This window comes from Phyllobates terribilis, unplaced genomic scaffold (assembly GCF_046119375.1).
Source record: "Phyllobates terribilis strain yellow unplaced genomic scaffold, ASM4611937v1 Scaffold_5__5_contigs__length_657084704, whole genome shotgun sequence".
Classification (NCBI taxonomy): Eukaryota; Metazoa; Chordata; class Amphibia; order Anura; family Dendrobatidae; genus Phyllobates; species Phyllobates terribilis.
The window spans coordinates 508,503,305-508,564,252 of record NW_027362765.1 but is presented as its reverse complement, the minus strand read 5'-3'; the positions used below and the strand labels follow the sequence as shown (position 1 = coordinate 508,564,252).

Below are 60,948 nucleotides of genomic sequence, written 5' to 3'. Positions count from 1 at the left end.
TGGCCCAGAAACCCGAAGGCACGGTCACACGCGTGGGACCAGCACCGCCGTCGTGGAGCGGAAGCTACTAGAAGGCCCCGAGTCACCGGCCATACGGGTGAGCACCACACGGTACACTCAGGGACGTGGGCTACTTATACCCGCCTCTAGCAAGGTAGCCAGAAGAGTACAGTCAGTTTGGGAGGCCTACAACTCCGCCTGGCCAGGGGAGATCCCATCTGCTCAAGGACTGACCAGGCCCCAAACGCTAGCCAGTACTCCGGGAGGGTCTATCTTTGTCACCAGTAAAGACCCTGAACTACACCGTACCGTCTCCGAGTGGTTCCTGCTACCCCCATCGTCCACGTCGGCTGCCCTGAGGCCATACCCCTCCCGTTGGGGGTTATGCTATCACGCTGCACAATCCTACCACCGGCCTCAGCGGTCTGCCCTGCAGCAGCAGCTCCTTAGCTGTACTCAACGGGTGGCGTAGTCGTCCAACATCTACCGCTGATACAGCGCCACTTAGTCTGACTCCCTGGGCACAGACCGGATCACCGCCACGAGACTACAACCCTCAAGAGATCCGGCTCCGGGTAAGCTCCCGCGTGCGCAACGCAGCACGACACAGGCCCAGGGGCGCGTCACCAACATCAGCTGCTGGCCTCTGATTGGCCGGCGGCGTGTATTGAAGTGCAGGGACCCAGCCTGTCTCTGCACCGCAACACACTTCAGCTGATTGTGCGTCCTGAGGTGCACATCCAATTGTCATATGGACCCAGTCTCACTTTATGCGACCGCAATTGTTACGTCCCTGGTTAATGTAGGGGACATGTGATGACTCTATCACCATTGTGGATGAGGTATGACGTGCAGTGATCAGTGCTGCGCTGCCACAGATAAAAGCACAGGATCACTGCTCAGTCAGCTCCAATGCTGGAATGAATGAAGGCAGTGCTGGCCTGGGTGGATTACTAACAGCCATTGAGTGTGAATTGGGCGGGGTGAGGGATCTGATTGTGAGTTTAGACAAGAAAGCACAGGGAGCACAACCTAATCTGGAGAGCAGCATGTAAATGAAGAGAAATTCAGGAGTAATGAAAGGTAGAAACCAAGTTTATTGGGCTGCAATCCAAAATTGACATTAAAAAATTGATTGGGCTCTGGTGGTGGTGGTATCGCTCTGGTGGTGGTGATGGTGGTATCGCTCTGGTGGTATCGCTCTGGGGGCATCACTCTGGTGGTGGGGTGGTATCGCTCTGGTGGTATCGTTCTCGCGGTGGTGGTGTCGCTCTGGTGGTATCGCTCTGATGGTGGAGGTTTTCGCTCTGGTGGTATCGCTCTGGTGATTGTATTGCTCTGCTGGTGGTATCGCTCTGCTGGTGGTGGTATCACTCTGGTGGTATCGTTCTGGTGGTGGTGGTATCGTTCTGGTGGTATCACTCTGGTGTGATGGTATCGCTCTGGTGGTGATGGTATCGCTCTGGTGGTGGTGGTTATATCGCTCTAGCGGTGATGGTATCGCTCTGGTGGTGGTGGTATTGCTCTGGTGGTGGTAGTATTGCTCTGGTGGTGGTGGTATCGCTCTGATGGTGGTGGTATCGCTCTGGTGGTGGTGGTATCGCTCTGGTTGCATTGCACTGGTGGTGGTATCGCTCTCGTGGTGGCATCGCTCTGGTGTTGGCATCGCTCTGGTGGTGGTGGTGTAGGCGGTATCGATCTGGTGGTGGTGGTATCGCTGTGGTGGTGGTGGTTTCGCTGTGGTGGTATCGCTGTGGTGGTATCACTCTGGTGGTGGTATTGCTCTGGTGGTATCGCTTTGGTGGAGGTATCGCTCTGGTGGTATTGCTCTGGGGGAGGTGGTGGTATTGCTCTGGTGGTATCACTCTGGTGGTATCGCTCTGTTGGTGGTGATATTGCTCTGGTGGTATAGCTCTGGTGGTATTGCTCTGGTGGTGGTGGTATTGCTCTGGTGGTGATGGTTTCGCTCTGGTGGTGGTGGTATCGCTCTGGTGGTATCGCTCTGGTGGTGGTGGTATCGCTCTGGTGTTATCGCTCTGGTGGTGGTGGTATCTCTCTGGTGGCATCGCTCTGGTGGTGGCGGTATCGCTCTGGTGGTGGTGGTATCGCTCTGGTGGTGGTATCGCTCTGGTGGTGGTGGTATCTCTCTGGCGGTGGTATCTCTCTGGTGGTGGTATCGCTCTGGTGGTGGTATCGTTCTGATGGTGGTGGTATCGGTCTGGTGGCATTGTTCGTGGTGGTGGTGATGGAGGCGGTATGGCTCTGGTAGTGGTGGTATCGCTCTGGTGGTGGTATCTCTCTGGTGGTGGTATCTCTCTAGTGGTGGTATCGCTCTGGTGGTATCGCTCTGGTGGTGGTGGTATTGCTCTGGTGGTATCGCTTTGGTGGTGGTATCGTTCTGGTGGTATCGCTCTGGGGGTGGTGGTGGTGTCGCTCTTACAGTGGAGAAATAATAATGTTAAAGCGCATTAAAGTCATAAAATATTGATGAGCTATCTTCAGGACCTACAGTATATCACAAAAGTGAGTACACCCCATTTTATATTTTTTCGTGGGACAACACGGAAGATATGAAACTTTGATATAATGTAAAGTCGTTAGTGTATAGCTTGTATAACTGTGTAAATTTGATGTGCCCTCTAAGTAACTCAACATTCAGCCATTAATGTCTAAACCGCTGGCAACAAAAGTGAGTACACCCTCTAAGTGAAAATGGCCAAATTGTGCTCAATTAGGTATTTTCCCTCCCCGGTATCATGTGGCTCATTAATGTTACAAGGTCTCAGATGTGGATGGGGAGCAGGAGCATTACATTTGGTGTTATTGCTCTCACATTGGTCACTAGTAGTGTTGAGCGAGCATGCTCGACACTGTTTGGTACTCGCCCAAGCATCTCACTACTCGGGATGTTCGGCGAGCACCGAGCATTTCCGGTTTACTCGGGCGGGAGCTTGGGTCTCCGCCCTGCACGTTTGGCGCTCTTTACAGAGCCAGTGAACATGCAGGGATTGCCAGCCAGTCACTGTAATGCCGCAGCCATGTTGGTTGTGGGCATTACAGTGATTGGCTGGCCGCACAGCGTCACCTCATGTATTTAAAACCGGGCGCCGCCATCTTGTACACAGTCGCTCCGGATCAGACGGTGAAGGGAGAGTGCTGCTGAGCTAGGGAGAGATTTATACTGCGAAATAGGTAGTGTAAGGTCTGTGTGCTATGAAGCAGTGATCACCCAGCAATACTTCAATAAATTATCAAACGTTATAATAAGTGACAATAAATTTTATTCATTACAAATATAAATACATACAAACAACGTCAAAAAACCCAAATAGCTAAAACACAAGTAAAATCAATATAGTGGGGTTACCCACTAATTTGAAGCCCACCTGCTCCAAAAAAACATCCCTAGTTACAACAGAACAAGCAGTACCATAATACAACAAGTGCCAGTATTATCCCTGGTGATCAATATCGTACACATGCAAATTAGTTATGACTGCCTGACATTAGCATTCAAGGAGGTGTACTATAGTCCAGAAAGATGAAGAGGGAAATATGTGCCTACTACAGCAGAGTATATATTGAAAAATATAAAGAGTCCCAAACATAAATGAAGCCCATATAGAATATCTGAGCTGACAAATACTATATACTCACATACCACAAAAAGTACTATTCAGGGTATAAATAAATACAAAACCCTTTCATGCTGTAAGTATCCCTCCTGCACATAATAGCACTACGATCAATCACCTCCCTGAGCACAAAATCCTATGCTGGGATGAAACAGGCGGGCATTCAGTGCCCAACGCGTGTCGCCACTACACGTGACTTCCAGTCACCTGGGCACCACCACCTCTGGTCTGTCTTCCACACGGTCAAGTGTTAGTAGCCGTGAGTCTCGACTGCATACTCCTCCTCACCCTGATGCTCCTTCCTCCTACCATGCCGAGTGTCGTCAGACAGCAACTGATCCCACATTTGAACACTCTGAAGAGCTGTTCACTGGTCCATTTCCATATTTGGGCCCCTCGCCTGCTCCAATTGAAGTGGTGGAAGAGGAGATCCCATGTAGCGATGGCCAAATATTTGAACACCACGGCAACAGGAAGGCGACGCTGGAAATTTGTCACAAGAGGTGGACGATGACGAGACACAATTGCCACGAAGTGAGGAGGAGGACCGTGGTGCAGAAGTGGAAGAGGAGGAGGTGGTGGATGATCTAGTAACTGACCCAACGTGGCAGAAGGACACGCAGAGCGAGGCCAGCAGCACACAGGGGGAGGGAGGCAGAGTACCCCAACAGGCAGGAAGAAGCAGTGTGGTGGCCGCAGACAGAAGACGGTCAACCGTTACCCGTAACACCAACACGAGGGACGTTGCCAGTACAACCGGTAGGTCTTCCAGAGTCTGGAATTTTTTTAAAGACTCTGCTGATAACCCCAAAAAGGCCATTTGAACCGCCTGCCAGGCCAGCATCAGCAGGGGTGACAAAACTACCAGCCTGACCACGACCAGCATGATCAGGCACATGTCAGCAAAGCACCCAACTTTGTGGGGCGAACCCCAGGGTCCACGACCAGTGTCCACGACCGGGTGTCACCACTACTTATTCCGCTGTTGTGCATGTAAGAGAACCCCCTGTTGTGCGTGCAAGGCAATCCCCTGTCCATACTGCATGCAAAGATGCCCTCTCCTTTCAGTCTTCACTTGTTATGGCAGTTCCTCAAGAAACAGCATCAACGTCCACGTCCCAATACAGAGTTCAATTGTCCATATCCCAGACCTTTGAACGAAAGCGCAAATTCGCAGCCAACGCCCCACAGGCCACAGTCCTAAATTCGCACATTTCACGACTGCTTGCATTGGAAATGCTGCCTTTTAGGCTGGTGGAGACGGAATCCTTCCGCAACCTTATGGCAGTGGCCGTCCCTCGGTACTCGGTCCCCAGCCAACACTATTTTGCCCGGTGTGCTATCCCTGCACTACACAAGCATGTGTCCCAAAACATCTGCTGTGCCCTCAACAACGCGGTTACTGGGAGAGTCCACCTGACAACGGACACGTGGACAAGTGCTTGTGGCCGGGGACGGTACGTCTCCCTGACGGCACACTGGGTAAACATAGTGGAAGCCGGAACCCAGTTGGACCTTGGGACGGAACACATCCTCCCCACATCGAGGATTGCGGGCCCTATGTCAGCCAGAGTTGCCCCTACAGTGTACAGCTCCTGCGCATCATCCTCCTCCTCCTCCTCATGTTCAGCCTCCATCTGAGATATCACCACATCAGTTACAAGTTGGAAACACTGCTGTACTGCCTCAGCCAAGCGGCAACATGCTGTGCTGAAACTCATAAGCTTAGGTGATAAACCTCACAATGCTTGTGAGTTGTGGACAGCTGTGAAAGAGCAGGCAGATCTGTGGCTGAGACCGCTGAACCTACATCCAGGCATGGCCGTGTGTGACAAGGGCCGTAACCTGGTGGCGGCTCTGAGGCGAGGCGAGATCACACATTTACCATGCCTCGCTCATGTGCTTAACCTCGTGGTTCAGCGGTTTCTTAAATCGTACCCCGAGTTGCCACATCTGCTCGTCAAAGTACGCCGCCTGTCAGCTCATTTTCGGAAGTCGGCTACAGCTTCCGCCGCCCTTGCTGTGTTGCAGCAGCGTTTGCAGCTTCCGGCACACCGACTGGTGTGTGATGTCCCCACACGTTGGAACGCTACCCTCCACATGTTGCAAAGGATTTGTGAGCAGAAGAGAGCAGTTGTGCAGTACCAGACTCCACACATAAGACCTCAGGAGTGGACCTGGATGTCTGACATATGTACCAACCTGACAAACTTTGAGGAGTCCATCAAGATGGTGAGTGGCGATGACTCCATCATTAGCGTCAGCATCCCACTTGTCTGTCTTTTGCAACGCTCTCTGCAGAGAATTAAAGAGGAGGCATTGCAGCCAGAGTATGATGAGATGGATCAAGAAGCCGTAGCGGTCGATTACACACAGCCCAATGTGCATTGGGGGACAATGAGGAGAGGAGGAAGACGAGGAGGAAGAACAGGATCTGGTATCATGCGCTGTAGACGATAGTACCTGTACAACTGTCATACCGTCGGTTCAGCGTGGGTGGCCTGAGGACAGAGGGGAGGGGGAGGAGGATAGCATGGTCAGTCGTCATCTTGGTGAGGACACGGAAGTTTTGCCCGTTACCAGTCTGGCACGCATGGCTGACTTTATGTTACGCTGCCTTAACCGTGACCCTCGCGTAGTCAAAATGTTGGGTGATAGTCATTACTGGTTGGTGACACTTTTAGACCCCCGCTACAAGGAGAACTTTCACTCTCTCATTCCTGAGTTGGAGAGGTCTACAAAAATGGGGCAGTTCTAGAAGGCCCTTGCTGCAGAACTGTTAAAAAAATTCCCATCTGAACACGCTAGCGGCAGAGGTCACAGTTCGTTGCCCAACCAAGGCGTACAGGCAAGAGAGACACAACTCCAATCCAGCAGAGGCAGGGGAACACTGTCAACATTCTGGGACAGTTTTCTGAGACCCGCCCAGCTTACAGGCCCTGAGGCGCGGGGTACTCTCACAAGGAGTGGAAAGTTTCAAAAGATGGTGAGGGAGTACCTTGCCAACCGTACCAGCGTCCTCCGTGATTCCTCTGTGCCTTTTAATTATTGGGTATCCAAGCTGGACACTTGGAATGAACTCACTCTGTACGCCTTGGAGGTCCTGGCCTGCCCTGCCGCTAGCGTGTTATCGGAGCGTGTTTTTAGTGCCACTGGGGGAATTATAACTGATAAGCGCACTCGTCTGAAACTTATCAAAATGAACAAGGGCTGGATTGGGCCAGACTTCTCATCACCACCAAATGACAGCAGAGTAACATAAAGTCAAATCCACTGTGTTATTTCGGGAGGTGTATTCACATGAACCGCTTCACACCCACACATGGGTATATGCTTCCTCATTTCGGCTGTTTTTTGCTCTTTTCCTTATCCTCAGCCTCCACCACCACTATACCATCAGGGTGACTGTGGTCCGTGTTTGCCAGCATTGCAAGTTCCTCCGTCCTAATTTTTGGCAGCTTTTGCTTGGAAGGCATAGGCAAAGACTATGGGAGACCCACTCCCCAATAATGGGAATAATGTTTTTAATATGCTGTACTGCATGGCTCTTGTAAGGGGCATTAAAATTGTCTTGTTAAATCACTCTGAACTCCACGTCTCTTCCAAGGGGCATTAAAACCATCTTGTTAAACTACTGTGACCTCCACGTCTCTTCCAAGGGGCTTTAAAACCGTCTTGTTAAACCACTCTAAACTCCACGTCTCTTCCAAGGGGTATTAAAATCGTCTTGTTAAGCTACTGTGACCTTCACGTCTCTTCCAAGGGTCATTGATATTGTCTTTTTATTCCACTGGGACCTCAACCACTCTTCCAAGGGGCATTGATATCGTCTTTTTATTCCACTGAGACCTCCACCACTCTTCCAAGGGGCATTGATATTGTCTTTTTATTCCACTGCGACCTCCACCACTCTTCGAAGGGGCATTGATATTGTCTTTTTATTCCACTGTAACCTCCACCACTTTCCAAAGGGCATTGATATTGTCTTTTTATTCCACTGGGACCTCCACCACTCTTCCAAGGGGCATTGATATTGTCTTTTTATTCCACTGGGACCTCCACGTCTCTTCCAAGGGGCATTAAAACCATCTTGTTAAACCACTCTGAACTCCACGTCTCCTCCAAGGGGCATTAAAACCGTCTTGTTAAGCTACTGTGACCTCCACGTCTCTTCCAAGGGGCTTTAAAACCGTCTTGTTAAACCACTCTGAACTCAACGTCTCTTCCAAGGGGTATTAATATCGTCTTGTTAAGCTACTGTGACCTTCACGTCTCTTCCAAGGGTCATTGATATTGTCTTTTTATTCCACTGGGACCTCCACCACTCTTCCAAGGGGCATTGATATTGTCATTTTATTCCACTGCGACCTCCACCACTCTTCCAAGGGGCATTGATATTGTCTTTTTATTCCACTGCGACCTCCACCACTCTTCCAAGGGGCATTGATATTGTCTTTTTATTCCACTGTAACCCCCACAACTCTTCCAAGGGGCATTGATATTGTCTTTTTATTCCACTGGGACCTCCACCACTCTTCCAGGGGGCATTGATATTGTCTTTTTATTCCACTGGGACCTCCACGTCTCTTCCAAGGGGCATTAAAACCGTTTTGCTAAACCACTCTGAACTCCACGTCTCTTCCAAGGGGCATTAAAACCGTCTTGTTAAGCTACTGTAACCTCCACGTCTCTTCCTAGGGGCATTAAAAACGTCTTGTTAAACCACTCTGAACTCCACAGCTCTTCCAAGGGGCATTAAAACCATCTTGTTTAAGCTACTGTGACCTCCACGTCTCTTCCAAGGGGCATTAAAACCATCTTGTTAAACCACTCTGAACTCCACGTCTCTTCCAAGGGGCATTAAAACCATCTTGCTAAGCTACTGTGACCTCCACGTCTCTTTCAAGGGGCATTGATATTGTCTTTTTATTCCACTGTGACCTCCACCACTCTTCCAAGGGGCATTAAAACCGTCTTGTTAAACCACTCTGAACTCCACGTCTCTTCCAAGGGGCATTAAAACCGTCTGGTTAAGCTACTGTGACCTCCACGTCTCTTCCAAGGGGCATTAAAACCGTCTTGTTAAACCACTCTGAACCCCAGGTCTGTTCCAAGGGGCATTAAAACCGTCTTATTAAGATACTGTGACCTCCACGTCTCTTCCAAGGGGCATTAAAACCGTTTTGCTAAACCACTCTGAACTCCACGTCTCTTCCAAGGGGCATTAAAACCGTCTTGTTAAGCTACTGTAACCTCCACGTCTCTTCCTAGGGGCATTAAAAACGTCTTGTTAAACCACTCTGAACTCCACAGCTCTTCCAAGGGGCATTAAAACCATCTTGTTTAAGCTACTGTGACCTCCACGTCTCTTCCAAGGGGCATTAAAACCATCTTGTTAAACCACTCTGAACTCCACGTCTCTTCCAAGGGGCATTAAAACCATCTTGCTAAGCTACTGTGACCTCCACGTCTCTTTCAAGGGGCATTGATATTGTCTTTTTATTCCACTGTGACCTCCACCACTCTTCCAAGGGGCATTAAAACCGTCTTGTTAAACCACTCTGAACTCCACGTCTCTTCCAAGGGGCATTAAAACCGTCTGGTTAAGCTACTGTGACCTCCACGTCTCTTCCAAGGGGCATTAAAACCGTCTTGTTAAACCACTCTGAACCCCAGGTCTGTTCCAAGGGGCATTAAAACCGTCTTATTAAGATACTGTGACCTCCACGTCTCTTCCAAGGGGCATTAAAACCGTCTTGTTAAACCACTCTGAACTCCACGTGTCTTCCAAGGGGCATTAAAACCATCTTGTTAAGCTACTGTGACCTCCACGTCTCTTCCAAGGGGCATTTAAACCGTCTTGATAAGCTACTGTGACCTCCACGTCTCTTCCAAGGGGCATTGATATTGTCTTTTTATTCCACTGCGACCTCCACCACCTTTCAAGTGGCTTTAAAACCGTCTTGTTAAACCACTCTGAACTCAACGTCTCTTCCAAGGGGCATTAAAACCGTCTTGTTAAACCACTCTGAACTCCACGTCTCTTCCAAGGGGCATTAAAATCATTTTGTTAAGCTACTATGACCTCCATGTCTCTTCCAAGGGTCATAGATATTGTATTTTTATTCCACTGCGACCTCCACCACTCTTCCAAGGGGCATTGATATTGTCTTTTTATTCCACTGCGACTTCCACCACTCTTCCAATGGGCATTGATATTGTATTTTTATTCCACTGGGACCTTCACGTCTCTTCCAAGGGGCATTAAAACCGTCTTGTTAAACCACTCTGAACTCCACGTCTCTTCCAAGGGGCATTAACACCATCTTGTTAAGCTACTGTGACCTCCACGTCTCTTCCAAGGGGCATTAAAACCATCTTGTTAAGCTACTGTGACCTCCACGTCTCTTCCAAGGAGCATTAATATTGTCTTTTTATTCCACTGCGACCTCCACAACTCTTCCAAGGGGCATTATAACCGTGTTGTTAAACCACTCTGAACTCCACGTCTCTTCCAAGGGGCAATAAAACCATCTTGTTAAGCTACTGTGACCTCCACCACTCTTCCAAGGGGCATTAAAATCATCTTGTTAAACCACTCTGAACTCCACGTATCTTCCAAGGGGCAATAAAACCATCTTGTTAAGCTACTGTGACCTCCACGTCTCTCCTAAGGGGCATTAAAACCATGTTGTTAAACCAATCTGAACTCCACGTCTCTTCCAAGGGGCATTAAAACCGTCTTGTTAAGCTACTGTGACCTCCACGTCTCTTACAAGGGGCAATAAAACCATATTGTTAAGCTACTGTGACCTCCACGTCTCTTCCAAGGGGCATTAAAACCATCTTGTTAAACCACACTGAACTCCACGTCTCTTCCAAGGGGCATTAAAACCGTCTTGTTAAGCTACTGTGACCTCCACGTCTCTTCCATGGGGCATTAAAACCGTCTTGTTAGGCTACTGTGACCTCCATGTCTCTTCCAAGGGGCATTTATATTGTCTTTTTAGTCCACTGCGACCTCCACCACCCTTCCAAGGGGCATTAAAACCGTCTTGTTAAACCACTCTGAACTCCACTTCTCTTCCAAGGGGCATTAAAACCGTCTTGTTAAACCACTCTGAACTCCTTGTCTCTTCCAAGGGGCATTAAAACCATCTTGTTAAACCACTCTGAACTCCACGTCTCTTCCAAGGGGCATTAAAACCGTCTTGTTAAGCTACTGTGACCTCCACGTCTCTTCCAAGGGGCATTAAAACCGTCTTGTTAAACCACTCTGAACTCCACGTCTCTTCCAAGGGGCATTAAAACTGTCTTATTAAGCTACTGTGACCTCCACGTCTCTTCCAAGGGGCATTAAAACCATCTTGTTAAGCTACTGTGACCTCCACTTCTCTTCCAAGGGGCATTGATATTGTATTTTTATTCCACTGCGACCTCCACCACTCTTCCAAGGGGCATTGATATTGTCTTTTTATTCAACGGTAACCTCCACCACTCTTCCAGTGGGCATTGACATTGTCTTTTTATTCCACTGCGACCTCCACCACTCTTCCATGGGGCATTAAAATCGTCTTGTTAAACCACTCGGAACTCCACGCCTCTTCCAAGGGGCATTAAAATCATCTTGTTAAGCTACTGTGACCTCCACGTCTCTTCCAAGGGGCATTAAAACTGTCTTGTTAAACCACTCTGAACTCCACAGCTCTTCCAAGGGGCATTGAAATGTTGTTTTTAATTACCTCTAACCTCCATGATTCTTCCAACGGGCATTGCATTTCCTCCTAATTTTAGTCAGCTTTTGCTTTTCAATGCATAGGCCAGTAATGGGTAGAAGGTTTTTAGTACGCTGTAATCCACGTCTGTTTCAAGGGGCATTGCAGTTCCTCATAATTTTTGGAAAGCCTTCCATTCACTGCTAAGGCCAACAGTGTACAGGAGACCCAGTTGCTATAAATGGAAAAAACGGTTTAGTTAAGGCCCTCTGACCTCCATGTCACTTCCAAGGGGCATTGGAGTGCCTCAAAATTTTTGGTATATAAAATAAAAACTACCGCACTCCTGGAGTGGTGGTGGTGCCCAGGTAGGGTTACAAGCCCATATAGATATAGAAAAACAACCTGGCACTCAAAAGACTCATGGGTTCTTTAAGTAATTTTTAATAAAGTAATGTAGTAAACAACAAACAGACGATTCGGTCACAATAGACCTTCATCGGTGTACCGTCGCTTGCGGTAGGTACTTAAAGGCAATGGCCTGGTCGGAGCCGCAAGCCGTAGATGAAAGTAGATAACCAGAGGCAGTAGCCCGGTAGGTGTTGTATGCTGAATTTGAAAGGACGCAGGACGCGGTATCCACCGTTTGTCCAGGAGCATGTGAAATTTTTGGTAGGCATTGCACTCACTGTATGCCCTATAACTGTGTAGCCGAACGGCTCCTTTTGGTACAGAAACATATCCTACAAGACATGTGTGGTTGACTGGCCTGATATTGATGTGAATGGTCCCTGTTCCTCCTGCTCTTTCTCCTTTGCCACCACCTCATCCATCATTCATCACCTGAAGCTTTGTTTTAACAGAAGTCATAGAACTGGTATAGTAGCAAGAAAACATCCAGTAATCCTCGGAGGAGGTAGGATATGCGCCAAAACGCTGACCACCTCAGGCCTAGCCGCTACTACATACATGCGCTTGCATTCCAAGGAACAGAAAGCTAAGGAGACGGATGGCCTCATGATCATGAATAATTTACTCGTTGCGTAGGAGGCCGACCACTGCTGCTGTCTACCATCTCAACTTTGTGTTGAAGCCTGATTGACCTAGGACCCGCAATCCTCTATGTCTGGAGGACGTGTTGCATCCCAGTGTCCAACTGTGTCCCGGCTTCCACAATATTAACCCAGTGTGAAGGCGTCAGTGAGATGGACCATCCCTGGCCACATTCACTTGTCCATGTGTTTGTGGTTAGGCTGTCCTTCCCACTAAATGCACTGGGGAGGGCACAGGTAATGTTTTGGTATGCGCGCTTATGTATAAGGCGCACCGGGATAAATGGGGGCGGCTGGGGACCATTTATGGACACCCGGCCGCCCCCAGGCGGCTGGGGACTGTGTGTGGGCACCCGGCCACCCCCTGGCGGCTGGGGATCAAGCGTGGACACCCGGCCGCCTGGCGGCTGGGGACTGAGTATGGATACCAGGCCACCGACGCAGCCATGACGTGGTGGCCAGATTCCGCCTCCACATGCCTAAAAGGCCCAATTTCAAGTGCAAGCAAGCTAGCAGTATGGTATTGCAGCCTGGGGGTGGGTGGGTGGCAGGCTGCATACTTGCGCTTGCATTGCAAGGAATGGGGGAGGTACAATTGAACAATTGAACACTGCCCTGGGACAAGGACTTGCACGGGGATAGTTGCAAGTCTGCATCTTCTGATGCGGCAAGGATCACTTCTGATGGGCACACGTTTAGGCAGTGATCTGGGTGTCAGAGATGCTTCTGTAGCACCCTGAGGATTCGGCTGCTACAGGGGTATTACACCTCAAGCCAGAGGTGTGGTATTCCACTCCCGGGTAAGGATGGAGTGTGGAACTGAGCTAGTAGGCTGCATGCACTACATACATCCCATTTCCGGGGGACAGAACAACGGTACTCCCACCAGTATATGTGCAGGTACGACAGCGTCTGTCCCTGGCTGGAGTGGGAGGGGGGTGGAACATCCCAGTAGTGTAGGGGCAGATAGGGGGAGCAGTCTGGGTAAAGCTAGGAGCTCATTGGGTGCTGGTCACCTGGGCTCACACATAGAGGGAGTATAAAAGGTGGGCACCATCGTAGATCAGGGTGAGTTCAGCCTGAGGAGAAGCAGAGCAGAGGAGCTCAGCCAGGAGGGCTGACAGGGAGCTGTGGCTCCGGCTGGGCCCAGCTCCAGGGCTGAGCCTGCAGTGAAGCAGAAGAGAGAGAGAGGAGTCAGAAGGACCCAGAGAGAACGAGTCAGAAAGAACCCCAAGATCCCAGAATAAGGACAGAAGGGTGAAGGGTTGGCGGACAAGGGTACCGGATCCCAAGCTGGCAGAGGCAGAAGTAAACCTTAGCCAGGAACCGGAGGTCGTGGTCAGGATCTGCCGCGACCCTCACCAAATCCACTAGAAAGGCATACCAAGTATAGGGTCAGGGAGCCCAGAGGAGGCTTGACCACCAAGAGACCCGAGGGAGCCGGCCAAAAGTGGATCCCTGGTGGGAACGACCAGAGGAAGGGAGAGTCAGAAAGGAGCTCAGGACCACGCTCAGGAATTGCCTGGGGGTTGGCCGAGTCCAGGACCTGGTGGACGCAGCACGGCTCGGGTGGTCACTCAAGGCCAGAGTGACTAAAAGGACACCAGTAAGTAAAAACCCTGAACTGCATCTCCCGACTCTGAGTCTTCTTCTGCACCATCACAACCCCCATCATCCACACCTGCTGCCCTGAGGCCATACCCCTCCCGTTGGGGGTTATACCATCACTGCTGCACCTATACCACCGGCCTCAGCGGACTGCTCTGCAGCGGCGGCTTCAAAGCCGCACTCAACGGGTGGCGTAGTCGACACTTAACAACATCTACTGCCATAGACTGCCACTTAGTTTGACACCCTGGGCACGGACCGGGTCACCGCCACAAGGACTACTACCCCCATACAGATCCGGCTCCGGGTATCCCCTTGAACATGGCCCAGGGGGCGCGTCAACTTTTGGCGTAGTCAGCAGGATAACGTGCCCGCAACCACCGGGTACTGCGTGCCTGAAGAAAAGTTCATATTTACCGTAAAAAGAAGTCTCCCGCCAATTCCGGAGGGTCCCCGCCATCGGACGCCATCTCGGATCATTTCCCGCCGTTTGCCCGCCATCTGCAGTCTTTTCCCGCCATCCACAGAGTTTCCCGCCATTGGGAAGCGGTTCCCGCCATCTGAGAAGATTTCCCGCCTTGGCAGAGCGGACGCCATTATGGGCGTGCCAGAGGGTGGCAAGAGGCCACCTCCCATCGTGGGCCAGGACCAAGAATGGCGCCAAAAACGAAGACCGCCCCCACCAGCAGAGACTGTGATGCTTGAGATGTCCATCAGTGTGAGAGAACTGCCCCTGGGACTGACAATCACCAAGTTGCCCCAGGACTGCCCTCAATGGGGGCGGAGAGAGAACAAAAGAGAGAAGATGGGAGCAGCTTGGGGGAGTCTGGAGGAGTCGTACCCGGAGATGGAGAGGGAGGCAGGCAGCACCGACCCAGTGGTCAGGAGCCTGTTGCAAGCGACAACCCCAGAAGGCCTGGTGGAGATCCTGGCGCAGCTCCCCAGAGATCGGGAGCATGCACGGACCGCACTGGAGGGCTTGGCTCAGAGGATGGCCCGAGTGCAGCGAGACGTACTGGCCGCATGGAGCAGAGAGATGGCCCAGCAGGCTGGAGCCCGCCAGCGGAGCACGCCACCCGAGACGAGGAGTCAGACCGCCTCTGAGGATGGCGCAGGAGGAATCAAGGCCGGAGACGACGCCGAGGAAGGAGCTAAAGAAACGGAGGCAGGTAAAGGGGACGTCACTACCCCGAGCCGAGAAGCTGTGAGCCTGCCCCAGCTCCCTGTCGCAGAGCCCGAAATTTCCCCTGCCGTGCCCGTCGTTGCACCGTCACCGCTCCCGACTAGGCCTCAAACAGAAGCCGCGGCCGCGCTCCTCGTGACGTCACGCGCCTCAAATCAGAGTGCGACCAAACAGGAAGCGCCATCGACCTGGTCACAGGGCAGAGTACCCCCGGGCGCCGCAGTACCAACAGCGCCCTCTACCTCTGCCGAGCCACCGGCCTGGTCGCTGGGCCAAGTAACCCCGGGCGCCGCCGTCTTCACGGTGCCCTTCACCTTCAGGGTGCCCCAGGCCTGGTCGCAAGGCCTGGTAAACCCGGGCGCCGCTACCACCACCGCGCCCTCAACGTCCACAGCGCCACACCTGGGTGAAGACCTATTTGCCCAGCACACTTGCCCGGATGGGCAGCCCCCTGTGTGGCCACCGGAGTACCACCATCCCCGACTCCGGAAAGAAAGACCCCTGGATGAGCCCCTGATCCCGGCTCCGGCGCTCGCCAAGATCACCCCACTCTCGTTGGAGGAAGCGCAGTTTGCGTGGGACCCCACTGGAGGAGACCTCATCGGGTTCACTCAAGAGGACCCGGACGGGTCTGAAGCCTACCCTCAGGAAGGAGCAGGAGGGCATCGTCACCATTAAGAGGTGAACTGAAACTGTAAAATAGTTACCCGTAAGGGTATATGCCATGCTGCTAATTTAAATATGTTCCTTCTTCCCACTGACCGAGGACTGAGAGCGGTCATTCTTTCCTTAATCCCACTGGTCGAGGACTGAGAGCGGCCATACCTCCCCTTGTATATAGTTGCGCTTTTTAAGGCGCCCCCTACCGGTTTTATAGGAAACTGTTGTTTTTTCCAGAAGAGACTGTTGCACTTTACCCGGTCACAATTTGCACTGTGGCCGGAGGAACAAGAATGTTTACTATGAAAAGTTTTTATATGAAGAGTTTATTGCTGCTGATGATATATATAATGTTTTATATGTTTATGATGTTTTTGAAAAAAAATTTGTATGTTTGTGGATGTTTTTATTCTTTTACAGCCCGGGGACGTGCTGTGATTTACCAGGGGGGAATGTAGCACCCTGAGGATTCGGCTGCTACAGGGGTATTACACCTCAAGCCAGAGGTGTGGTATTCCACTCCCGGGTAAGGATGGAGTGTGGAACTGAGCTAGTAGGCTGCATGCACTACATACATCCCATTTCCGGGGGACAGAACAACGGTACTCCCACCAGTATATGTGCAGGTACGACAGCGTCTGTCCCTGGCTGGAGTGGGAGGGGGGTGGAACATCCCAGTAGTGTAGGGGCAGATAGGGGGAGCAGTCTGGGTAAAGCTAGGAGCTCATTGGGTGCTGGTCACCTGGGCTCACACATAGAGGGAGTATAAAAGGTGGGCACCATCTTAGATCAGGGTGAGTTCAGCCTGAGGAGAAGCAGAGCAGAGGAGCTCAGCCAGGAGGGCTGACAGGGAGCTGTGGCTCCGGCTGGGCCCAGCTCCAGGGCTGAGCCTGCAGTGAAGCAGAAGAGAGAGAGAGGAGTCAGAAGGACCCAGAAAGAACGAGTCAGAAAGAACCCCAAGATCCCAGAATAAGGACAGAAGGGTGAAGGGTTGGCGGACAAGGGTACCGGATCCCAAGCTGGCAGAGGCAGAAGTAAACCTTAGCCAGGAACCGGAGGTCGTGGTCAGGATCTGCCGCGACCCTCACCAAATCCACTAGAAAGGCATACCAAGTATAGGGTCAGGGAGCCCAGAGGAGGCTTGACCACCAAGAGACCCGAGGGAGCCGGCCAAAAGTGGATCCCTGGTGGGAACGACCAGAGGAAGGGAGAGTCAGAAAGGAGCTCAGGACCACGCTCAGGAATTGCCTGGGGGTTGGCCGAGTCCAGGACCTGGTGGACGCAGCACGGCTCGGGTGGTCACTCAAGGCCAGAGTGACTAAAAGGACACCAGTAAGTAAAAACCCTGAACTGCATCTCCCGACTCTGAGTCTTCTTCTGCACCATCACAACCCCCATCATCCACACCTGCTGCCCTGAGGCCATACCCCTCCCGTTGGGGGTTATACCATCACTGCTGCACCTATACCACCGGCCTCAGCGGACTGCTCTGCAGCGGCGGCTTCAAAGCCGCACTCAACGGGTGGCGTAGTCGACACTTAACAACATCTACTGCCATAGACTGCCACTTAGTTTGACACCCTGGGCACGGACCGGGTCACCGCCGCAAGGACTACTACCCCCATACAGATCCGGCTCCGGGTATCCCCTTGAACATGGCCCAGGGGGCGCGTCACTTCCAGGGGTCTTCCCCATGCTGTTCCCATGTCTTTTCAGCACTGTATGCATGTGTCACACAGCACATGGCCAGATAAGGTTGTAAAATGTTAAAATGACATTTCCCGGTGAATGCATTTGTCACGGTTGAAAGCAATACAAACGTGCAAAAACGCATAAATAATGCTACTTGTGAACATAGCCCAAGGTGTGGAGGAGTATTTTTGTTTTTGGTTATTTATTTTACCTTATACACAAGTCTTTACCATGGAAAGGATGTTCCTTAACAAATTTCACAGGAAAGCAGTTTCAGTTTAGTTTTTGAACGTTTTATTGTGAGCCCGTAAAAGTGGCTTAATACCTCTGACCACGTTGTTGACAGCAGTGACCTGGGGGTCAGAAATGCTTCCTGGGGCGATCCCCATGCTGCCCCCATGTCATTTGAGCACTGTCACTATCGTTTTGGGCACTTTTTAGGCTTTCTACAGACTGCCGGGGGTGCCGCCGCAAAAATGCTCGGGTCTCCCATAGACTAACATTGGGCTCGTTGCTCGGGTCGAGCACCCGAGTATCACAGTGAGCTCGGCCCGAACTTTGAGCACCCGAGCATTTTAGTGCTCACTCAACACTAGTCACTAGCAGTTCAACATGGCACCTCATGGCAAAGAACTCTCTGAGGATCTGAAAAAAGAATTGTTTATCTACATAAAGATGGCCTAGGCTATAAGAAGATTGCCAACGCTGTGAAACTGAGCTGCAGTACGGTGGCCAAGACCATACAGCGGTTTAACAAGACAGGTTCAATTCAGAACTGGCCTTGCCATGGTGGACCAAAGAAGTTGAATGCACGTGCTTAGCGTCATATCCAGAGGTTGCTTTTTCAAAAGAGGTGTACTAGTGCTGCCAGTATTGTTTCAGAGGGGTGGGGGTTAGCCTGTCAGTACTAAAACCATACTCTGCATCAAATTTTTATTGCATGGCTGTCATCCCAGAAGGAAGCCTCTTCTAAAGATGATACACAAGAAAGCTTACAAACACTTTGCTGAAGACAAGCAAACTAAGGACTTGGATTACTGGAACCATGTCCTGTGGTCTGATGAAACCAAAATAAACTCATTTGGTTCATATGGTGTAAAGCGTGTGTGGCAGCAAGCAGGTGAGGAGTACAAAGACAAGTGTGTCTTCCCTACAGTCAAGCATGCTGGTGGGAGTGTCATGGTTGGGGCTGCATGAATGCTGCCGGCTGTGGGGAGCTACAGTTCATTCAGGGAACCATAAATGCCAAAATGTACTGTGACATACTGAAGCAGAGGATGATCCCCTCACTTCGGAAGCTGGGCTGCAGTGAAGTATTCCCACATGATAATGACCCAAAACACATCTCCAAGACGACCACTGCCTTGCTAAAGAAACTGAGGGTAGAGGTGCTAGAGTGGTCGAGCATGTCTCGAGACCTAATCCCTTTTGAGCATCTGTGGGGCATCCTCAAACAGAAGGTGGAGGAGCGCAAGGTCTCTAACATCCATCTCTGTGATGTTGTCATGGAGGAGTAGAAGATGATTCCTGTGGCAAACTGTGAAGCTCTAGTGACCTCCATACCCAAGAGAGTTAAAGGGGTTGTCCACCACCTTTACATCGATGCCCTATCCATAGGGCATCAATGTATGATCGGCCGGGGTCCCGCGTCAAGTGGTAGTGGCCGCCGAGGTGTACTGCACATCCGCATCCTATTCAAATGAATGGGAGGCAGATGTGCAGAACATTGCAGCGGCCAGTACCACTTGATGGCGGAGCCCCGCAGGTGAGCACTTCCGGCCGGCGGATGCCACCGGCACCGATGACAGCTGATCAGCGTGTGTGCCGCGTGCGGGACCCCGGCCGATCATACATTGATCATACATTGATCATACATTGATGCCTTATCCTACGGATAGGGCATCAATGTAAAAGTAATGGACAACTTCTTTAAAGCAGTGCTTGAAAATAATAGTGGCCACACAAAATATTTGGACACATTTTGGCCATTTTCACTTAGGGGTGTACTCACTTTTGTTGCCAGTGGTTTAGACATTAATGGCTGTGCGTTGAGTTATTTAGAGGGCACACCAAATTTACACTGTTATACAAGCTGTACACTGACTAGTTTACAATGTACCAAAGTGTCATATCTTCAATGTTGTCCCATGAAAAGATATAATAAAATGTTTACAAAAATGTGAGGGATGTACTTATGTGATATAATGTATCCCCAAAGATCAACTGCTATAAGCTATTCTAGGACCTGATCTGCATTGTCTGGTGATTATACCTATACATTGACTGGGACTAAACATTGGAACTGTATTCAGTATGTTTACATTAAGCCGGAACTTATAATAGCTGATCAGTGGGGGTGCTGGATGTTGGACCACCCACTAATCTGATATTGATGATGTATACTAAGCAATCTTAAAGCATATTCAAGAATGATGGTAAGACCTGGGGGGTGACATGTACAGAAAGGATCTTGTATACTCACTTTTTTAGTGTCTTCTGCAGCAAAAGATAGAAAAGAAGAAGGACTGCAGTCTAAAAAAATAGGTAGAAACAAAGTAACATGAGTGTTAAGTAAAACATCCTCCATTTCCAGATCTCATGATATTGAGTACACTCCCTTACTCTACAAATATGTCCAAACGACTCATGAAATATGAGGGGATCTTCTGAACTCCTGGTACAGTAGGCAAGTAGGACAATTTATAGTCTGTCCTGTCACTGGTAACTGTCCGAATGAATGGAAGTGCCGGGTACTGCAGCTCGCACCCAGGGCCGCCATCAGGGCATTACTGCCCTTACTGGCAGAGGGGGGCCTGGATGGGCCTCCGTTCTTCTGCTCACAGGGCCCCAGCAGCAGGATTCTGCCGGTTCAGTGAACGTGCGTCCCCGATGCACGTTCACTTGAAATCTATTGCATTGTGGGAAGCTTCTCGCACAGCAATAGTTACAGCCGCCAGCCAATCACAGGCTGGCAGCTGACGTCAGTGCGCACGTCGCTGGCGTATGATGTCATTGTCATGAATCAGCGACCGTGCTTCTGGTGATGGGAGAGTCGGCCACTGCTAGAGCACAGCAAGGTAAGGAGAAACTTTTTTTTTGTTCTTTTTTTTTTGTAAAGCCGCATTATGATGGCAGGATGGAGACATGGGGGTAGAATGGAAACATTGGGGGCAGGATGGAGAGACATTGGGGGTAGGGTGAAGAGATATTGGGGGCAGAATGTAGACAAATTGAGACATGGAGGCAGGATGGAGACATTGAGGGCAGGATGGAGACAATCGGGGCAGAATGGACAGGATGGAGAGACATTGGGGCAGGATGGAGACATGGGGGCAGGATGGAGACATGGAGGCTAGAAGGAGAGACATTGAGGGAAGGAAGGAGAGACATGGGGGCAGGATGGAGAGGCATTGGGTGCAAAATGGAGAGACATTGGGGCAGGATGGATACATTGGGGCAGAATGGAAACATGGGGCAGAATGGAGACAAATGGAGAGGTGGGGTCAGGATGAGACAATGGGGTCAGGATGGAGAGACATTGGGAGTAGGATGGAGAGACATTGGGTGCAGGATGGAGACATGGGGGGCAGGGTGGAGAGACATGGAGGGCACGAGCTAGACATTTGGCCAGGATGTGGGACATTATTACTGTATGGGCTAATTATGGGGACAATGGGGGCAGGACGGAGAAATGGGGGCAGGATGTCGGACATTATTACTGTAGGGGCTAATTAAAGGATATTATTACTGCTGTGATGTATGTTATTTTTGAGATACTGTTTTCAGTGGGGGGGTGTCCTGTTACTGTGCAGGGCGGTACAATGTCGCTTTTTTTATTCGTCTGGTGTAGTGTAGAAGTTGAGGAAAAATTGTGGAATGTACTCTGTAAGCTGCTCTAGATAACTGTGTTATTTTCTGCAGAGACGAGTCCTTGCTGGAAGAAGTGATGGCGGTTTGTGCTGGATGAACAAGAAAAGCGAAGATGAAGGACTTCACCAAGAGACGTCACCGGTGAGTCAATGTGTTACCTGTACACTGACACTATAGACTGTATACTATGTACAGAGATCCGGTATATAATGGCACTTATGGTAATATTAATATTGTGTTTTTTTTCATTAATGATCAGTATTGTAGTATTTGGTCACTGTGTGGTGGGAATATGTGATCTGGTCATGGTGTGGTGGTATTTGTCCCTTGTATGTAATATTATTGGTCATTTTAAAAAATGTATGTGACACACTCCCTTAAATAAAGATAAATAAAAACATACATAAAAACAATATTGGGAATTATAAGGAATTTTTAATAGGTTAGAGTAGAGTAGTAGGTGAGAACATGGTGCAGAAAGTAGAGTTTTTCCGAGAGTGGGCGGTGGGACTGTGGAAGGTTCGAAGGATGGAGGCGGAGCTGGGTAGAGGCGGAGCTGAGGTGGAGCCTGGGCGGAGTCTCAAGGGGGCGTGAAAATTTTGCCAGTATGGGGCCCTGAAATTTCTGGTGGCAGCCCTGCTTGCACCATTCAAGTAAATAAAACTGCCATCGATAACTCTTTACTGACATCCACTATAAATGTACGGTGCAAGTCAGTAGCGGGTGCATGGAGCGGTGAGCCAAGAGATCTGAAAACTGCCAAGAGATCAATGTGCGTAAGCACTGCCCACAGCTATGACAGCGCTGGCACAAAGTCTAAACCAGGAGGATGATGAAGATAACAGGAGCAGTGAAGAGGCAGTGACAGATCTGAAGACTCTACCCACACTCCCGCCCCTATGCACAAAGCTATGGTTATAAGAAAACTTCTAACCTCGATTACACAAAATCCACAAAATGGATTTCTTCACCGCAGGTATTATTTTAATCAGTATCACAGCGCCAATATGACAATTTGTGTACTTTACTTAGCAAGATCCTGCTGACAGATTCTCTTTATGAGCGTGTTCACACTGAGTCTTTTTCCTCAGTCTTTAGAGTGGAAAGCGAGCAGAAATTCCTAGTTTTTGAGAATTTTTGATGATAATTTTAGAGTTTCTGCTCAAAAACCTCAGTAAAAAGATTCAATGTGAACACACCCTAAAGCTAAAAATTAGTTACATCATGAAGACTTAGTGCACATAGAATTTTTTGATGTGTTTTTTTAAAGCAAATCCTCTCCAAAATCCACTTCAAAAATTGCTTCAAAACCTCTTTGAAAGTAATTCCAATTAATTTCTATTATAAATCCACTTTGTTTATATGAAAGGAATTTTTTTAAGTTTTATTTTTTCCCTGAAGAGCTTTAGAAAATCATCTTTTGGAAAAAAGAAATTGCATGTAATTTCTCTGAATAGAATCCAAAAGGAAACCTCTCCAAACATGGCACCGTCCAATCAGACAGCAGTAAAGAACGCTTCAGGAAAAAAAACTTTCAAAACTCTTCAAAACCTCTTAAAAATCAGGCATATAAGATGCATGACTGGTGACCAATAAATGGCCGCTAAATGTGCAGTCAGATATATATAATAGAAAGGTATCATCTCTATCATGATGTCATCTAGAAGATTTGCTCAGTAATCTCTGCTCTTACCTGGTCCTGATTGTCTTCTTCTTCATCTTTTGCTTTATTGCAGTTGTCTCCTCTCTACTATACATGAAACATAAATCATCTCATGTAAATGTACAAGTATCAGTGGGGATTAGGATTTGTACAAGGTATGTTTTCAAGAGTATGACAGACAGTAAATTCTCCAGTTTCTCACTTCAACCCAAATACTTTCTTAGCAAAATTTGTACATTTACTACATGACACAGATAAAATATCATGAAACCAAAACGATGGATATACAGTGGGTACGGAAAGTATTCAGACCCCTTTACATTTTTCACTCTTTATTTCATTGCAACCATTTGGTAAATTCTAAAAAGTTCATTTTTTCACATTAATGTACACTCTGCACCCCATCTTGACTGAAAAAAACAGAAATGTAGAAATTTTTGTAAATTTATTAAAAAAGAAAAACTGAAATATCGCATGGTCATAAGTATTCAGACCCTTTGCTCAGTATTGAGTAGAAGCACCCTTTTGAGCTAGTACAACCATGAGTCTTCTTGGGAATGATGCAACAAGTTTTTCACACCTGGATTTGGGGATCCTCTGCCATTCTTCCTTGCAGATCTTCTCCAGTTCCGTCAGGTTGGATGGTGAACGTTGGTGGGCAGCCATTTTCAGGTCTCTCCAGAGATGCTCAATTGGGTTTAGGTCAGGGCTCTGGCTGGGCCAGTCAAGAATGGTCACAGAGTTGTTCTGAAGCCACTCCTTTGTTATTTTAGCTGTGTGCTTAGGGTCATTGTCTTGTTGGAAGAAGAACCTTCGGCCAAGTCTGAGGTCCAGAGCACTCTGGAAGAGGTTTTCATCCAGGATATCTCTGTACTTGGCCGCATTCATGTTTCCTTCAATTGCAACTAGCTGAAAAACACCACCATAGCATGATGCTGCCACCACCATGTTTCACTGTTGGGATTGTATTGGGCAGGTGATGAGCAGTGCCTGGTTTTCTCCACACATACCGCTTAGAATTATCACCAAAAAGTTCTATCTTCGTCTCATCAGACCAGAGAATCTTATTTCTCATAGTCTGGGAGTCCTTCAAGTGTTTTTGAGCAAACTTTATGCGGGCTTTCATATGTCTTGCACTGAGGAGAGGCTTCCGTTGGGCCACTCTGCCACAAAGGCCAGACTGGTGGAGGGCTGCAGTGATAGTTGACTTTGTAGAACTTTCTCCCATCTCCCTACTGTATCTCTGGAGCTCAGCGACAGTGATTTTGGGGTTCTTTTTTTACCTCTCTCACCAAGACTTTTCTACCATGATTGCTCAGTTTGGCTGGATGGCCAGGTCTAGGAAGACTTCTAGTGGTCCCAAACTTCTTCCATTTAAGGATTATGGAGGCCACTGTGCTCTTAGAAACCTTGAGTACTGCAGAAATTCTTTTGTAACCTTGGCCAGATCTGTGCCTTGCCACAATTCTGTCTCTGAGCTCCTTGGGCATTTCCTTTGAGCTCATGATTCTCATTTGGTCTGACATGCACTGTGAGCTGTGAGGTCTTATATAGACAGGTGTGTGCCTTTCCAAATCAAGTCCTATCAGTTTAATTAAACACAGCTGGACTCCAATGAAGGAGTAGAACCATCTCAAGGAGGATCACAAGAAAATGGACAGCATTTGACTTAAATATGAGTGTCTGAGCAAAGGGTCTGAATACTTATGACCATGTGATATTTCTGTTTTTCTTTTTTAACATATTTGCAAAAAATTCTACATTTCTGTTTTTTTTTAGTCAAGATGGGGTGCAGTGTGTACATTAATGAGAAAAAAAATGAACTTTTTAGAATTTACCAAATGGCTGCAATGAAAAAAAGAGTGAAAAATTTAAAGGGGTCTGAATACTTTCCGTGCCCACTGTAGATCGGGAAGATACTCCCATAGTACTGCGAAAAACCCAATAACATTGATTTAATAGAATATTTGACAAGGAACCAAAAGGACAATAATAGAGAAAAAGTTTAATGAGACAAATTAATAATAAATATATAGTTTATTAATGTACAGCAATATCAAAAAGGTCAACTTAAAATAGTAGGTACATTAGTGACAGGTAGATGGTGAGAATACTAAAAAATAGGACAATAACAAGGACTACAGGGTATAAATCATTATTGGACAAGTGTCCAGGCAGAAAAATATAAAAACATGACAATGGTCAAAAATAGTATGTAACATAATTAAAAAGAGAGAAGAAGCATGAAAATGTCAGAAGATCACCTTGTAAAGTATCAATTTATTTGTATAGATAAATAGCAAACCAAAACATTAAAAAAGGCTATAAGCCCAAACAATAATACATATAGGTGAGAGAATATAATAAACCTAACACTTAACCACATTAGGCCAAACAAGTCTGAATATCACACAAGGTATCCATAGGTCATATAAATAAGCAATATATCTCTATGTACAAAAAATTGCAAAAAGTCATAATAAATAAGGTACTAAAGATGTTCTACCTATGGCTGAAAAGGAACATAATAATCATCAAAGCCAAATGAACAAAGTACGTAGTTAAACATATCATGCAAAATTAGAAATAGTATACCAGATGATAAAGGTCAAATCGGGACCTGACATCACCCCCAGAGGAAGCCCATGTGAAACGGGCATTAAGGGACCCACTATCAGTATTTGGTCAGTGTTCGGTCAGTATTTTTTCCCAGGAGTGGGAGATAAAACCAGGAGTGGGTGATAAATGCGGAATTGGTGACTTGTTTCTATTATACCTTTTCTCTGATTGTTCCACTCCTGGTTTTGGCTCCCACTCCTGAGAAAAAATACTGACCGAATACTGATAGTGGGGCCTTGGCCTAAGACCCACGCCAGGACACATGGGTAATGCATGTATTATTTACTATTCATATGGCTGTCTACTTTCAACCCTGTCTGATCCTCACTTGGTAATTTCACATAATGCAGCTCATTCTGCATTTTTATACCTTGACTGATTGTCATACTGTTATCATAAGGTCTTGTCACTTTTTACATGTGGGGGCCGTCCAGTTAGTTTAATTATGTTCTATACTATTTGTGACCATTGCCATGTTTTTATATTTTGTTACCCGGACACTTGTCCTATGCTCACATGATAAATCCTGTGCTGCAGCAATGAAGTTATCGAATACCCATGTGACCGCTGCAGCTAATCACTGTCCTTGTGCCATTTCACAATTTTTTTTATATTGGAAAACTGTATAAATGTGACGGGTATGGGTTATGGAAAGGAGGAGAATAAATGATGTTGGCAACTACGTTCCATTTCATTTATAGGAACACATCTATATTTTCTTAAATTAACAGTAAATATCTGCACTTACATAGGTATGATGTCATTATTCATCATGTCCGCCTCCATGAGCTCTTCTGGTCGCTCCTCACTATAGTGCATGAAGCATATATCATCTTATATTTTAGGCGAGGGTTACACTGAGACTTTTTGTAATACTAATGATTGATTTTATCTATATACTGTAACATACACAAACTATATACATGCACACACTATATACTGTATGCATATATACACAGTATATACGGCATATATACACACTCTCTATATACTGTATGCATATGTACTTTACATACTGTATACATACACACCCTATATACTACACATGTGACGCTCACAGCCCTCCCTGGGAAATGGGGTTACTCGGAGCCGTGTCAGTGTAGGTGTCTCGGGGTTACAGTCGTGGCCCAGACTCGGTCCGTGCCCAGGGCGGTCACATAAAAGATATAATGGGCTTTCAGGGTTGAGTGGTATTTTCCGACTACGCCACCTACGGTTTCCGGTGATGGACACCAGCGCCACTTCAGTCCACTGAGGCCAGTGTTACAGGCAGCAAAGATGGGACGGCTCCCCGCAGGCGGAGCAGGCCTCAGGGCAGTGTGAGGAAGGATGGTGGGTGCAGTGCCGCACAGTAAATAACATGCTGAAGTGAGGTGTGAAGTCATCCAGGGTTTTTACTCACATTCAGATGAACTTTAGCCGCAAAGCTTCCCTCTGCTCCTCGCGGCGTACTGCGCCCACCAGGAAGGGAGTCCAGCACTTTCCAGATAGATCAGGACCACCTGTCGAGACCCCTCTGGTGTGTGTTCCTCTCCTTGGTGAGTTCTCCCACTAAGTCTTCACCTGACTGTTTGTGTGGTTAGAACTAGGTGTAAGGCCAGGTCCCACTGGATAAACGCAGGTAGAGAGATACAGGTGGCGTACGCCGCTCCGTCCGTATCCCCCCTGGGATCCACTAAGCCTCCGGGCTTTTCTGACTGAGACGTGAAGTAACAAAGTCAGATATCGGGGGACGGTCACCCCTCTTGCAGCAGGAGTCCCTCTGACTAGGCCAGAGTAAGAAATACAGGTGGCGTATGCCGCTCCGTCCGCATCCCCCTGGGATCCTTTTGCCTGTGGAGCTTGTCTCCTCTGCTCCCCTTCAGGCCTTCTTAGGTCAAGACCTTGACCGGGTAGAGGCAGTGGTTAACTCTGACCCGCTCCTCGTCTCAAGGCCAGAGAACGAGGACCGTGTATCCTCAATCGGATGAGGCCTATTGCTGGACTCTGGCGGGTGACCACAATCAGAGACGGAGACCACAATCACTGATGAAGATCACAATCAAAGACCTTGAACTTAAGATGGCCGTTGGTTAAATATGAATGAGTAAGTGTTTCTTAAAAGTGTGTCCTCCACCCTCAGCCACTACAATGGTTCCCCCTACCTTTGGTTCCCCCCTATCTCCTATATCCCGGGCCGGGGCAGCACCCTGGTGCATTTAGGCCCCCTACAGGACAGGAGTGGTGTAATGTTGAATGGTGAAGTAGGGTCCCGAGAAGTGCTCCATCCTTACCTGGAAAAGGAGATACCACACCTCTACTGAGGTGCAGTACCCCTGTGGCGACTGAACCCTCAGGGGCGCCACATTCCCCCCGGGTGAAACACAGCACGTCCGCGGGCTGCAAAAGAGTAAAAAGTGGTACAGACATTTCAAATTTTTGTATAACAATAACAATCTTCCCTTTATGGGAGGTAAGGACACTTTAAGGTTGCATGATATATATATAAATATAATATAGTATAAATGTAGAAAAACAGTAAAGAGACATTATGCATGTAGACAGATCAGTAGAAAACATTATAGAAAAGTGTCAGTTCAGCAGCATGAGGGACCTGTCCCAAACCCTCAACGTAGGCCCTGGGGTGGCTGCAGGGCATGGAGATCCTGAGTTGGACCTCCATTAGAGCCACTCCAGACAGGTTTTACTTCTGAGGTCTGAGGTAGAAGTAGAAGCGGTTTTGCATAAGACCAATAGGGAGCACCTAAATAGGTGCAAACTATATACAATTGGGAGTCTGTCTACTGCCAGTGTCCGCAGGGACAAATGTCTCTTCAAACTCAAATCCGGGTATAAACAAAGAAACAAATAAAAGTAAACTTTTTTTCATGGAGGTTCAGCCTCCTGGGCTGCTTAGTCAAGGTATCCCCACCGGGGAAAAGGCTCATTTTTTCTGACAGAGCCTGACCGATCCCTTGTTGGCAGATGCGTGGGGGCATCCCCTTTGAACACCCTGTGGACGTCCAGGGCGTACCACCCCAGCTCCCCGTGGTGACGGGTGTAGGACACCAGGTCACCCGGGTAAAGGTTCCGGTCTGGGTGGCCATGCTCCAGCCACGGCTCGACGTCCCGCCGATTCACAAAAACATCTCGGTGGAACTGTGGGCTGCGAATGAAGCCCCATCCGACCTCCTGGTGGAATCGAACAATTAGGCCTTCCTCCCGGGGGCTTGGACGGGTGGCCACTGCCTGGCGGGCCCGCAACTTTGCGGCCTTGGTACGCACCTCCAGGCGCTCGCAGCGGACCTCCCTCTGGCGTCGCTCCGTGTCAAATTGGAGAAGTTGTTCACGGCACGTCTCCTCCCTCCTCAGCGCTTCAGCCCGGGTCTCCTGGGGGAAGCCCATCAGGTCGCCCCCCTGGTTGTCCCAGACATACTTGTCTGCCGCCGGGCAGGTGACTGGAGGTGCAGGGATCGGCAAAAGCGGAAGCTGCTGCGAACCCCCTACTGATGCGGACCAGTCCGGGTTGGGGCAAGTGGATACCCCATGAAACGCAGGACTTTCTGGGCCAGGAGGCGGGAGACATAGCAGGTCTCTGGTGACGGCGGTGGCTTGGGCCTCGGCCTCCGGAGCCAATAGCTGCTCCCATAGGATGGCGCCCGGGGACAGGGGTGCCGGCAGGATACTTAGGAACGGTACAGTGCGTCCCGCGCCCGGGATAAGGGTTTCCGCCTTACCCGCTCCTGGGTTGCGCACGGCCTCCTGGGCTCCCTCCGCCTGGGCTGCGACCTCCATGGACCGACATGATGAGCTCTGGCGGCGGGCCTGGATCCTTTGTAGCATCGCCTCTCCCCACTCCGCGGCGACCAATCGCTGGGCCTCTTCGACCCTCCGGGTCAGGTCCTGGGTTTCTCCTCAGAGGAACTCGGCCTCCTCCGGAGTCAGGTGTATTCCCTTCATGCCGAGGAAGGTGGCAGCTCATGGAACAGCGTCGGAGGCCTCGGAGGACTTCTCTTCTGCTGCGTCCATCTTGGCTGCAAGATGTGTACTCTCTCTCCTCCTTCTTTTGGGGCAGCTCCAGGGCAGCTGGCTGACGGGCACTCCCAGGGACGTCCCATCCGTTTTGACGGACACCACTACGCGGACTGTCTCTGCTGGAGGGGGCGGTCTGCACTTTTGGCGCCATTTGGGAGCCAGGCCCACGATGGGAGGACTTTGGTTGCTGTTGTTTTGGCACATAATGGCGTCCGTTCTTCTTGGGCGGGCGCCACATGAAGTGTAAAACGACAGTCTTTTAGTGAAAAAGGCGCACAGTACCCGACGGCAATGGGGGGGCAATGGGGGTTATTCTCTTCCGTTGCCTCGGGCACGCGATCCTGCCGACTAAGCCAAGTTGTGACACTCACAGCCCTCCCTGGGAAATGGGGTTACTCGGAGCCGGGTCAGTGTAGGTGTCTCGGGGTTGCAGTCGTGGCCCGGACCCTGTCCGTGCCCAGGGCGGTCACATAAAAGATTTAATGGGCTTTCAGGGTTGAGTGGTATTTTCCGACTACGCCACCTACGGTTTCCGGTGATGAGCACCAGCGCCGCTTCAGTCCACTGAGGCCGGTGTTACAGGCAGCAAAGATGGGACGGCTCCCCGCCGGCGGAGCAGGCCTCAGGGCAGTGTGAGGAAGAATGGTGGGTGCAGTGCCGCGCAGGAAATAACAGGCTGAAGCGGGGTGTGAAGTCATCCAGGGCTTTTACACACATTCAGATGAACTTTAGCCGCAAAGCTTCCCTCTGCTCCTCGCGGCGTACTGCGGCCACCAGGAAGGGGGTCCAGCACTTTCCAGATAGTACCTGTCGAGACCCCTCTGGTGTGTGTTCCACTCCTTGGTGAGTTCTCCCACTAAGTCTTCACCTGACTGTTTGTGTGGTTAGAACTAGGTGTAAGGTCGGGTCCCACTGGATAAACGCAGGTAGAGAGATACAGGTGGCGTACGCCGCTCCGTCCGTATCCCCCCTGGGATCCACTAAGCCTCCGGGCTTTTCTGACTGAGACGTGAAGTAACAAAGTCAGATATCGGGGGCCGGTAACCCCTCTTGCTGCAGGAGTCCCTCTGACTAGGCCAGAGTAAGAAATACCGGTGGCGTATGCCACTCCGTCTGTATCCCCCTGGGATCCTTTTGCCTGTGGAGCTTGTCTCCTCTGCTCCCCTCCAGGCCTTCTTAGGTCAGGACTAGTGTTGAGCATTCCGATACTGAAATATCGGGTATCGGCCGATATTCGCGGTATCGGAATTCCGATACTTAATTCCGATACTTTTACAATATCGAATACCGGAATCGGAAGTTCCCATAATGCCTGCGCTCTGCAGTGTCTCTGAAGGATGACAAGCTGGATGGCAGTGCTCAGCTGAGATCCAGCCTGTCATCAGAATGCCATCCCAGCGTGGGAGAATTCTCCTGATTGTTTAAAAGCCGGCGGGCGGTAAAAAGCCGCCGGCTTTTAAACATTCACACAGCCCCATACTGCTTCCCCGCAGCCTCCCACCCCGATCCTCCGCTCCCCTCGCCACCTCCCATCCCGATCGTAAGTTAGGACCGGGCGGGGAGCGCAGCACCAAGGAGCAGGGAGCGAAGAACCCGGGCGAGGAAGCCGGCAGTGAAAAGACTTCACCGCCGGCTTTCCCGTTCTGTGCAGCGCTTTCCCGCCGGTTATTTCAAATGAACAGCTGAGGTATCAGGTGATGCTGATCAGCTGTTCATTTGAAGTCGCCGCGGTGCCCTCAGAGGGTTCATGTGAGTTCATGCTTGACTGCATTGCATGAACTCACATGAACTTTCCCACGGCCGCACAGGTCAGCCTCACCTCCCAGACCGGTCATGATTGGTGTGTGTGGGTGTCTGTGCGGGTGTGCGCGGTGTCTGTGCGGTGTCTGCGGGTGTGTGCGGTGTCTGTGCGGTGTCTGTGCGGTGTCTGCGCGATGTCTGGGGGTGTGTGCGTGCAGGCAGACATAGGCCGATGTGACACTACTACTCCCATCGGCCTATGTCTGTCCCCCGTCCACTCGTGCCAGCAGGATCAGCTCGATGGGAGCAGTAGTTCCCATCAGCCTGATCCTGCTATTTAAATTGCCCTACTGTGTCCCCAATAAATTTTAAATACATGTCATTGGTGGCCAGTGGTTACCTACAATAAATTAGTTCATACATTACCTGTCCCCGCCGATCGCCACCTAAAATAAAGTAAAAAATAAAAAACTACACCTATACTCACCTAGACACCTAATTCCCCGAAGCCATCGATCTCCTGTAATAAAATATAAAATAATAAACCACAACCTTATCCTTACCCCTCCGTAGTAGTCCACGAGTGTCCCACGATGATCTCCAGTTCAGAGCAGCCACATAGAATGTGACCGCTCTGAACCGCTGCCGCCGCTAGAATGATGGGGCCGTAAAGCAGCCCCGTCATTGCATAAGCGGGTTCACTGGAGTTCAGGCAGCGCTGCTCCGGTCAGCTCCTTTACGGCCCTGCTGTATCGTGAGAAATTCCCACGGTACAGCAGTGCCGTAAAGGAGGTCTCCGGAGCTGCGCTGCCTGAATGCACTCCGGTGACCTCAGTCAGTGGCTCCCGCTGCCGGGAGAGGACGTGTTCCCGGCAGCGTGAGCTTACAGCAGCCATGCACAGCTGTCACCATCTCCAGATGTGACAGCTGTGCATGGGAGATCAGCGCAGGAACGTGGACAGGTAACTATTTTTTTTTAGTAAACTAAGAATTAAATAAAATGGTGTGTTTTATTTCAAATAAATTATTTTTTTCTGGGTGTAGTGTGTGTTTTCTTTTTAACACTTTGTAGGTTAGTAATGGGGGTGTCTTATAGACGCCCATCATTACTAACCTGGGCTTCATGGCAGCTGGCGCTGACATGAACCCCAGCCCCATTACCCCCTGCCACCGCACCAGGGCAGCGTGGAAGAGCGAGGCTAAGTGCCAGAATTGGCGCATCCTATGGATGCGCCATTTCTGGGGCGGCTGACGGCTGGTGTTTCTAGCCTGGGAGGGGACCAATATTCATGGCACCCTTCCTGGGCTATTAATATCAGCCCCCAGCTGTCTGCCTAGCCTTTGCTAGCTATTAAAATAGGGGGGACCCCACGTCATTTTTTTTGGGGGGTCCCCCATTTTAATAGCTAGTAAAGGCTAGGTATTCAGCTGGGGGCTGATATTAGTAGTCTGGGAAGCTCCGTGGGTATTACCCCCTTCCCAGGCTTCAAACATCTGCCCCAGCCGTCTGCTTAACCTCCGCTAGAGACTAAAATTATGGGGGATCCCACGCCAATTTTTTTTAAAAATAAATCCTTTATTTTAACACTAAATGACAAGTACAGTAAGCAACACTGTCACTGTACTTCATATATATGTGACTGACATGTTTCTATCTATCTAATCTATGTATGATTCTCTATTCCTTCTATTCTAAATTGTCGGGTACAGATGCTGAATTGCCGGCCGGCTTTCTTAAAGAGACGGTGCATGAAAACACTATTATTTTTTTTAATAAATCCTTTGCACTAAATGACAAGTACATTAAGCAACACTGTCACTGTACTTCATATATATGTGACTGACATGTTTCTATCTATCTAATCTATGTGTGAAGCTCTATTCTTTCTGTTGTAAATTGTCGGGTACCGGTGTATGCGCTGATGAATTGCCGGCTTTTCGCATAATACATTCTACATTATTCTTAGTTGTTTTACTTCATGTAGAATTAACCTACAAGGAAAGAAAGGGTTTATTTTCATTCCGATATTTCTGTCCCATTGACTTGCATTGGTTTCCGGTATCGGAATCGGCGATATCCGATACTTTTTGAGTATCGGTCTGATCCAATCCGATACAATATTTCCTGATATCGGAAGGTATCGCTCAACACTAGTCAGGACCTTGACCGGGTAGAGGCAGTGGTTAACTCTGACCCGCTCCTCGTCTCAAGGCCAGAGAACGAGGACCGTGTATCCTCAATCGGATGAGGCCTATTGCTGGACTCTGGCGGGTGACCACAATCAGAGACGGAGACCACAATCACTGATGAAGATCACAATCAAAGACCTTGAACTTAAGATGGCCGTTGGTTAAATATGAATGAGTAAGTGTTTCTTAAAAGTGTGTCCTCCACCCTCAGCCACTACAATGGTTCCCCCTATCTTTGGTTCCCCCCTATCTCCTATATCCTGGGCCAGGGCAGCACCCTGGTGAATTTAGGCCCCCTACAGGACAGGAGTGGTGTAGTGTTGAATGGTGAAGTAGGGTCCCGAGAAGTGCTCCATCCTGACCTGGAAAAGGAGATACCACACCTCTACGGAGGTGCAGTACCCCTGTGGCGACTGAACCCTCAGGGGCGCCACACACACACTATATAGTCCACAAATATAAACACTATATATTGTGTATACAGTGGGTATGGAAAGTATTCAGACCCCTTTAAATTTTTCACTCTTTGTTTCATTGCAGCCATTTGGTAAATTCTAAAAAGTTCATTTTTTTCTCATTAAAGTACTCTCTGCACCCCATCTTGACTGAAAAAAAACAGAAATGTAGAAATCTTTGCAAACTTATTAAAAAAGAAAAACTGAAATATCACATGGTCATAAGTATTCAGACTCTTTGCTCAGACACTTATATTTAAGTCACATGCTGTCCATTTCCTTGTGATCGCCTTGAGATGATTCTACTCCTTCATTTGAGTCTATCTGTGTTTAATTAAACTGATAGGACTTGCTGAATCCATGCGTTTCAATGTGCGGATGGTACCCGGGTTTGGAGAAGAGGAGACTCTCCTCCAGACCCAGGTACCATAGAACCTGTAAAAAAAGAATAAAATAAAAAATAAATATTATACGTACCTTCTGATGGCCCCCTGTGTCTTTATCCGATGCGTCCTGGCTTGCCGGCAGCTCGCGATGGTCTGAAAAAGACCTGCCGTGACGTCATTTAGTCATGTGACGGGTCACGCGACCGCTGACGTCGGCAGGCCATCAGAAGGTAAGTATATATTTTTTATTTTTTACCATTCTTTTACGGTCACACTATATAAATCCATGCTGGTTGCGTGGATTTATATAGTGTGACCAAGTTGTCAAGCACTTTCCAAGTGATGCTAAAATCGCTTGGGAAGCGCTTGTCAACCCGCATGCAGAAATGCATGTGAAGAACGCTTCACTTCCGCTTGTCCCTGGCAGGAAAAACACATGTACAATCCGCATGTACAATCCGCATGTACAATCCGCATGCGTTTTTTCTGCCAGGGAGATGCAGAAACTTTCAAAAAAATCCGGAGCATTTCTGCATCGTGGGCACATAGCCTTACATTAATTGTATGACTCAATATGGAGCACACGTAGCCATCTATACACAGCAGGGGACCGCATTTAGCCATCTATACACAGCGGGAGGCCGCACGTAGCCATCTATACACAGCGGGAGGCCGCACGGCGACATCTATACACAGCAGGAGGCCGCACGGCGCCATCTATACACAGCAGGAGGCCGCACGGCGCCATCTATACACAACGGGAGGCCGCACGGCGCCATCTATACACAGCGGGAGGCCGCACGGCGCCATCTATACACAGCAGGAGGCCGCACGGCGCCATCTATACACAGCAGGAGGCCGCACGGCGCTATCTATACACACCGGGAGGCCGCACAGCGCCATCTATACACAGCCGGAGGCCGCACGGCGTCATCTATACACAGCGGGAGGCCGCACGGCGCCATCTATACACAGCGGGAGGCCGCACGGCGCCATCTATACACAGCAGGAGGCCGCACGGCGCCATCTATACACAGCAGGAGTCCGCACGGCGCCATCTATACACAGCAGGAGGAAGCACAGCGTCATCTATACACAGCAGGAGGCCGCACGTAGCTATCTATACACAGCGGGAGGCCACACGGCGCCATCTATACACAGGGGGAGGCCGCACGGCGCCATCTATACACAGCGGGAGGCCGCACGGCGCCCCCCCAGAGACAGCAGGAGGCCGCACGGCACCATCTATACTCAGCAGGAGGCTGCACACAGTCACGCACACACACAAACATATACTGACATACACATACACGCATAAACACATTTGAAACACAAAAATACATATAAACAGACATCACACAATTGTGTCTGCCTGCACACACACACACACACTCACTCAATCACAGACATACACACTCACTCTCACACACTCACCATCCCCCGGCTCAGCTTCAGTCCTCCTGCTCCTCTCCGCTCCAGTCCTCCTGCTCCTCTCCAATGCAGGCTGCAGCAGTGCAGGCCGGGCGCGCACTGCGTGACGTCACAACTAGGAGACATGGCCGCGCACAGGGCCGTGTCTCCTAGCTGTGACACGGCCGGGCCAGCACAAGGAAGTTAACTGCTGCAGTGCTGGCCCGGCCGAAGAAGAAGTAGCGGCCGTGCGCCGCTGCTGGGGGAGCAGTCCGGGGGCCCCCCCGCCACTGTCTGCCTGTATGCCGCGCCCCTGTGTATGCTGGGCCCTGCCTGACGTCATGTGGCAGGGTGGTCCCAGCATCATTCAAACTGCCCGCCCCGGTGGATCTGCAGCTGGCCGGATGGGAGCGGCTGCGTGATGCAGCGTGTCTGTGAGTGGCTGCTTTGAACTTTGGGACCGCCCTGCTTGACATCATGTGGCAGGGCGGTTCCAAAGTTCAAAGCAGCCACTCACAGACACGCTGGCTGCATCATGCAGCCCTGTATATGCACTAGCACCGGCGGGAAATTTAAATGATGTTTGACCGCCCTGCCACATAACGTCAGGCAGGGCGGTACCAACAGCTTTTAAACCACGCCCGTGCTAGTGAATATACAGCCTAGGCGGCCAGATGGGAGCGTCATGTGGCACTGGCAGGGCGGGGTGACACAGTATGATTCAAACCGCCTACAGCTGCGGGCCCGCAGCGGTGATCATCTAAACCTTCGGCCAGCGCGGCGGTGGCCGAAAAAAATGTGCATTATAATGGGAGCAATTCATGGACCCCCTGGAGCCTCAGGGCCCCGGGCGGTAGCCCATATTGCCCTCATTATAATCCGCCTATGGCACCCCAACACAGTATATTGCCCCAAAGTATTCCCCTCGCACTATGGTGCACTTGGGGCATAATGCCCCATGGTGCTCCTTCACACTCAGTACAATGCCTCAAATGCCCTCCCCAGTGCCCACCCCACGACACTCAGAATAGTGCAATGGCTAAAAAAACTCACAAACCGTTGTTTCCATGATAAGTATGAATCTACAGGCTTGCTCTATTCTATGATGTATGAGGCTGGGCGCTGCACACATGATCTAGTGACATTATTATGCCTTCTGCACCAGACCTTAGAAGGCGTGGAAAGCATAGGCTGTGTGGTGGTGCAGGGAGCTGATGGCTCCCTGCTCCACTATTGTATTCATATCCATACAGATTGGACATGTGCCTACTGAGCCAGCTTCCCAAATCAGGCATTCTAGACAGGAGGTATGTTGTAGAAAGTATCGCATTTTTCGGACTATAAGACGCACCGGACCATAAGACGCACCCCAAATTTTGGAGTGGAAAATAGTAAAAAAATAATTTTTATAAGAAGGCCGCCGAAGCTCCAGGTCGGCGTATGCGTCAGCTCCGGCGGCCATTTTCCTGTAGATCACGGCCTCGGGAAGATGGTCGCAGCCACCGGGAGCAGCACACTCTCCTCTGCTTCACCGCCGGACACTGCTCACAGCCCAGTACAGACCCTGGCTCCAGTCGCATGTCACCTCTGCCACCGCCGGAGGACCCTGCGATCCCCGCTCCACCACCACCGGTAAATTAAGGTTCAGACCATAAGACGCACCCCCCATTTTCCTTCCAAATTTTGGGGAAAAGAAGTGCGTCTTATGGTCCAAAAAATACGGTATACATGCGGCACTTATTATTATAACTCGTGTCTTTCTAATGGAGCCATATAAATGCTGAGCCATGTTTTATTTTTCCTAGTACCCAATTTAAACATTAAAATATATAGAATTCATCTACTTCATGTGTCCTATAAACCTCCTTTATTCTAGAGGGGGCTGCAAATTGGACAAACACAACTTATAACACAACTGTAGCAACTTGGACGAACTCTTTGCTAAAGTTTACCTATAGGATCAATAGTCCATTTGAAACAATGGCTTTTCTGATAAGGGGGAATGGAGCCTATGTAGGGCTTTGCACAAATGTGCATAGATATTGCTTGGGGCTCTCAGTGGATGAGCTCTGTCATTGCTTGCAGAATGGTTTTATTTCCGGACCCTTATTTACTTTCTTTCCTTCTGCTCTGAAGGATGCAACTTTTATAATCGAACATGTGAAAATGAGGTGTCCCACTGCCTGCAGTTTCCAAGGCTAGGCAGCCCCCCATCCCTCCATGGGGGAATGAGGAGGTTAATTTAATTATTCCATAGTAGCTACTAGAGCTTTTTGCATTTATATGCCCCCTAGGTCTCCTGGATCAATTAATAGCGATAATTATACTTCCATAGGTTGTTTACAAAAATGAGCAAATAAGTAATTAACCCCATTATATCCAGCACCCAAAGACATATTGAGCGGGCGGATGAAATATTTACTGTTCCTTTTATTTTAATACTGCCATTTGTCTCGGTCAGTTGTTGTATGTTTGATGAAATGGATGTTTCCAAGGAGTAGAAAAAGTAATTGTTTCTTCAATACTTGACACAAAGAGAAGCTCTTTTTGTGACCGAGGCCTGGCTTTTTCCATGGATGCGATACAAAGTGTTATAGAGTTTAATGAGCAGCCCTCTTTAGGATCACACTGCTCATTTCCATTGAGGCAGAGGCTAGAAAATATGCCTCAAACATAGTTTGCTTCACCTGACCAGGCTACCGCAGCTGGTGGGTATCCTTCAATGGCAGTTGACACTTAAAGAAGACAATGATGGTACTCAACCTTGGGACATGGAATGTGAGAACTCTGCTAGACAATATGAAGGTAGACAGACCAGAGAGTAGCTTTCTAGGAAGCTAGCTCATGGACATGGCAGCTTTCAACGAAATGTGCTTAGCAGATAAGGGCCAATGACAGAGCGTAGTGGTGGATACACACTTTTCTACAGTGGTTGAGGCAGCACCGGAGAAGGAGAAGCAGTAGTGGGACTGCTATCAAATCTCACCGTGTTCGTAAACTTGCCCCGCTTCAGGAGGCCATCAACGTCCGCCTGATGACACTTCGGATCCCACTTACAAACAAAAAGCGTGCTACGCTGATTAGTGCCTATGCTCCCACCATGAATAATCCAAATGACATTAAGGATAAATTGTATGATGAACTTCACACACTTATCTCAGTAATCCCACAATCAGACAACCTCAATATACGTGGAGACTTTAATGCCAGAATAAGAACAGATTTTCAAAACTGGGAAGGAGTCACTAGGAGAAACGGCATTGGCAAGTGTAACAGCAATGGACTTCTGCTCCTCAAGACGTGTGCCACACATGAACTTGCCATCACCAACACTCTGTTACGTCTACCCACTCGAAAAAGACATCATGGATGCACGCACACTCAAGGCACTGGCATCTCATTGACGTCATTGCCAGGAAGAGGGATAGGATGCATGCTAGAGTAATGAAAGAATGAGAGCCATGTATAGTGTCAACTGCTGGACTGACCACCCCCTCATTGTGTCTAAGTGCAGGCTTCACATTGTGCCGTCGAGGAGACCCGAAGGGCAGAAGACTACAAAAAGGCTGAATGTCTCCAAGCTGCAAAGCAGAAGAGTTGCAGGGGAATTTGCCATTGACCTTGATGGCAGACTGTCTGACACACCACACACAGATGAGACGGGCGCTGAAGAACAGTGGACGATTCTTCAAGATGCTATTTAGAATACTGCCCTGTAGCATCTCGAATCAGCAGTCCGAAGCAACCAAGATTGGTTCAATGAAAACAACAAAGACATAAAGGCAGTGCTAGAAGAGAAGCATAAGCAGTACAAAGCCCATCAAAACGACCCCACGTCGCTAGCCAAGAAGGATGCCTTTATCACCACAAAAAGAAAGGTACAAAGCTATACAAGATGCAGAACAGCTGGGTTAGCAAGAAGGCTGCCGAAATCCAGGGCTATGCAGACAGCCACAACCTGAAGCGCTTCTAAGATCCGCTAAAGGCTGTATATGGACCTCAATCATCCAAATTCTCATCTCTCCACAAAGTGGACAGAACTAAACTGCTGCCAGAAAAGAAACAGATTCTAGAACGGTGGAATGATCACTTCTGTTGTGCTCAGTGCCCTAACATTGTCAACAACGAGGCCATTGCTCGCCTGCCCCAAGTAGAAATCAACAAGGACTTTAATGGTTTTCCCAGTGAAGATGAAGTCAGGAAGGCTGTAAAACTACTCTCCTATGGCAAAGCACCAGGAAACGATGCTACACCTGTCGAGATATATAAAGCACGCGGCCATGTCCTTATGCAAATGATGATTAAAATATTCCAGTCCATGTGGAGAAAGGAACAGGTTCTGAAGCAGCAGAAAGATGTCAGTATTATCCACATCTACAAGAGAAAAGGCAACCGCCAATCTTGCGACAACCCTCGAGGCATCTTTATTCTGTCCACTGGTGGGAAGATTCTGGCTTGCATCTTGCTCAACAGCCTCCTTCAGCACCTTGAGCAAGGTCTACTACCCGAAAGGCAGTGCGGCTTCCATGCTGAACGTGGGACAGCAGATATGGTCTTCACGGTGTGTCAACACCAGGAAAAGTACCAGAAGCAACGCAGCAACCTTTTCGTGACCTCTGTCGACTTGCCTTCTTTGGACACATCATATGAAGATAGCAATCACTGGAGAAGGACATCATGGTCAGAAGAATAGAAGGAACATGGCGAAGAGGAAGACCAGCAACCAGATGGCTTGATTCACTCAAGATAACGGCGAAGAAGACCCTGGTGGACTTATAAAGGCTTGCACAAGAGTGATCTTCCTACGGAGCATTCATCCATCAAGTTGCCATGGCTTGAGATTGAGCTGAAGGCCATTTTAAATAATAATAAACCTGCTAAAAAGAGAAATGACTTTCACAGACTGAATGACAACAATCAGTATGGACAGATATATAGTATGTGCCGACAGGTTTTTAGATTATTTCTACCTAAGAAAAAAGCACTTACAAATTGTCCTCCATTGTTTCCATTATTTTCTCATTGTCTTCTATTTTTTTTTCAATTGCTTGTTTGGTGTGCTTCCTGTTGTAAATGGAACATCTATCATCATCTCAAATGTAAATGTATAAATATCAGCAATTTAAAGAGCATTAGTGAACAAATTCTGCTCCTTGGCCTCCATCCCAAATACTTTGCCAATATTTTCCATCTACATCACACAAATGATACAATTTTGTCTACATGGATTTACCACTAAAGGGTGCGCTCTGTAATGGGACAGAAGAAACCTAGAAGACTGGCGGCATAAATAGACCTAATGGTCTATCTGTCCATATTATTTACTTTTGATATACGTCTATCTCAGGCTTATTAAATGCTTTAATGACTGGGAAATTTTCCATTTTTGAGCCTTCATTTTTTACTCCCCTTCCTCCAAGAGCCATATCCTTTAATTTTTTGGTCTACATAGACATTTCAGGACTTGATTTTTTGCGGATTGAGTTGTAATTTTAAATGACACCAATCACTTCACTGCATAATATACTGGAAGATGGAAAAAAATCCAAAAGTGGTAAAATGGTGAAAAAAACCCAGTTCATTATGGCATTTACTATTTGGTAAAAATGGCCTGGCAGTATTATTCTTTAGGTCAGTTAGAGTACGGTGACACCAAACTTACAAAGATTTGTTTAGAATTTAGTGGTTAAAAATACTTAAACTTTGTAAATAAAATATTTTGTTTTGTAACATCATTTTCTGAGACTTTTAACTGTAGACCTGAGCTTTCATTTTTATAGATACCATTTTGGAGCACATACAATGTTTTAATCTATTTTTATTGCAATGGTATTCTTGCATTTTGACTCTTTTCTTTTTGGTGTTAAGTGTGGTTAAAGAAATGTTATATCTGGATAGATTGCAATTTTTTTTCATCACTTAAATAAAAAAGAAGCTATTGCATGTTTAGTGTCTCCATAAGAAGAGAATCATATCGCCATTTTTACCTTGTAATGAATTGCGGAATTTCCTTCTTTTTTTTCCACAATTTTGGCGCACTTGGAAGTTTTTTCCCACTTTCTAGTACATCACATGATGTCTTGAATAGTGTTATTCAAAAATACGATTTGTTCCGCTAAACACAAGCCCTGATATGGTTATGTTGATGGAAAAAAAATGATGGCTCTTGGAAACAGGAGAGAAAAAAAACAAAAATTAAATTTACGGTGTTGGTAAGGGGTTAAATAGGTAAACAGCCACAGGTGGAGCTGACTCCTGGTGCAGCTGTTATAGGCAGACGACCGCTGTGTAAGACAACGGGTATTTACCTGGTATGGTGCGGGCTCCACACTCCTGATGCCACCACATGCCGTCATCATCGGGTTAAAGCAACCTTCCAACTCACAATAAAAGAACCACAATACATATATAATGCATATCTATAATACCTGGTGATCTTCTTTTTTGATCTTTCTGGCACTATTCCTCTGATTTCTAGATCTACTAGATCTACTCTTCATGGATGATTGCCAGGATTCTCAATATACAGTGTGCTTGGGAAGTCTGAGACACTCCCCCAGCTCTGGGCTGATCCATCTAACAGCAGGGGGAGGATCTCAGCTCACCATAGAACAGTGTGCATAGTGCAGCCTGATACGTCACCTCCTGCTCCAAGATGGACCGGTGAGGAATATTGTTGCTTGCTTTTTTCTTTACGTTTTTTTTCAGAAGATTGAGGGCTTCGCAGAGGCATGTAATAAAAAAAATTGTAGAACCGTGTGTGTTTTACTTCATTAAAATACTTTATTCTGGCCGTGTCTTTTATTGAAAAAGCGGCGACCATTTTACTACACGGGCTTCACGTCTGCCGCCAATACAAGGCTGCCAAGAACCCCAACTCCATTACCCCACTCGCCAACGCCACCGCTACAGGGCAGTGGGAAGAGCGGAGGCTAAGCACCAGATTTGCTGCATCTTATGGATGCGCCATTTCTGGGTCTGCTGAGGGACTGCTGTGGGGTGATACTAATAGCTGCAGAGGGGGCTAGTATCCATGGCCCCTTCCATGGCTATTAATATCAGCCCGCAGCTGTCTAGTTTAGCCTTTGCTGGTTAGATTTTATAGGGGGACCCCACGTCAATATTTTTCTGGGGTCCCTCTGTAATCTAGCCAGTAAAGGCTAAACAAACAGCTGTGGGCAAATATTAATAGCCATGGAACATTGTTGGGTAATGGCCCCTTCCGAGGCTACTAATATCAACCCCCAGCGGTAGGCTTTCCCTCTGCTGATTAAAAAAATGACGTGGGAGCCCACACCATTTTTTTTTTTAATTTTAGGTTCTGTGCCCATAATTCAGATGTAGCAGCACTTTGGACGCAAATTTTTGCTGCGTCCAAAATGTTGCATTCCATTGAATGCAGGTAAATCCACACGTGTTCACTGAACCATGCGGATTTACCTCATTCAATACTTTCTAGTGGTCAAATTTCTGTTGTAGAGACTAGCGACTCCACAAGAGAAATTGACATACTGCGGTCCTGAAGACGCGCCACATGTCAGTGTCCAAGGGTGATTCGCAGCCTCTGATGCACGTATAGCGGACATGGCATTTCTAGAGAACCCATCCACTATGCTGTAACATTGGGACGCTGCGAGTTTGACGCTGTATAAACACGCAGCGTCAAACCTGCAGTGGCTCCTGACCGTGGCCACGTACCCAAACTCACCTGCAGCATGTCAATTTCTGTAGCGGACACGCTAGTCTCCACTGCAGGTTTTGACCGATTGAAGTGTCATTATATGCGGTGGATTCACATATACTGACAACAAAAGTGCGGCATTAGAACACCACGTTTTGGACGCAACATAAATACGTTGTGTCCAAAGCGCTGCTGAGTGCTGATTGGAGGATGTAGTGGCTAACGAACCAGCTGTGAGATGTTATTTAATGGCCTGGGAAATGTTTGCCTAATGGCACCTTCCCAGGCCTAAAAAAGTAGCTCACAGCAGTGGCATAAATTACCTGAATAGAAATGCTAATGAAGATTGGGGGAATGGGACTAGCTGACACCCAGCTCTTTTGTTTGGTGATGTCAAGGTGTCAATCAGACCTTTTCATGACCAAACAAAGTAAAGAAACACACAAAGTGTAAACACTTTATTTGAAATATAACAGACTGATTATTTAATCATTTAAATGAACCAATATACTCACCTCAGTTCTTATGGTAATCCAAGGGCTTAAGCAATGTCCCACCAAATAACTTTATTTAGTTCCAAAAATTATTCATTGATGCTCAAAAACTGTTTAAAAAAACGCATGTAAAAATGCGTGAAAAACGCATCAAAAACGCATGTAAATCCACATGCGTTTGTTTCTGCCAGGGAGAGGCAAAAACACTCAGGAAATTTCTGCTTCAATTCCTGAACGTGTGCACATACCCTGAGAGTTATAACTGCTGGAACATTGAGGATATATCTATTTTTACTGGTCCTTACAGGGGTTGTCCACCTTTGGGGACAATTTTTTTTGTTCTACTTGAATGTATTTTTTTTGGGCTAAAAATAATTTTTGTAATTGGGTTTCATTAAAACATTTGCATCCTTTGCCTTTTATAGCTTCTGTGTTGCAATATCTGATGCTCGCTGCAAAATGAGTTAACTGAAAATCTGTCAGTGAACTTGTTCTAAATTTCTAATGGTCCAATAGGAAAGTTTGTAACTATTTTATTTGATTTTTTTAGCTCTTCTCATCCAATTTAAGATCACATGATGGAATAATTATTAAGTTTATGGAATTATCTTTGCTTTGCTGGACTGAAATTTTGGATTGAAAAGTCTGTCGGATGTTACTTTGATCTGGAAGGCTTCAACACGCCAGTGGTGAGATGACTTTATCTATATGTTTAACACATATAATCTATATATATAATCATCTTATCCCGTCTGTCTGTCTGTCTTTCTGTCTGTCTGTCTGTCCTGGAGATCCCGCGTCGCTCATTGGTCCGGCAGCGGCCAATCAGCGCCGCGGGATTTCTGAAAAAAGATGGCGGCCGTTAGCGGCTCATCTGCGGGATGAAGCTAAGCGGCGATGCAGCCGGGAGATGACCGGCGCGAGGCGCTCATCTCCCGACCGCCGGCGCCGCTGACCTCCATGCGGCTAGGGTGTCAAGGGAGGACCGGGGAGCGGCGCTGCGGGTCGGGATACTTCTGCTGCGAGCGCCCGCTCATGTCCCGGCTTCTCGCAGCGGAAGTAGCCGTACAGGCAGCGGCGCTGACATCCATGCGGCTAGGATGTCAAGGGAGGACTGGGGAGCGGCGCTGCAGGTCGGGATACTTCTGCTGCGAAAGCCCGCCCATGTCCCGGGTTCTCGCAGCAGAAGTAGCCGCACAGGCAGCGGCGCTGACATCCATGTGGAAGGGAGGACCGGGGAGCGGCGCTGCGGGTCGGGATACTTCTGCTGCGAACGCCCGCTCATGTCCCGGGTTCTCGCAGCGGAAGTAGCCGCACAGGCAGCGGCGCTGACATCCATGCGGAAGGGAGGACCGGGGAGCGGCGCTGCGGGTCGGGATACTTCTGCTGCGAACGCCCACTCATGTCTCTGGTTCTCGCAGCAGAAGGAGCCGCACAGGCAGCGGCGCTGACATCCATGTGGAAGGGAGGACCGGGGAGCGGCGCTGCGGGTCGGGATACTTCTGCTGCGAACGCCCGCTCATGTCCCGGGTTCTCGCAGCGGAAGTAGCCGCACAGGCAGCGGCGCTGACATCCATGCGGAAGGGAGGACCGGGGAGCGGCGCTGCGGGTCGGGATACTTCTGCTGCGAACGCCCACTCATGTCTCTGGTTCTCGCAGCAGAAGTAGCCGCACAGGCAGCGGCGCTCCCCGGTCATCACCAATACGATTCGATGATTGGTCGCGATCTCTCGCCGCGACCAATCACTGATCTTGGCCCAAAAGTTAAACACCGCTGTGCTGATTGGTCGCCGACGCTGCCCGCGACCAATCACCGATTTGGGCGCCACATTTAAATAGCGCCCGCAACCAATCACCGATCTTGCAGACACATTTAAACACCGCTGTGCTGATTGGTCGGGGACGCTATTTAAATGTGGCGCCCAAATCGGTGATTGGTCGCGATCTTCGGCCGCGACCAATCACTGATCTTGCCGCAAAAGTTAAACACCGCTGTGCTGATTGGTCGCGGACGCTGCCCGCGACCAATCACCGATTTGGGTGCCATATTTATACACTGCTGTGCTGATTGGTCGCGGAAGCTGCCCGCGACCGATCACCGATTTGGGCGCCACATTTAAATAGCGGACGCGACCAATCACCGATCTTGCAGACACATTTAAACACCCTGTGCTGATTGGTCGCGGACGCTATTTAAATGTGGCGCCCAAATCGGTGATTGGTCGCGGGCAGCGTCGGCGACCAATCAGCACAGCGGTGTTTAAATGTGGCGCCAAGATCGGTGATTGGTCGCAGCCGATCAATCAGCAATCTTGAACACAAATGTCTGGACCTTAGTAACACCATGCGACTACTGTCGGGAGATCAGCGGCTAGGGTGTCAAGGGAGGACCGGGGAGCGGCGCTGCGGGTAGGGATACTTCTGCTGCGAGCGGCCGCTCATCTCCCAGCTGCTCGCAGCGGAAGTACCCGCACAGGCAGCGGCGCTGACATCCATGCGGAAGGGAGGACCGGGGAGCGGCGCTGCGGGTCGGAATACTTCTGCTGCGAGCAGTCGCTCATGTCCCGGCTTCTCGCAGCGGAAGTAGCCGCACAGGCAGCGGCGCTCCCCGGTCCTCACCAATATGATTCCGCTCCCCGGTCCTCACCAATACGATTCGCTGATTGGTCGCGGTCTCCGCACCCGACCAATCAGTGATCTTGGCGCAAACTTTAAACACCGCTGTGCTGATTGGTCGCGGCCGCTGTCCGCGACCAATCACCTATTTGGGCGGCACATTTAAATAGCGGCTGCGACCAATCACCGATCTTGGTGCCACATTTAAACACTGCTGTGCAGATTGGTCGCGGACGCCAGCCGCGACCAATCAGCGAGATTGGCACCAAATTGAAACAACAATCTGCTGATTGGTCACGGCTGGCAGCCGTGACCAATCAGCGAGATTGGCGCCAAATTTAAACAACGCTCTGCTGATTGGTTGCGGACTCCAGCCGCGACCAATCAGCGACATTGGCGCCAAATGTAAACAGCGCTCTGCTGATTGGTCGCGGTTGCCAGCCGCAAACAATCAGCGATTTTGGCGGGAAATTTAAACAACGCTCTGCTGATATATGCACTAGGCTGGGAATAGTGCGGAGAATATATGCACTAGGCAGGGAATAATGCAGAGAATATATGCTCTAGGCAGGGAATAGTGCGGAGAAAATATGCACTAGGCAGGTAATAGTGCGGGGAATATATGCACTAGGCAGGGAACAGTGCGGAGAATATATGTACTAGGCATGGAATAGTGCAGAGAATATATGCACTAGGCAGGGAATAGTGCAGAGAATATATGCACTAGACAGGGAATAGTGCGGAGAATATATGCACTAGGAAGGGAATAGTGCGGAAAATATATGTACTAGGCACGGAATAGTGCAGAGAATATATGCACTAGGCAGGGAATAGTGCGGAGAATATATGCACTAGGCAGGGAACAGTGCGGAGAATATATGTACTAGGCACGGAATAGTGCAGAGAATATATGCTCTAGGCAGGGAATAGTGCAGAGAATATATGCACTAGACAGGGAATAGTGCGGAGAATATATGCACTAGGAAGGGAATAGTGCGGAAAATATATGTACTAGGCACGGAATAGTGCAGAGAATATATGCACTAGGCAGGGAATAGTGCGGAGAATATATGCTCTAGGCAGGGAATAGTGCGGAGAATATATGAACTAGGCAGGGAATAATACAGAGAATAAATGCACCAGGCACGTAATAGTGCAGAGAATATATGCATTAGGCAGGGAATAGTGAGGAGAATATATGCACTAGGCAGGGAATAGTGCGGAGAATATATGCATTAGGCAGGGAATAATGTGGAGAATATATGCACTAGGCACGGAATAGTGCAGAGAATATATGCTCTAGGCAGGGAATAGTGGGAGAATATATGCACTAGGCAGGGAATAATACAGAGAATATATGCACTAGGCAGGGAATAGTGCGGAGAATATATGAACTAGGCAGGGAATAATACAGAGAATAAATGCACTAGGCACGTAATAGTGCAGAGAATATATGCATTAGGCAGGGAATAGTGCGGAGAATACATGCACTAGGCAGGAAATAATACAGAGAATATATGCACTAGGCACGGAATAGTGCAAAAAATGTATGCATTAGGCAGGGAATAGTGCGGAGAATATATGCACTAGGCAGGGAATAATACAGAGAATATATGCACTAGGCAGGGAATAGTGCAGAGAATATATGCTCTAGGCAGGGAATAGAGCGGAGAATATATGTACTAGGCAGGGAATAGTGCAGAGAATATATGCACTAGGCAGGGAATAGTGCGGAGAATATATGCACTAGGCAGGCAATAGTGCAGAAAATATATGCACTAGGCAAGGAATAGTGCAGAGAATATATGCTCTAGGCAGGGAATAGTATGGAGAATATATGCACTAGGCAGGGAATAGTGCGGAGAATATATGCATTAGGCAGGGAATAGTGCGGAGAATATATGCACTAGGCACGGAATAGTGCAGAGAATCTATGCTCTAGGCAGGGAATAGTGCGGAGAATATATGCACTAGGCAGGGAATAGTGCGGAGAATATATGCACTAGGCAGGGAATAGTGCGGAGAATATATGCACTAGGCACGGAATAGTGGGGAGAATATATGCACTAGGCACGGTATAGTGCGGAGAATATATGCATTAGGCAGGGAATAGTGCGGAAAATATATACACTAGGCACGGAATAGTGCAGAGAATATATGCACTAGGCAGGGAATAGTGCGGAGAAAATATGCACTAGGCAGGGAATAGTGCGGGGAATATATGCATTACACAGGGAATAATGCGGAGAATATATGCACTAGGCACGGAATAGTGCAGAGAATATATTTAGGCAGGGAATATTGCGGAGAATACATGCACTAGGCAGGGAATAATACAGAGAATATATGCACTAGGCAGGAAATAGTGCGGAGAATATATGCACTAGGCAGGGAATAGTGCAGAGAATATATGCACTAGGCAGGGAACAGTGCGGAGACTATATGTACTAGGCACGGAATAGTGCAGAGAATATATGCTCTAGTCAGGGAATAGTGCAGAGAATATATGCACTAGACAGGGAATAGTGCGGAGAATATATGCACTAGGAAGGGAATAGTGCGGAAAATATATGTACTAGGCACGGAATAGTGCAGAGAATATATGCACTAGGCAGGGAATAGTGTGGAGAATATATGCTCTAGGCAGGGAATAGTGCGGAGAATATATGCACTAGGCAGGGAATAATACAGATAATATATGCACTAGGCAGGGAATAGTGCGGAGAATATATGAACTAGGCAGGGAATAATACAGAGAATATATGCATTAGGCAGGGAATAGTGCAGAGAATATATGCTCTAGGCAGGGAATAGTGCGGAGAATATATGCACTAGGCAGGGAATAGTGCGGAGAATATATGCACTAGGTAGGGAACAGTGCGGAGAATATATGCACTAGGCACGCAATAGTGCAGAGAATATATGCTCTAGGCAGGGAATAGTGCGGAGAATATAAGCACTAGGCAGGGAATAGTGCGGAGAATATATGCACTAGGCAGTAAATAGTGGGGAGAATATATGCACTAGGCACGGAATAGTGCGGAGAATATATGCATTAGGCAGGGAATAGTGCGGAAAATATATACACTAGGCACGGAATAGTGCAGAGAATATATGCACTAGGCATGGAATAGTGCGGAGAAAATATGCACTAGGCAGGGAATAGTGCGGAGAATATATGCATTACACAGGGAATAATGCGGAGAATATATGCACTAGGCACGGAATAGTGCAGAGAATATATTTAGGCAGGGAATAGTGCAGAGAATACATGCACTAGGCAGGGAATAATACAGAGAATATATGCACTAGGCACGTAATGGTGCAGAGAATATATGCATTAGGAAGGGAATAGTGCGGAGAATACATGCACTAGGCAGGGAAAAATACAGAGGATATATGCACTAGGCATGGAATAGTCCAAAGAATATATGCATTAGGCAGGGAATAGTGCGGAGAATATATACACTAGGCAGGGAATAATACAGAGAATATATGCACTAGGCAGGGAATAGTGCGGAGAATATATGCACTAGGCAGGGAATAGTGCAGAGAATATATGCATTAGGCAGGGAATAATACAGAGAATATATGTGACGCACCCCTGGGCCTGTGTCGCACAGCGTTGCGTATGCAGGAGCTTACCCGGAGCCGGATCTGTTGAGGGTTGTAGTCTCGTGGCGGTGACCCGGTCCGTGCCCAGGGAGTCAGACTAAGTGGCGTTGTATTAGCGGTAGATGTTGGACGACTACGCCACCCGTTGAATGCAGCGAAGGAGCTGCCGCTGCAGGGCAGACCGCTGAGGCCGGTGGTAGGATTGTGCAGCGTGGTAGTATCACCCCCAACGGGAGGGGTATGGCCTCAGGGCAGCCGACGTGGATGATGGGGGTAGCAGGAATCACTCAGAGACGATGCGGTGTAGTTCAGGGTCTTTACTGGTGATAAAGATAGACCCTCCTGGAGTACTGGCTAGCGATCGGGGCCTGGTCAGTCCTTGAGCAGATGGGATCTCCCCCTGGCCAGGCGGAGTTGTAGGCCTCCCAAACTGACTGTACTCTTCTGGCTACCTTGCTAGAGGCGGGTATAAGTAGCCCACGTCCCTGAGTGTACCGTGTGGTGCTCACCCGTATGGCCGGTGACTCGGGGCCTTCTAGTGGCGTCCGCTCCACGACGGCGGTGCTGGTCCCACGCGTGTGACCGTGCCTTCGGGTTTCTTGGCCAGAGGACCTGAAATCCCCTGCCGGGTGGTTTCTGCTGCTGGGTAAAGATTAGTCCCCACAGCCTCGGACTCCGGGTCCGGTGATAGCTTCTCAGTCAGGGCGAGCTCTGCAGCTGCCAGCCCCTGACTCCTTATAGCACTGCTCCCACAGAGCTCCTGATGTTCTTCTCCTATATCTGCTGCTCTTCTCTGTCTCTACTTCTTCTCTACTCACTAACCCTGCCTCAGCCCTAGGTTTATCTAGGGGAAGTCCTTCCCCTCCCAGGACTGGGCAGGAGGTGTGGCATGCATAGGATCCCTGACCAAGAGACCTCCCACCTGCTCTCAGACATAACATAGCTGTTACTGTGGAAACCAGACCCCTGGGGTGCCACATTCCCCCCTAGTGAAATTTAGTACTCCGGGACTAAACATATTTTTAGAAAAACATAACAAGGTATAAACAATAATAATACAATAAGAAAAACACATAAAGATGGTTACGGCGTGTCCGCAACCGGGTGCAGTTTTGAAGCAAAGCAAGGTGTCCATTTCACCAAAACAGGGAGACGTAACCAGGTAGGGGTCTGTCCTGCCCCGAGTCCTTAACAGTCTTTAGTCCATTCCTAGGTTACGCTCCAACCAATTGTACAAGGATTCCAGGTAAATCCACCAAGGACTCCTAAAAATAACTAGAAACACATAATTATTTACAAGTAACAGACAGGTGACCACAAATAAAACAATTTAAACACTTCAAATCCTCCAACGTGCGGGTAACTGGCCTCTAGTGGCCCTAGTGGACCTACGGAGCTGACTGTCTGGCCCTGAACTACAGGGTGTAAGAGCTGTCAAGGGTAAACTGGGCAGCTGTTTACGGGCTCTTTGGCTCACTAGGGGTACGGCAGGCTCACTATGAGCAGAGGGTTGATCCTCCTGTTCTGCTTGTGTGGAGTCTGCTGCCTCCTGGACCGGCTGCTCTTCCAGCTCTACCTGTTGCTCCATAGGCACTTGGGATGCTGGTTGGAGGAACGTGAGGACGGGTACCACAACTGCACCATTGACTTGAGTCCAGGACCGAGGGAAGTCTCCGAGCACAGTACTAACCATATCTTCCCTTTCCTCTACGGGTCGAGGGTCTTCTTGCTCTCCTTCTGGGTTCCGTAGCTGTTCGGGACACTTCTTCAGGTGATCCCGGGATACAATGGCTGTGGTTTCCCCTCCGTCTTTACTGATGATACAAACCTTCGGGTTGTCGTGGCTTGAGGGCAGTACGGTGTACGGGTCCTTCTCCCACTGGTCGTCCAACTTGTGGAGCCGTCTCTTCCTCTTCAAGACCTGCTCTCCGGGTACCAGGGGAACAGCGGGAGCATACTGGTTGTAAGCTTTCTCTTGTCTTTCCCTAGCGAGACAGAGACTTCGCTCCACGCTCTCCTGTACTTTCCGGTACTGCTGCTGCCTCTCTGTGTCCCAGTCTGCTTCCGGTGAAGTGTCCTCGGGTGTCAGGACTCCCATCTCCAGGTCAACAGGTAGCTTACCAGGCCTTGCCCTCATTAGGTAAGCCGGGGTACAGTTGGTGGAACCTACAGGGATGTAGTTGTACAGGTCCACCAGGTCGGGCAGCTTCTCAGGCCACAAACTGCGTTCTTCCAGGGGCAACGTTTTCAGAAGATCCATTACCACCTGGTTCATTTTCTCACAAAGTCCATTAGTTTGCGGATGATAGGGTGTCGTCCTTATCTTCCGGCAGCCATACAGATTGCAGAATTCCTGGAAGACCTCCGCTTCAAAGGCAGGTCTCTGATCCGTCAGCACTTGGTCCGGGTACCCGTGTGGACGGCAGAAGTGCTGCTGGAAGGCTCTAGCTGCCGTTTGAGCTGTTAAGTCCTTAACGGGGACGACAACCAAGAACCGGGAGTAATGATCCACAATGGTTAACGCGTAGACGTAGCCACTTCTGCTTGGGGTCAGTTTTACATGATCCAAGGCTACCAGTTCCAACGGCTGCTTGGTGACGATGGACTGAAGGGGGGTCTTCTGGCTGGCACGGTCCTTCCTTCTTAGGTTGCATGGGCCACAGTCTCTGCACCACCTCTCGATGGTTCCCCTCATGCCTACCCAGTGGAACCGCCCGCGCAGCAGGAACTCCAGCTTCTTCCATCCGAAGTGTCCAGCCCCGTCATGGTATGCCTCCATCACCATGGCTGCGTCTCTTCGTGGCACCACTACTTGCCAGATTAGTTCATGCGTCCGGGAGTTAACCATTCTGTGGCACAACTTCCCCTTGTAAAGGAACAGTCGACTCTTCTCAGCCCACAGTTGTTTGGCTTCCTCCGGAGCGTCTGGGTCAAGGCGAGCCTCTGGCCGAGTCAGCATCTCCTTCACCAGTCGGACGGCAGGGTCACTGTCTTGCGTTTCCTCCCAGTTGTAGTGAGGCAAGGGGTTAAACGTAGCGGCTTGCTTACTCCTTACCCGATGGGAATACTGGATAGTCCCATGACGGTGGAACGCGGGGAGTTCGACTTCTTCCAGTCCCTCTGGATCTTCTCCTACGTCCGGTAGGTTTGGCATCCTGGACAGGGCGTCCGCGTTGGTATTGAAACGTCCTGCCCGGTATTTGATTGTGAACTCGTAGTTGGACAGACGGGCCATCCATCTCTGCTCTAGGGCACCGAGTCTTGCCGTGTCCAGGTGTGTCAACGGGTTGTTATCCGTGTACACGGTGAACCGGGAAGAAGCGAGGTAGTGCTTAAAGCGTTCGGTGACTGCCCACACCACTGCCAGGAACTCTAGCTTAAAGGAGCTGTAATTCTCAGGGTTTCTTTCGGTGGGTCGCAGTTTTCGACTGGCGTAAGCGATTACTCGTTCTTTCCCCTGCTGGATCTGGGACAGTACGGCTCCTAGCCCGATGTTACTTGCGTCGGTGTAGAGGATAAAGGGCTGGCTGTAATCAGGGTACGCCAGGATTTCATCCCCTGTGAGGGCCATCTTCAGCTGGCGGAAGGACTCTTCTTCTAACTTCTCCCATTTGAAGGGCGGCTTCTGGTTCTTGGCCTTCCGGGACTGGCCTATCAGGAGGTCCTGCATAGGAGCTGCCTTTTTGGTGAAACCGGGGATGAATCTGCGGTAATAGCCTACCAACCCGAGGAACTGCCGCACTTCCTTTACACTGGAGGGACTTGGCCATTCCTTAATTGCGGTGATCTTATCAGGGTCGGGAGCCACTCCGTCTGCGCTCACCACGTGTCCCAGGTACTGCACCTTTGGTTTTAGGAGGTGACACTTGGAGGGTTTTACCTTTAAGCCGTAGTTTGCCAGAGCTTCGAACACTTCCGCCAGGTGTTTCAGGTGGTCCTCATAAGTCTTGGAATATACGATGACATCGTCCAGGTACAACAGGACCGTCTCAAAGTTTTTGTGGCCCAGACAGCACTCCATTAATCGTTGAAAGGTTCCTGGTGCATTACAGAGTCCGAACGGCATGCAGGTAAACTCGCTAAGTCCCATCGGGGTGGTGAATGCGGTCTTCTCCCGGTCCGCCTCTGCTACAGGAACCTGCCAGTACCCACTAGTGAGATCCAAGGTAGAGAAGAAGTTAGCAGATCTTAAAGCAGCCAAAGACTCCTCTATCCTTGGTAAGGGGTACGCATCCTTGTGTGTGATACGGTTGATTTTCCGGTAATCTACACACATCCTCATGGTGTTGTCTTTCTTTTTGACTAAGACTAGAGGAGCTGCCCAGGGGCTACAGCTATCCCTGATCACCCCAGCCTCCTTCATGTCCCTAAGCATCCCCTTGGCGTGTTGGTAGTGTGCAGGGGGTACGGGTCGATACCTCTCTTTTATGGGAAGATGGTCTCCCGTGGGGATGCGGTGTTCTACCCCCTTGACTCGCCCGAAGTCTAACGGGTGTTTACTAAACACTCTCTCGTACTCTTGAACCACCCGATAGACTCCCTGTCTCTGGTGTGAGGGAGTGGAGTCAGTACCCAAATGTAGTTGCTGACACCAGTCCTCCATTGTTTCCTTAGAGCCGTTACCTTCCTCCGGGGAAGATGGAGGCAAGGGTTCTACGGACTGTATGGAATTTTGATTGATGGTATACAATTTGGCTAGCGTGGCATACCGGGGCAGGTACACTTCCCTCTTCCCGATATTTATTATGCGAACGGGCACCCTCCCATGGCGTACATTGACCACCCCCCGTGCTGTCAAAATGGTGGGCCTACTGTCTGAGTAAACTGGTTCTACCATTGCCTGGTAATCTCTACCTCTCAGACCAATAGCTGCCCGGCACCAAATCATCATTTCACTTTTTGGGGGCATGGCAATAGGGAAAGGGTCACACATTCTTACGCTACCAATCTCACCACCGGAGAGTTCTATCTGTTGCCGTCGCATCAATGCCCGGATCTCTTTCTGGAGCACTCGCTGCTGGCCGGAGCTGGCGTTCTTGGCAACCTGCTGTAAAAGGAAAATCACCTCTGCAAGACAATTTTCAATTACATTAGTTCCTAGAGTTATCTTTGGGTGACTCTCGTGCTTGTCAATGTCTACAATGATCAGTCCCTGTGCCGCCAGTTCAACTCTACCGATTTTAATGGTCACCTCTTTAAATCCAATCTGTGGCACGGGCTGACCATTGCTGGCGATGATACTCAAATCGTCGTCAGGGTAGCGGGTGATATCCGAGTCATTCCAGTACTGCTTGAAGAGCACGTACGGGATAGTGGTAACCTGTGACCCGGTATCCAGTAGGGCACTCATAGGGATGCCATCCAGTACCACAGGCAAGACTGGACGTCCTCCCACATATTTGTCGCGCCAGTTCGATGGGCCTGATGATCTTTTTCCTGGGGTTTGGCCCTCTACCCCAGGTTGTGCCAGTTTAAAGGACAGTACCTTGCCATATGTCCGGGTTGATTGCAGCGGCGGCAGATGGGTTGTCCGTCCTCGTTGTATCGGTCGCTGGGTCTTCCTCTGGCCGGTGGGGTCCTCCTTGGTCGACGCCACGGGATGTCCTCCGGTCCGGATGCCAGCTGGATCTTCCCTGGAGTGGAAACCTGTAAAGACTGCACAGTTCGGGTTAGCGCGGCAACGCTTTTAGCTAGCTCTTGGACCTGATGGTGCAGGTCTGGAGCCGGGTCATTGTTCAAAGCCTGCGCATCAGCTCCCAAAGGCCCTGCCGACAAGGGCGCCGCCTCCTGGTGGTAAGTGGTAGTGGGGCGTCTGTGGGTCACAACGCCACCTGGTGCCGGTTCTCGGAGCACCCGGATGGCTCTGTCCTTGAACTGTGCAAATCCCAGATGAGGGTCCTGTAAGGCCATTGCCCGCAACTGGGTTCGGTGGGCATTGCAATATAAACCCTCTATAAATTGTTCAGTCAACAGCCTGTCCTCGTCTCCCACGCCGTCAGGGTCGGTCTGCTTAATGGCTCTCAGGGCCTCTTGTAGGTTCAGGGCATAGTCCCTTATACTCTCGTATGCTCGCTGCTTGCACCCGTAGAATCTAAGCTTGATCTCAGCTGAGGTGCGGGTATCAAAGGTGTCCCTCAGCCGGGTTAGTATCCCTGCAACAGTCCTCCCCCCAGGTGGCCAGGACTTTACCTCCCTTTGGGCTGCCCCGGTTAATTGGGCCACCAGGATGCTCACTTTTTGCTCTTCTGTGAGGGGATACACCTGGAAGAGGCTATCCAGCTTTTCTCTAAAGTCATGCAGGGTATGGGACTCCCCTGAGTACTGGGGTAGCCAGGCCGCTCCCGGGATATAGGGCATGGTGAAAGGCATGACTGCAGCAGCGGTGGCGCTGGCGGGGGTTGAGGCAGTGAAGCTCTCCTCCGTATCCGACATCTTCCTCCCCCCTAGTGGACCGTGGCCTACCTTGCGATGATCCTCTTCCGTAGGCCGCGGCTCCGCAGTGGATCGTCAGGGTTGAGGACCTTCCGTCGCGCTCGTGTGACGTCGGCGTCTGCTGGGCTCCTTCCAGGACCTTACGCAACGTCCGGACGTGAGGCGGGGCTTCAGTTCTCGCGCGCTTTCGGAGTCCACGCCCCTCTTCTTCCCGCGCGGCATCTTCAAGATGGCGTCCAACGGCGGGAAAACTCCACGGATGGCGGGAAGAAGGCAGAAGATGGCGCCGGATGGCGGGAAAACTTCGCGGATGGCGGGAAGAAGGTAGAAGATGGCGCCGGATGGCGGGAAACCTCCACGGATGGCGGGAATCTTCACCACTGGTAAGTTTGAACAGTCTTTTTCAGGCACGCAGTACCCGGTGGTTGCGGCACGAGATCCTGCCGACTACGCCAAATGTTGACGCACCCCTGGGCCTGTGTCGCACAGCGTTGCGCATGCAGGAGCTTACCCGGAGCCGGATCTGTTGAGGGTTGTAGTCTCGTGGCGGTGACCCGGTCCGTGCCCAGGGAGTCAGACTAAGTGGCGTTGTATTAGCGGTAGATGTTGGACGACTACGCCACCCGTTGAATGCAGCGAAGGAGCTGCCGCTGCAGGGCAGACCGCTGAGGCCGGTGGTAGGATTGTGCAGCGTGGTAATATCACCCCCAACGGGAGGGGTATGGCCTCAGGGCAGCCGACGTGGATGATGGGGGTAGCAGGAATCACTCAGAGACGATGCGGTGTAGTTCAGGGTCTTTACTGGTGATAAAGATAGACCCTCCCGGAGTACTGGCTAGCGATCGGGGCCTGGTCAGTCCTTGAGCAGATGGGATCTCCCCTGGCCAGGCGGAGTTGTAGGCCTCCCAAACTGACTGTACTCTTCTGGCTACCTTGCTAGAGGCGGGTATAAGTAGCCCACGTCCCTGAGTGTACCGTGTGGTGCTCACCCGTATGGCCGGTGACTCGGGGCCTTCTAGTGGCGTCCGCTCCACGACGGCGGTGCTGGTCCCACGCGTGTGACCGTGCCTTAGGGTTTCTTGGCCAGAGGACCTGAAATCCCCTGCCGGGCGGTTTCTGCTGCTGGGTAAAGATTAGTCCCCACAGCCTCGGACTCCGGGTCCGGTGATAGCTTCTCAGTCAGGGCGAGCTCTGCAGCTGCCAGCCCCTGACTCCTTATAGCACTGCTCCCACAGAGCTCCTGATGTTCTTCTCCTATATCTGCTGCTCTTCTCTGTCTCTACTTCTTCTCTACTCACTAACCCTGCCTCAGCCCTAGGTTTATCTAGGGGAAGTCCTTCCCCTCCCAGGACTGGGCAGGAGGTGTGGCATGCATAAGATCCCTGACCAAGAGACCTCCCACCTGCTCTCAGACATAACATAGCTGTTACTGTGGAAACCAGACCCCTGGGGTGCCACATATGCACTAGGCAGGGAATAGTGCGGAGAATATATGCACTAGGCACGGAATAGTGCAGAGAATTTATGCACTAGGCAGGGAATAGTTGGGAGAATATATGCACTAGGCAGGGAATAGTGCAGAAAATATATGCACTAGTCAGGGAATAGTGCGGAGAATATATGCACTAGGCAGGGAATAGTGGGGAGAATATATGCACTAGGCACGGAATAGTGCAGAGAATATATGCACTAGGCAGGGAATAGTGCGGAGAATACATGCACTAGGCAGGGAATAATACAGAGAATATATGCACTAGGCACGAAATAGTGGGGAGAATATATGCACTAGGCAGGGAATAGTGCAGAGAATATATGTACTAGGCAGGGAATAGTGCAGAAAATATATGCACTAGGCAGGGAATAGTGGGGACAATATATTCACTAGGCAGGGAATAATACAGAGAATATATGCACTAGGCAGGGATAAATACAGAGAATATACACACTAGGCCGGAAATACTGGGGAGAATATATCCACTGGGCCGGGAATAGTGGGGAGAATATATGAACTAGGCAGGGAAAACTGGGGAGAATATATACACTAGGCAAGGAATAGTGCGGAGAATATATGCACTAGGCAGGGAATAGTGCGAAAAATATATGCACTAGGCCGGGAATAGCGCGGAGAATATATGCAATAGGCAGGGAATAGTGGGGACAATATATGCACTAGGCAAGGAATAGTGGGGACAATATATGCGCTAGGCAGGGAATAGTGGGGAGAATATATGCACTAGGCAGGGAATAATGCAGAAAATATATGGACTAGGCAGGGAATTGTTGGGAGAATTTATGCACTAGGCAGGGAATAGTGCGGAGAAAATATGCACTAGGCACGGAATAGTGCAGAGAATATATGCACTAGGCAGGGAATAGTGCAGAGAATATATGCACTAGGCAGAGAATAATACAGAGAATATATGCACTGGGCAGGGAATAGTGGGGAGAATGTATGCACTAGGCAAGAAATAGTGCGGAGAATATATGCACTAGGCCGGGCATACTGGGGAGAATATATGCACTGGGCAGGGAATAGTAGGGAGAATATATGCACTAGCCAGGGAATAGTGGGGAGAATATATGAATTAGGCAGGGAATAATGGGGAAAATATATACACTAGGCAAGGAATAGTGGAGAGAATATATGCACTAGGCACAGAATAGTGCAGAGAATATATGCACTAGGCAGGGAATAGTGCGGACAATATAACACTAGGCCAGGAATAGTGCACAGAATATATGCACTAGGCAGGGAATAATGCAGAGAATATAAGCACTAGGCGGGGAATAGCGAGGAGAATATATGCGCTAGGCAGGGAATAGTGGGGACAATATATGCACTAGGCAGAGAATAATCTAGAGAATATATGCACTAGGCAGGGAATACTGGGGAGGATGTATGCACTAGGCAGGGAATAGTGGGGACAATATATGCACTAGGCAGGGAATAGTGGGGACAATATATGCACTAGGCAAGGAATAGTGGGGAGAATATATGCACTAGGCAGGGAATAGTGCGAAGAATATATGCACTAGGCAGGGAATAGCACAAAGAATATATGCACTAGGCAAGGAATAGCGCGAGGAATATATGCACTAGGCAGGGAATAGCACGGAGAATATATGCACTAGGCAGGGAATAGTAGGGACAATATATGCACTAGGCAGGGAATAGCGCGAAGAATATATGCACTAGGCAGGGAATAATAAAGAGAATATATGCACTGGTCAGGGTATGCTGGGGAGAATATATACAATGGGGAGGGAATAGTGGGGAGAATTTATGCACTAGGCAGGGAATAGTGGGGAGAATATATGCACTAGGCAGGGAATAGTGGGGAGAATATATGAAGTAGGCAGGGAATACTGGGGAGAATATATACACTAGGCAAGGAATAGCGCAAAGAATATATGTACTAGGCAGGGAATAGCGCAGAGAATATATGCACTAGGCAGGGAATAGTGGGGACAATATATGCACTAGGTAGGGAATAGTGAGGACAATATATGCACTAGGCAGGGAATAATCCAGAGAATATATGCACTAGGTAGGGAATAATACCGAGAATATATGGACTAGGCAGGGAATACTATGGAGAATATATACACAAGGCAGGGAATAGTTGGCAGAATTTATGCACTAGGCAAGGAATAGTGCAGAGAATATAGGCACTAGGCAGGGAATAGTGGGGAGAATATATGCACTAGGCAGGGAATAGTACAGAGAATATATACACAAGGCAGGGAATACTGGGGAGAATATATGCACTGGGCAGGGAATAGTGGGGAGTATATATGAACTAGGCAGAGAATACTGCAGAGAAAACATACACTAGGCAAGAAATAGTGCGGAAAATATATTCACTAGGCAGGGAATAGATGGGAGAGTATATGCACTATGCAGGGAATAGTGGGGAGAATATTTGAACTAGGCAGGGAATAGTGGGGAGAATATACGTACTAGGCAGGGAATAGTGGGGAGAATATGTACACTAGCCAGGGAATAGTTGGGAGAATATATACACTAGGCAGGGAATAGTGGGGAGAATATATGAATTAGGCAGGGAATAATGGGGAAAATATATACACTAGGCAAGGAATAGTGTGGAGAATATTAGCACTAGGCAGGGAATAGTGCAGAGAATATATGCACTAGGCACGGAACAGTGCAGAGAATATATGGACTAGGCAGGGAATAGTGCGGAGAATATATGCACT

At 49.1% G+C, this 60,948-nt stretch overlaps 1 long non-coding RNA gene across 1 annotated transcript; it reads right to left on the bottom strand.

Annotated features, from left to right (window-relative positions):
• Positions 1-2,211: 2,211 nt before the first annotated feature.
• Positions 2,212-23,163, bottom strand: LOC141271301 (uncharacterized). Its single transcript, XR_012321886.1, has 3 exons — positions 23,109-23,163; positions 20,028-20,077; positions 2,212-2,435 (listed from the first exon to the last, which is right to left on the bottom strand). It is a non-coding gene; the product is annotated as an uncharacterized lncRNA (long non-coding RNA).
• Positions 23,164-60,948: the final 37,785 nt, after the last annotated feature.